This window comes from Polypterus senegalus, chromosome 6 (genome assembly GCF_016835505.1).
Source record: "Polypterus senegalus isolate Bchr_013 chromosome 6, ASM1683550v1, whole genome shotgun sequence".
Classification (NCBI taxonomy): Eukaryota; Metazoa; Chordata; class Cladistia; order Polypteriformes; family Polypteridae; genus Polypterus; species Polypterus senegalus.
Genome location: NC_053159.1, coordinates 21,742,756 through 21,814,844, shown reverse-complemented (window position 1 = coordinate 21,814,844; position 72,089 = coordinate 21,742,756). Strand labels below are relative to the sequence as shown.

Here is a 72,089-nt window from a genome sequence, read left to right as displayed (position 1 = left end):
GAAAAGCTTTATGACTTTCAGGACTCATCTCCTTGTTGCACACTTGTAGATGACTGGGTTCCTTCGACCCATGGAGTCTCCACTGATGCCCCTAAAATTCATGCAATCTCAGCATTTTGGGAAGAAATGGAAAAGCTAACCATCAATGACATCTTACATATCCGGCTAATGAACTGTAATAGGGATGAGGAAGAACGTTTTCTGGTGCACGATAAAGCAGTGGATCTATCAGAAACTATTCAATCCCAGTTTGCCCATCGGACAGAAGACTCCTGTTTGCCTCATGATGGTTCAAACATTTCTGAAGAAGAAAAGTGCTCATCAGGACTGGGAGTTAAAGAAAATCTCAGTTTGGATTCTGAGTCAAATAACAGCCAATTCAACTTCGGACTAAGGGACTTGGCTGAAGCTGATAAGAAAACAAACATCTCAAAAATCACTGGACTTAGAAAAAGTAGCTCCCTGATGGACTTCAAAAGGATATTGTTAGTGCCAACTGTTGAGTCTTTAACCAAACAAACAAGTAACACTCCCATCAATAAAAGTGTGAGTGCAGAGCATCTTCTAGCGTCACCTAAAACAGAGAGCATCTACAATATTACCGTTCAAATAGAGCCAAAGGGATTTAGTGTCAAAGATACAGATCAGCTAACCACTGAAGGTTTCATCGATATTCCAGTAGTACAAAACAACAGTGGGGAAGTTGTGCCATTCATAAGCAATTCCGTTCTTGGGGAATGTGCAAACACTGCTTACATGGCATCTGTACCAGAAATGTTTGAGTATTTTTTTTGTGACAGTGAATCTGACCCCAGCCATGTAATCCCTAAAGATGGTAAGACTGATGCCCTATCAGTCGCTGAAATGTATGATTACTTTTTCTCAGACTTTGGCAACGAGGTTTTGATGGCAAATCAAGGACAATGCAAATCATTTACACCTATACTTCCTCATTCCACTTCTTCTCACCAAGTGTGCGACCACTTCTTCCCCGACATTGATGAAGAAGTGGACTCAGAAGAGGACTGTGGCCCCATACGTGTGATTTCACGCATGGATGCTTTTGCACCACAGGCTGCTGGAAATCTCGCAACTCCTGAAACCTATGACTTCTTTTGCAGTGGCACCGAAATACAAGGGGATCTCTTTTCAAGGTTTTCCACGTCCTTCCGGAAACGACAGCTTACAGCTGGAATTCAAAAGTTTCTTAGAAATATGAGATCACTGCTGAGGACAAACAGTGCCAGTGAGAAGCATTCTTTGGGACGAAGACAGTCAAAGGAGCACATGGGCAAAAAGGTGAAGAGGAATCGTTCTGCAGTGAGGTTGCACTTCCTGGAGAATGACTTGCTGAGGTTTATTGAAGAGCAAACACAGAAGGCAGCTGAAACTCAGATGGCAGTGGCTGTGCCAAGTAAGACATTTTATTTTCTTTTAAAATGTAAATATGGTTTGGAAAATGAATGAATGATACCCAAAAGGCATTGTCTTAAAGTGAAAGCCATCAATTTCTTAGACTCAGTAACTGGTTGTGTACCTTTTAACTGCGATATCTGGCACCAGCCTCTTTTCTTACATACTTTACCTGTCATCACTGTGGAGGACTCTTGGCTTATTTTTATTTATCAGAACTCTTCAATTCATTACCACTTGAAGGTTTTCCATCACATAATTCGTATTTCAGGTCCTGCCACAACACGTTTGGATCTTGACTATGACATGTAATGCCAGTTTGTCATTTGTTCTGTGCGACACCATTTGATGGAGCCAATACTGGTAGTTAGGCGGCAAATAGTTCTGGAAAGCGCCCAGTGTGACATCATTATCGTGATGCCTTAAATAGCTGGCACTGTGTATGCCTGACCCGTCTGAGATTGTGGGTTGTAAAACATAAGTGTGCTACCATTTCTGAACGATTTACAGTCTAAGAATGCTTCAGTTCATTTAACATCTATATGTTTTCTTAGCACATTAGTTTTGGTGTCTGATTCTTTAAAATCCTATCATCGACTTTTGCTATATTTGCATTTCACAATGCATCTCCTCATCCATCTCATAAACATCCTGCCTTGTCTTATAACAAGCAGACATGGGCTGGCACATAGTACAGAGTCATTAACCACCTGCTGCCAAGATAGGCACCAGCTTCCTTCTGACCTGCATGTTCTGGTCATTAAATGGATGAACGTTTTGCTGATGGAAGCAATTTGTGTTCATCTGATGGACCAACACAATCATCTGTCAATGTTAAGAGCTGGGACTTATCTCAACAGTATCATGCTGATGGCAGGAGCCAGCTTTGGATGGGATGGCACTCCATTGCATAGCACACCCTCATTCATTCATTAAAGGTCAGTTTTGAGTATCCAGTTAACCTACCCTGCACATTTTTGTTATGTGTTAGGAAAACTGAAGAGCACAGACAGAGGTACCCCGCAAGACAAAAGGGATAACTTGAAAATTCCACAAAGGAAGGGAACAGACCAGGATTTAAATCCAGGACTCTGGAGCTGTAAAAGAGCAGGGCAACCCGCGTCATCATGCTGCCTTGATGCACAGATGACCGGTAACATCCTCAGGTGCTAAACAGGATTCCTGTTTTCTTCAGTCCTAGCCGGTCATCCAAGTCCTTTTTGATTGCGATGATCACTTTAATTTTTCCATGACCATGTGTACTCTATGACTTCACCGTCAGTGTCACCAAGTACTAGGCAAAGACTTCCTGAGCATTTGGGCAATAAATAAAATATCAACCAAGTACAGTATTTCAGCAAGTCTCTCATTCCTTGGTCACTATGTGTCTCAAAGTTGGTGGAACAGGAGAGGGCATCCCTTTAAAGACCCTCTTATTCAGTAGGTCAAAATAGACATACTTAGTTGGCTTTATTAAATACGAGCAGGAGTATAATCTATAACCGGTGAATTTCTCAAATGAAAGAAACAGAACATGTGGTGGGCTGGCGCCCTGCCTGGGGTTTGTTTCCTGCCTTGCGCCCTGTGTTGGCTGGGATTGGCTCCAGCAGACCCCCGTGACCCTGTAGTTAGGAGATAGCAGGTTGGATAATGGACGGATGGATGGAAGAAACAGAACATAGAAATAGAACAAATAGTTTTCTGATTCACATATTATTGTATGTTCCTCCACTCTGGATTTTGTCTGCTGTGGCTTCTCAGATGCCCTTGAAATAAACTTTCTTCTGGCATCTGAAGTGGACCTTCCAATTCTACGTCTTTTTTTCGGTGGCATGGGTATATTAGTGAAAAGCAGGACAATGATAATTCGTTACGTTATTACGTACGGAATAAGCACCACAGTGAGATGAATGTACCTTATTTACAATATATCGGAAAGAGCAACACTGAAATGGTACTGTGAGGTGGAAAGTGAGCAAATAGCACCAGAAATACGGAAAGCCAGGCACGCGCACTGGGTCGTTCACGTTTTACATCCATACAGCAGTTCCCCTTCACCCGATGAAAGGAGTCGGCCTTCTCATACTTGGACACTTCCGCCATCTCTTGGCAATTTAAAGAAACATGGGTAAAGAGTGACACACAGGGACCAAATGTGCTGCTAGATGGCGCCACTGTGAACAGCTGTTGCAACGTGCGGCCATCTTGTCGATGATAAGTACAGGGACATGGGCCAAATGTTGTGTCGGTGAAAAGATGCCCTGCGCTTCACCACGAACATTTTTCACAACCAAACATACCCCATGACATCCTCCTGGTCACAAAGGAGCCCCATGCCCAGTTTGGTGGCGATTGGACGCCCGGTGCAGATTTGTATAGCGGACAAACAAACATACATACAGTTGTGCTTGAAAGTTTGTAAATATGACCTAAAACATCATCAGATTTTCACTCAAGTCCTAAAAGTAGATAAAGAGAAACCAGTTAAACAAATGAGACAAAAATATTATGCTTGGTCATTTATTTATTAAGGGAAATGATTGAAAATTACATATTTGTGTATTTTCTCTCTTGAGATTCAGTTCATGGACAGATGTCCTTTAGAATTCTCTGATATAATTCAGAATTCATTGTTCCATCAATGAAGGCAAGCCGTCCTGGCCCAGATGCAGCAAAACAGGCCCAAACGATGATACTACCACCACCATGTTTCACAGATGGGATAAGGTTCTTATGCTGGAATGCAGTGCTTTCCTTTCTCCAAACATAACGCTTTTCATTTAAACCAAAAAGTTCTATTTTGGTCTCTTCCGTCCACAAAACATTTTTCCAATAGCCTTATGATTTGTCCACGTGATCTTTTAGCAAACTGCAGACGAGCAGCAATGTTTTTTTTGGAGAGCAGTGGTGTTCTCCTTGCAACCCTGCCATGCACACCATTGTTGCTCAGTGTTCTCCTGATGGTGGACTCATGAACATGAACATTAGCCAATGTGAGAGAGGCCTTCAGTTGCTTAGAAGTTACCCTGAGGTTCTTTGTGACCTCGCCGACTATTACACGTCTTGCTCTTGGACTGATCTTTGTTGGTCGACCACTCCTGGGGAGGGTAACAATGGTCTTGAATTTCCTCCATTTGTACACAATCTATCTGACTGTGGATTGGTGGAGTCCAAACTCTTTAGATGCTTTTGTAACCTTTTCCAGCCTGATGAGCATCAACAACTCTTTTTGTGAGGTCCTCAAAAATCTCCTTTGTTCGTGCCATGATACACTTCCACAAACATGTGTTGTGAAGAGCAGACTTTGATAGATCCTGTTCTTTAAATAACACAGGGTGCCCACTCACACCTGATGGTCATCCCATTGATTGAAAACACCGGACTCTAATTTCACCTTCAAAATAACTGCTAATCCTAGAGGTTCACATACTTTTGACACTCACAAATATGTAATATTCGATCATTTTCCTTAATAAATAAATGACCAAGTATAATATTTTTGTCTCATTTGTTTAACTGGCTTCTCTTTATCTACTTTTAGGACTTGAGTGAAAATCTGATGATGTTTTAGTTCATATTTATGCAGAAATATAGAAAATTCTAAAGGGTTCACAAACTTTCAAGCACCACTGTACACATATACATCGACTCTGCTTTATATATTAGATGTAGAAGACAGGGAGGGATGAACAAAAGCAGAACACAAAGCGCTAAATAAAAAAAACAAGCTTTCAGCCATTCTAGACCCAGCCTAGTTAGTTAAGTTCCTGTCTAGTAGAGGCGAAGGCTCGCGAAGTGGCCCAGAGCACAAAATGCTCCGTTATTGTCTACGATTTATGTGTTTATCTATTATATTGAAAGAGACAACCTCTCTCTTCATCTTATGGTTACCCTTTGAAAGGAAAATAGAGAGACAGAGAAGGACCAGCATACCCCTAAAATTAAAAAAAAAAAATTCAATTTTGTGTCAAATCCTTTGTATGTCATGTAGCTCATTGGAGCCTCAGAACTGTAGGAACGTTTTTTTATCTCGGATAGCTTTGTTTGTCAATGTTGCTTTAGAGTTCTGTTTGATTGAGGGAGTCAGGCAGTGGGTGTGACCAACATGAGACTGGTGACAGGTGACCCAAATGAACCGTGGTCATTGGCTAAACCATTCAAAGAGATAGCCTGAGTGTTTAATTGATCAGATTAAAATGTGAAAGGATCAAGGGTTGCTGGATCATATTGCTTAATAATGTAATAAATATCAAATTTCAGGGTTTAAATTCCTCCAGTGCTGTTTACCTGTTGATACTGTATGTTTTTTCAAGGATATCTGATAAAATTCAAAAATACATGAAGATTCAGGAAGCTCAATATTCTGTTTCATTAAACATTAATAGGAAATGAATTGCCAGTGTCATAGGGTGGTCTTATATCTTATGTTTGTTGTGGAGGTGTCCTAGAAATGGTTCAAGTTCAGCATGAGATAATAACAGCAGAACACCACCAGAGGGCAGCAATGACAATAATAAAAATACTGACAGCAGAGGTCTACTTAGACAATAGGGAGACACTGAAATTCCACCTAAAAGACGCGGCCACTCTCTGGACTGAACTCTCATCTCATCCAACATTTTGTTCCTTCATGGTTTTTTTTTTTTTTTGAGTATTTCATATCAGTAATAGTGCTAGAGCGAAGGAAATAACTGAAATTGAATAAAATAGCTAATAGATAAATAAATCAGCATGAGGTCTATCAAATCTGTTTAATCACCAGAGTCTCTAGACAATAATTAATCACGGTCTTTAGAGCCTTTTCAAATAGTTGCCAACACCTTTGCTTGTATTACACATTGCTTGCATATTTCCGCACGCCCAAAATGGTTGACCTGGCATTGTAATGCTGTGCTTCTGTCTTGCCATCCTGTTGGCAGCTTGCTCTAATATGAGACAGTAACACATAAAAAAAGGAGCGGTTTACACACAATGAAGTACTTCTGTGTGACTAAGATTTTTATTACATTTAAACTTGATCGTGTTTCTTTGTTGTTACTGAATGACAGCCATAATTTTTTGTTTCATTTGTCTGAGTTAAACAATTATTAACTTAATAAGATTACTTCAGGGCCAACTCCTTAGAGTGGCTGGGGAGTTGGGATGTGTGTATAATACATGCAGTAAGCAGGGACACTGCAGCAAAACAGGCATTAGTTCTTTTTTGTTTTTGTATGAATTGTCCATTTTTATTATGAAAAGGTCATGAAGCATCTCTCAGAGACCATAGTTAGATTATATAATAGAAATATGGAAATGCAAGAGACTATATTATCTCACAATCAGAATACAGTATTTGGGTTTCTCTTGTGGATGAGTAACACACCTCAAGGAGCTCAAAAGTAAGTTGGGGTGTTAACCAAGTCACCCTGTTTAAAATCAAAAACTTGAAACAGGCATACGATGGCACCTAAACTAAAAATAGGCAAGTGCTGCTGAATCTATCTATCTTTCTAATCTATCTATCTATCACCCAGTGTTAAATACAAAGGGCTCAGTAGAGCAGGTTTGGCTTTTGGAGACCTCCTTCCTGAGGTAGTTCCAGTCCGAAATGCAAAGCCTCATTCCAGGGACATCTGTTTTTATACCATCCGGACTGGAAAGAATCAGTTGCACTGAGGTGTCTCCTCGGCATTATGGAGGTAAAAAGAGATAATACTATTAGCAACAGCACCCCCTCTCATCCTGGTGTGTTATTGCATACCACAAGTTAGCCCGGAAAGCAATCCTCTGACACGCGTGCCTGTGTGCGTGACACTCTCTGATCATTGACTTATCCACCCATCAGTCTGTCCCCTTGACATCCCTTTAACACAGAAAAATGCCAAAAAAAGTATAGCAATCTCAAATTAAGGTAAAGACACAAGGTGTGTGATAAAAGGGAAAATAGAGCAAGAAAGGATTCTTCAAAAGAGAAACAAAGCTAGGACCTATCCAGGTGGTTGTTTGCCTGCTTGTGGCAAGTGTGGCTCCAGCCCTCTATCAATCTCCATTCCATTATTATTTGTTCTCATACCTCCTGTCTCACTCTTCTTTTTCTCTGTCTAACTGCATCTCTGTATTGTCAAAATTCTTCTCCCAGCTCAGTTATTTATTCATTTTTTCATAATGAGTGGCTTTTAAAGCTCATAGATAATTCTGCTACGTCTAGAGCTGCCACCAAGTCTTAGTGCCCATTGGAGGTCCCTGAAACCTTTACGCCACTGAGCACCAAAGTGTAATAAAGCCACCAGATGCTTAAGATTGATCCTGGGCTTTCAGTCTTTGTAGGATTCTCCTACACATTGGGACAGAGAACATGTAGGCACTGCTGTTGACCAGATTCTGTAAATGGACTCCATCTCCCTGGCGAAGCCCTGTTAGACCAGATACTGAGTAGCTCATCTCTTAGCTTTGATGCACGTCAAGATGGAGTGAAAGCCTTGTAACACTGCAGACGTCACTAGGGATTGCCCCATTTTAATCTTATTTCTTTCACTGTCTCTGTCTGTACTTGGTCTAGTTTCTCCTCCTTCTGAACAGAAACCCACATTTTAGACTTTGGGCCACATTCTTAGGATGGTCACCTCACCACAGTGTGTGTTTGAGTGTATATCAGCATATAGTCAGTGAGGTGCCGCGGTCTGACATGAATCCACTCAGTGTCTGTGTCGAGTATGTCAATACTCCCAATGCTGTGCATTTTTTCCCAGCGCTTCTGTTCTTTTGCAATGTTAAATCAGCCTGATGAGAATAAATGTTGGTGTCTTTCCTGTGATGACTGGCACCCCATCCAGGGTTGGTTACTGTCTTTTGCTGCTGGGATAGGGTCTGGTCCTCCATAACTGTAAAATTGTATCAATAAGGAAAGCAAACACAAAGAGTAAGAAAGTGCATGCACAAGTAACAAGAATTACCCATAAGTCCAATTTGGACCTTCTGTCTAACAGGTGTCAGGTACCCTATGTGATTGAAAGGCCACTTAGGCCACTGTTCTCTCTCCTTACATTAGGTTATCTCTTTTTTCCATTTGCACCAAGTTCTGGCCACCCTTCCTTGTGGTCTGAGAGCTGCCTATCTAGCTGTGGGATGTGGTGGTTATTTTAAACTCTACCTGGAATTCATTTGTAAGCTATCCTGGAATCAATCAGAGACAGACTAAGCCATATCACTGACTGATGAACCTTACCACTCTGGTCTATTCCATGGACATCAGGGCACCTTCCTGTACTTCTTAACTCACTTCTTGGGGAACTTATTTGGATCTCTCTGCAAGTTCCCAGCACTCACCCAAATTAGCAATACTCCCAATGTTTGAAGATCTGGACAAACAAAATAAATAGGACTAAGACCTCTAGCAGTAAGCCAGTTACCGAGAATCTCTTCTCACTGGTGTCAATGCGAGTGTAACCCTCATGCGTCATGCAGGATATTAATTAAGACTGTTTCTTTCATAACTTAAATGTTCCCCTTCTCAGGTATATCATTATATTCATCCTCCTCTTTATCTTCTCCTAGCTCTGGCATGCAGTACTCTGTGTGTGTCTGCTTGTGTGTGTATGGATAAATCTTTATCTGTGTGTAAGTGGTTATGTTTTCATATATTATCATGGCAGTATTGATACCCAGAGTAACATTAAAGAGACCAAACAATATAATAAAATTGCTGACATGGATGGATACAGGGAGAAAGTAAACTAGAAAAAATGGACTAAATGACCCAGAACTGGAATAAGATGGAAAGAAGAATGCTAAAGCCTTCTCTGGACCCATCTTGTTATCCCTTATCTATTATGTGGGATTGTTTACCAACTTGCATGAAGCATTCCCTTCTTGATCTCTAATCTCTCTCTGTATCTATCTTTCTTTTCTATCTCAATCCTGGACCCTCCTCTTCCATCTTGATAAGCTTTTGCCAACTCCAGACACAATCCTTCTGGCTTTGAGATGGTTTTGAATCTATTACTTGCATGGTCAGATGTAGACCAACTCTTCCCCAGGAATTACCAGATGAAAACTTCCCACCTCCTGTTGCCCATAAAAAGACACATCTCCTAGGCAGCACGCTATCTGACTACTCTATTACAGTGACAGCACAGTCTCAAAAGTTCCCACCTGGGCCTGTGGACCCACTAGAAAGGCATGAAACCTCTTGTCTTCCCTTACTTACTTTCACACTCACTTGCAAGGGAAAACTGCACACTTCTGCACACTCTTCTCTCACTTAGGCTGCCTACCACACCTTCATGCCATCCAGCACTCATTCAGAGTGTCCTCCTCCTTTTGACCCTTTTGTCTCTGCACTCTCTTCTTTACAGCCTATTTTGCTTCCACTGTGGTTCTTCCCCTGCTTTGTGCATCCTGTTCCATTCTGGAGGCACCATTTCCAATGGAAATTTCTAAATCCATCAACACATACCCTCAAAATGAATGTGTGCACGGTATGTTTGTGTACCATAACTAAATTATAACAGAATGAATTTTATGCAGTTATCTATCTCCTAAAAATTCCCAACCCCACATCAGATTATTTTTCACAGGTGATATTACTTAATTCACATAAACAAAGCAATTATCAACAGCTGACCTGCTTAATTATGCACCAGTGAATTCAGTTTGCCTTTGAACTGGTTCACCAGACATTCCTAAGTGGAACAAATAAGCTGTGTCTGAGGCTTTGTGCCGTATAAATCAAAGACCGATACACACTCACACCCACCATATGAATTCAATAATTGAGCAGAAGTATTCGTGTCACTTTTATTTTTTGTAAGCATAGTCTTGCCTTGTTGTCTTCATCTATTTATGTAAGAACTTGTTAGCGAAACAAAGAAATGTATCTATTGATGATACAGGGTCTTTAATATCTATGTGTTATGTAGTGGCCTGTCTATCTATCTATCTATCTATCTATCTATCTATCTATCTATCTATCTATCTATCTATCTATCTATCTATCTATCTCTTATATAGTGCCTTTCATATCTATCTATCTATCTATCTATCTATCTATCTATCTATCTATCTATCTATCTATCTATCTATCTATTATATAGTGCCTTTCACATCTATCTATCTATCTATCTATTTATCTATCTATCTATCTATCATATAGTGCCTTTCATATCTATCTATCTATCTATCTATCTATCTATCTATCTATCTATCTATCTATCATATAGTGTCTATCTATCTATCTATCTATCTATCTATCTATCTATCTATTATATAGTGTCTTTCATATCTATCTATCTATCTATCTATCTATCTATCTATCTATCTATCTATCTATCTATCTATTATATAGTGCCTTTCACATCTATCTATCTATCTATCTATCTATCTGTCTATCTATCTATCTATCTATCTATCTATCTATTATATACTGTCTATCTATCTATCTATCTATCTATCTATCTATCTATCTATCTATCTATCTATCTATCTATCTATCTATCTATCTATTATATAGTGTCTTTCATATCTATCTATCTATCTATCTGTCTGTCTATTATATAGTGCCATTCATATCTATCTGTCTATCTATCTATCTAAATTCAAGTAAGAATTTCACTATATTCTGTACATGTGACAATAATGACCCCATGAACCTATCACTGTATAGCACATTTAATTTCTTGTTTATCTATCTACATACGTATCTGCGACCATCTCAGTGCCTGTGACCTGCAGGATTAGTTTAGATTAGAGTGAGTTCAAACCTTATTTTCTTGTAGCACAAGTAAGTGCATATGTGACACAGAAGATTAAGCAGTACACAAGAGTCCAGTTAGAATGAAGTAACATAAGACATTTGTCAGACAAGACAAGACCATTCAGTCTCTCGAGCTCATTTGGTCAGCTAATGGTTAATTTGTCCCAATATCTCATCCAGATACTTTCCACAATATGACATGCCCATCAGTCCCAGAATGCACCTGGTTGCTCTCTTCTGCACACCTTCTAGAGTTGCCATGTCTTTTTCTCTGGCTTGGTGACCATAACTGCACATAATGTTCATGATTAGGCCTCACTAGTTCACTATACAGTCTGAGAATATCCCTTGATTTATATTCACCAGTTTTTATAACATAGCCAAATATTTTTTCCTTTGTAATTGCTTCTGCACATTGTATAGACAATAAGAATATTGTGTCAATACAAACCTCCAAATCATTTTCAGAGATTGCATCTTGTAAGGCGATGTCTCCCATCTTGTCTGTATAACTAATGTTCCTTCTGCTTGTGTGCATTTTCCTACATTAAACTTCATTTTCCAAGTTCTGAACAATTTTGAAATGTTTTTGTGTTTCTGCCTTGTTTCAAAATTAAATGTCATCTGCAAATTTCACAAGTTTACTAACCACACAAGAATCTATGTCATTAATATAAATTAGAAAAAGTAAGGACCCAAGTGGTGCCGATAAATATGCAACAAAGAAACAGTGAGTTTTTATCCATAGTTAGAATGTGACAGGCGATAGATCATCACAGATAAACTAAATAAAGGGAGAAAGCAAAAGAGAGTGTGATCTGTAAAGCTAACGGAGTGCTGACTAGGAATTACATGACAAGTTTTTGTAACCCTGAGAAAGCTGGGCTCCAAAGATCTGAGGAGTTTTGTTAATCTAGGTTTTGGCCCAAATCCTGTCATAGGGTTCATAAATACAACTCACACCACACCAATTTTAGGATGTCCTGTTGATCCAACTTGCTACAGTATGTGGAATGTGGATAGAAACTGAGCATACATGCAGTTTATTCTGCACAGACATACAGTATAGTGAGACATCACTTTTTATAGACTGTAGATGGCCAAGGACTAATGAAAAGAAGAAACATTCTTCATATTATTTTGTTTTTTTTAATTGTATGAGTAAAAGTGAGTAGACAAATATTTTATTTTCTTAAGCATATGAACCGGTAGCTCATTTGGATATTTTTCACAAAAGTCTAGCATAGTCTAGTTTCCTTTAGTTATCATTTTTCATTTTGTTGATTCTAATGTACTGTATGGTGATTTAGTTATTGTTGTTTAATCTGTTGTGACGCATTTTTTCAGGAAAGGAGAACTTCCTTTTAACATTTGATCACACAGATATGTGTTTAGTGTGCATTGCCTTTGCATCGTGGGCTATGAGATCAGCTAACCTGCAAAGCCCTGACATGTGGAAAACTGGTAAGTGAAACTGTTTGGATAGATCAGAAAATTAAAAAAAAATCCATCTTTTGATTTGAGAGACTTGTTTATATAAAAGAAAAATTGACATTCAGCTATGGTAATGGAAAATTAAAACGTATTATTGCTAAAAGTAGAAATTAAAAAAAAAGTATTACTTTTCAACATCATTCCCTTACTTTCCACAGAATTCCTACTATTTTTCCTGCTGCTTAATTCTGGCCATTTCTCTCCATTGCCTGAATGCTTCTATCTGAAGTTTTCTGCCACTTCTTATCTTTTCGATTTATTTCTTCACCAACATTTAACTTACACATGTTTCTCCATATCATGTTAAACTTGTACATACTGTGGATTCAATCGATTTAACCAAAATATTTGACTATCGAATGTTATATTCTCTCACTTTAACAGTAAATTATAGTTAATGCAACAGTACAGTGTGCAGCACAGTGGTTGGCACTGCTGCTTTTTGGATTCAGTAACCTCAGATTTAATGGCTTAATTAGCTGTTATTCATGTTTCAATGTTTTCCCCTTATTTATGTGAATTATTTTTCGGAGGACTCCTGTTTTCTCCCACATCCCCAAAGATGAGTGCATCAGATTAATTGCCAATTCCAAATTGGCCCTCTGATTGTGTGTGCAAGAGTTGACCCACAATGCACTGGTATTGACAGTGTATCCCTTCATTGCACCTGTTGCTTCCAGAATTAATTCCTGTCCCCACAACTTTAAATTGGATTATTTAGGTTTAAGAATGTCACATTAACAGTATATCTTATGATTGTACAGTCCATACTTGCTACTAGTGACAATCAGCCATATATGCTCAATAGTATAGTAAGTACTGCATAATCACCATGGGATCACCACAGTGTACATGTGCATACAAATTGATTTTACACTCTCATTTATCTCTCACGTATCTATCTATCTATCTATCTATCTATCTATCTATTATATAGTGCCTTTCATATCTATCTATCTATCTATCTATCTATCTATCTATCTATCTATCTATCTATCTATCTATCTATCTATTATATAGTGCCTTTCATATTTATCTATCTATCTATCTATCTATCTATCTATCTATCTATCTATCTATCTATCTATCTATCTATCTATCAGTTCATTTAGAAAGTATTCAGATCCCTTCACCTTTTTTTTTGCATTTCATTAAGTTGCAGCCATAATTTAAAATCATTTTAATTAATTTTTTCAATGCATAAAGCAACACTCAGTGACAGAAAATTACTTAATAAAAACAGGATTTTAGAATCTTATTAAACATCAAAAACTGAAATATCACAATAACGCAATTATTCTCGGTACCTTTACTCAGTACTTAGTTGAAGCCCCTCTGGCAGCCATTCCAGCTCGGGGTCTCCCTTGGTCTGTAGTAACAAGCTTCACACGACTGATTTTGGGGAGTTTCTGCTATTCTTCTCTGCAGAATTTCTTGATGAGGGAAAAAATGAATTGAAATTGTTTTAGCATAAAGCTACAATATAAAAAATGTGAAAAAGTGAAGGGGTGTGAATACCTTCTGAAGGCTCTTCATCTTTTACATGGTGTCTTAAATATCTATTCACTGTGCTATTACTGGTGCTGTTTTAAATTAAAATAGATTGATTTTTTTTGTAGACCAGCAGATTAAATATGAGAAGTCTGGCTTACTTTCTAACAATCGAATTATAGCAGCCATATCACCTGAGCTTCTGAACAAGTCATCCACCTAAAGCTAAGCATGTTCAGGCCTGGCCAGTATCTGAATGGCAGTCCATCTAGGAAAAGCTGGTTGCTGCTTGAAAAACTATTGGATAGACTGGGGGGGGGCACTTACCCTGTGTTCTGTGTGTGGATCCCAATGCCTAGCGCAGTGATGGGGACACTGTGCTGTAAATATGGTGCCGTCCTTCAAATGAGACATAAAATCGAGGTCCTGACTCTATGTGGTCATTTGAGATCCCAGAGCATCTTTCAAGAAGAGCAGGGTGTACCCCAGTGTCCCAGCTAAATTGACCGTCATGGGCTTGTCTACCTGGCCCCCTAATCATGCCCTGTCTGTCACTGACTAACTATTTCTCACCTCTTCACCACCTAATAGCTAATGTGTGCTGATTGTATGGTGCAGTAATGGCTGCCGTCATATCATCCAGCTGTAACCATCCAGGTGGGTGCTACACATTGGTGGTGGTTGAAGTGGTTCCCCTCCGTCTATATAAAATGCTTTGAGTAAAGCAATATTTAAATGTAAAGAATTATTATTATTAAGATTAAATGTATTTATAAAAATATCAAATGAATGCTTGTTTTATAAACCTGATTTTTAGAAAAAGGAAAAAAAAGTTTGCTTTATCACAGAAATGTAAACTAATTTCTAAACTCTTCTCCACAGCTTTGTTAGCAAATGTGAGTGCCATTTCTGCAATCCGGTACTTCCGAAGATATGTCAAAGAAGACAAAGTAAAAGTGTGTGAGCTTCTGTAAAAGTCATGCCCTTCACATCTTCATTTACTGTATGGATCAGGACAGGAGAGAATTAGACGAATGGTAAATCAAGACTGACTGTGTGACTCTTCGTGCTGAAGGCCTAATAGTTTTCACAATTCCGCAGCGGAGTGAACTGAGCCTTGATGTTTTTTCATTCTTTTCAGAAACTTTTGGAAATTATGCAACTTTTGGTCAATTCCTTGGTTCTTTTACTGCAGATTGTATAGAATGTAAATAGTTCAAATGAAAATATATACAGTAACTTTTAAAGGTATTTTTGTAACAGCAGAGAATGTTCTTGGTTATATGTGCTAGTAGGAGATATATTTTTGTACACTAACTGCAATATGTTGATGATGAGCTTATTCGCAAGTCTGTTACACTGCAGGAAAGCGGATGTGTGTGTGGAAAGTGTCAGAGGAGTCAGTGGACTAAAAGGCGTGACGGTAACTAATTTAGTACGCTAATCAACAAGCAAGAAAATGTTTTATGCGCAGTATAAATTCTTTAGTGGTCCAAACCTTCTGATCAAACTGATGGAATTCTAACTCATAATGAACATTATGAAGGTACCATTTACTGTCTATATATGGGTGGGCCAAAGAGCATCAAAGGGACTCTGGGTTGGATTGGATACGGGTTGATGCTTTACTAGGCCAAGATCTGATAAAATATTAAAAACTGAATGATCAAAAAACTTTTTTCAAAGCTTCAGCCTTTAGTTGCAGATTATGTGTACAACATTTTAGCCTGGAATGTGTTCCCAATTAATGCTGCTTTTTGACCACATAGAATTAAATAATTTAACAAACTAATGACATTATTTTATTTTCATTTTATAGGCAATGTTTTATGCAAAGGTATTGTGGACACTAGTGGATGTAGGCCAGACATAAGCATGCTGTCTGCTTTAGAAATATTATACAAAAGGTAAGGTTAATGTAACAAAATGGATGAGTTCAGTTCACTGAAAGCGGGATCAAAGCCAGCAGAACTGCAGTTAGACTTTCTTCCCATAAGTCATCCATTTTCCAAATTTGATTGGTCCAATGCAAGGTTGTTGGATGATTTCCCTCGTACCACTGGGCACAAGAAAGGAACCATCATGGCTTGAATGCACACGGCTTTGCAGAGCATGTCTACACACATTGAGCCAATTCAGGGTTACTAAAACCAAATCTGTTTCCGGGATGAAAACGGTAGCCAGTGTAAAGCCAATGCTATAAATGGAAAACATGCAAAGTACACACAATTAATGACTAGGCTGGGATTCAGCATCTGGACACTGAGATTTCCTGTACTGGAGAATCATAATATGGAGCCTAATGCATCTCTGGCACACAAAAATGTCAGAAAGGAATGCAGGCCTCTAATAAACACAGAAAAGGGTCATACCTGCCTTCTCCACAGATCTCAATTCCCTAATTAGGTCTCACCACAGTCAGCCTAGCCCTAAACTCAAAATGCAAGGTTTCAGCCTGCATAGACCTAAAAATGGGGCTCGGGTTTTTAATTGAAAAGGTGAAATGTTTAAGAAGCATTGGCAAACTGTAAACCTCTAGTCTAAGACAAATCAAACAAAGTTCCTTTATATTTAAAGATTTATAAAAGCAATTAGAAAAAGATTGCAAAGTCCAATAATCACTAATCAAAGACAGTACCTTCAAACAAGAATGGGATCAAAATCCAGGAAATCCAAAACTGAATAAGAATTAACAAAAGCTAGGAATCCGATGCAGAGTAATGTGGAAGCTGCTGTGAGTCTTTCCACTTGAGTTGCATCATCAGGTGGCCCCACCTCCTTGGGTTCCACATACAGGAGGCTGGGCAGGTAACACATGGACTAAAACGTAGACTGTTAAAATAATACAATATTGAAAAATAATAAACATGACAATTTTACACAAATACAAAATGGACAGAATAAGACCAAATACAGAATCCATAACTACATGAAAAACTTGATAGTTAACAAATGGATTAAACAAAGAACAAACTTCAGTTAATTCAACAACCCTGACTGAAGCATAATTGGGCCTATATACCCTTGATCAAGTTCAATACATTACTTAAATGAATAGGAAGAGATTAGGCATTTTGACCAAGGGATTCCATACTTCGATAGTACCACAAAGGACATTTCCAGACCTCAGACTTCATCAAATACACAAAAGGCCAGAATCATAGCATAACATTGTCAGGCCAGCTTAGTAATTTGACTTTAGACAGGCATGACGAAAATGGTTTATAAACCTTAAAGTTGAAAGTACTGAGGGTCATAAAGCCAGCCAAGAGTCCCACAGGCCGAAGAACATCTGTATTTCTTCTTCCAGACCTAAGGCTTGACTGGTTAGTGGGTCTGCCCTTAAGCTTCTGTTATAGTTTTTATGTAACCAGTACACAAGCGCCAGCCCACCCATTTAACAATTCAGTACAGAGAGTGAAGTAGTTTTTCTGATGAGGACCTCACTTGTAATTTTGGAGGGTCTATATCAGGGGTTCAATTCTGGGGTACCACTGTGGCTGCAGGTTTTCATTTCAACCAGTTTCACAACTCACTCAGTCATCCTTATTTCTAATTGGTGTAACTGGTAAATTACCAAATGCAATAGATAGGTAACAACCACGACTTATTGTAAAAAAGACGTGTGTACCAGAAAATATACTGCTCAAAAGAATTAAAGGAACACTTTTTAATCAGAGTATAGCATAAAGTCAATGAAACTTATGGGATATTAATCTGGTCAGTTAAGTAGCAGAGGGGGTTGTTAATCAGTTTCAGCTGCTGTGGTGTTAATGAAATTAACAACAGATGCACTAGAGGGGCAACAATGAGATGACCCCCAAAACAGGAATGGTTTAACAGGTGGAGGCCACTGACATTTTTCCCCCCTCATCTTTTCTGACTGTTTCTTCGCTAGTTTTGCATTTGGCTACAGTCAGTGTCACTACTGGTAGCATGAGGCGATACCTGGACCCTACAGAGGTTGCACAGGTAGTCCAACTTCTCCAGGATGGCACATCAATACGTGTCATTGCCAGAAGGTTTGCTGTGTCTCCCTGCACAGTCTCAAGGGCATGGAGGAGATTTTAGGAGACAAGCAGTTACTCTAGGAGAGCTGGAGAGGGCCATAGAAGGTTCATAACCCATCAGCAGGACCAGTATCTGCTCCTTTGGGCAAGGAGGAACAGGATGAGCACTGCCAGAGCCCTACAAAATGACCTCCAGCAGGCCACTGGTGTGAATGTCTCTGACCAAACAACCAGAAAGACTTCATGAGGGTGACCCAAGGGCCCCATGTCCTCTAATGGGCCCTGAGCTCACTGCCCAGCAGCATGCAGCTCGATTGGCATTCGCCATAGAATACCAGAATTGGCAGATGCACCACTGGTGCCCTGTGCTTTTACAGATGAGAGCAGGTTCACCCTGAGCACGTGACAGAAGTGAAAGGGTCTGGAGAAGCCATGGAGAACATTATGCTGCCTGTAACATCATTCAGCATGAGCAGTTTGGTGGTGGGTTAATGATTGTCTGAGGAGGCATATCCAGGCTTGTGCCTCCTCCAGACCGCGAGGGGGCGTCCGTCCTGGTTCTGTTGGGGACCACAGGTGGAGGGCTTGGAAGCCCAGCCCTGTAGGGGCCCGTGGTCACCGCCAGGCGGCGCTCCGATGCCGGTTTATCCCGTGCAGTCGCCGGCCGGGGTTGGAGCCCGGCCGGGACGCCTTGGAGGACGTGAGGAGGGCTTGTGCCTCCTCCAGACCGCGAGGGGGCGTCCATCCTGGTTAGGCAGGGGGCCTCGGGTCAAGGGCATGGAAGCCCAGCCCTGTAGGGGCCCGTCGCCACCGCCAGGCGGCGCCCCAGTGCCTAATTATCCCGGGAGCCCGGCACTTCCGCCACACCAGGAAGTGCCGGGGGGAAGACTTTATGTGGCGCCCGGAGAGCTGCCAGGAAGAACAGCCGACACTTCCGCCACGCTGGGCGTGGCTAAGGAGCAGATGCCGGAAGCACCTGGGGCTCATCCGGGGGCATTATATAAGGGGCCGCCTCCCTCCAGTGATTGGTGGAAGTCGGGAGGAAGTGGACTGAGCGAAAGGAAGGACTGGAGGCGGCCAGGAAGGCACAAGAGACTGTGGGCCTGGACTTTGGGGAAATCGGTGCAAGAAGGCACTGGGGGTGCACGTGAGCACAAACTGTAAATAGTGTACATAAATAAACAGTGTGTGGATTGAAAATATGTTGTCCGTCTGTCTGTGCCGGGGCCAGCGTTCACAAGGGTCACACAGACCGCTACAGGCTTGACAAAGGCACCTTGGCTGCCATTAGGTATCAAGATGAAATCCTTGGACCCATTGTCAGACCCTATGCTGGTACAGTGGCTCCTGGTGCACGACAATTCCTGGCCTCATGTGGTGAGAGTATGCAGGCAGTTCCTGGAGGATGAAGGAATTGATACCATTGACTGGCCACCACACTTTCCTGACCTAAATCCAATAGAACACCTCTGGGACATTATGTTTTGGTCCATCCAATGCCACCAGGTTGCACCTCAGACTGTCCAGGAGCTCAGTTATGCCCTGGTCCAGATCTGGGAGGAGATCCCCCACAACACCATCTGTCATCTCATTAGAAGCATGCACCGATGTTGTCAGGCATGTATACAAGAACACAGGGGCCATACAAAGTGCTACGTACAATTTTGAGTTGCTGCAATAAAATTTTGGCAAAATGGACTAGCCTGCCACATCATTTTTTCACTCTGATTTTTGGGGCGTCTTTGAATTCAGGGCTCTGTAGGTTGATCATTTTCATTTCCATCAAACGATGTGGCATCCTTTCGTTCCTAACACATTACCCAGTCTATATCAGTATAGATATCCAGGAGGATTTCTTTTTCCCATTGAGATCTGATGTGTTTTCAAAGTGTTCCTTTAATTTTTTTGAGCAGTTTAGATAGAAAATATTGTGTTACAGGCAATTGCACATTTCACCAGACTGTTGTTTCACCTGTTGTTAGGACACACAATGGTTGCTATGGGTGTGTCCTCAGAGGTCGTGACCTGATTACTACAAGTTAACAAATATAAAACCTCTTCTGGGGTAATCTTTCCCTATCCAAGCTGTAGATAAAAAAAATAAATGATATCACTTACTAAAAGTCTCAATACTTTATTTGTTTGTGTGTTGACCTTCTACTTACATTCTTGACTTTGTTTCTTGCTGTTCTTTTTGGCCTTGACTCACAGTTTTCTTTTGATCTCCCAATTTTGACCTGTTTTGATTTCATATCCTTCTCCCGGTCGCTCCAAATCTCCTCCGACCTGCAGACCATCAGTTAAAGGAAGAAGTTCAAAATACTTGAGTTACAGTCAACATTTCCAAGTCTCTGTATCTGTTTCCTGGTAAAGAATGAAAAGAGAACTGCAGACGTCCATTGCAGTAGTGAATCTGCTCTAGAGGTGCTATACACTGAGCTCACCACTCAACAGACAGGCAAGCAATGTCTCAGGAGTCTCAAACTTATGGAGCTTAGGAAGAAGGCAACCCCTAAGGTAGAACAGCCAATTCATATCAGGGAACAACTGTGCCTCCTTCAGGGCCAAGAGGTCTGGTGTAACAAATCAGTAAACCAGAAGGGATTGAAAAAGACATTTAGTCATTTTCTAATCCGCTTAGTCCTGAACAGGGTCATGGGGCATGTTGGAGAGTTTACCAACCAGCATAGGACGCAAGGCAGGAACAAACCCTGGACAGGGTGCCAGTCCATCACAGGACACACACCCCAGCCCCACACTAGGGCCAACTTAGGACCACCAATTCACCTATCCTGCATGTCTTTGGACTGTTGGAGAAAACAGAACAAACAAACACAGACAGAGAGAGAACATGCAAGTTCAACACAGGGAGGACCCAGGAAGAGGACCCTGGTCTCCTTACTGCAAGGCAGCAGCACCATTGTGCCACCCTAGAAAAAGAAGTTTAAACAATAAATAATATTTTTATCTATAATAACGAAACATAGTTTCAACATAATTTTTAACAATTTGTCTTGTTTGTTCCATCTTCTTTGTACAAAACCTTATTGTTTAATTAGCCTGCCTTTTTCTTATTTGATCTTCAGTCCAGAATTAATGTGCAGTATCCTATTTCATGTTAATGAAAATAATACATTTTTATGTTTTGCCATAGTTTTACACGTTCATCCTATTTTAGAATATTCTTCACCTTTTCCTGTTACGTTTGATCATTTAGTACCCAAATGCCGATGATTAGCTGTGTACAGTGCAGACTGCATACGGCACTGAATCCTAACGGAAGTTGCTACTTTGGTGTAAAATTCACTTGTGTGCCAATTAGTAATGAAAGGCTTAAAGCAAATTCTTAAAAAGTTGAACAATTCACCTCAGTGTAACATACACAAATGCTCGCTGCCATTCCAAGAGTCCATCCGTTATATCCTAACTACAGGGTCACGGGGGTCTCCTGGAGCCAAACCCAGCCAACATAGGGTGCAAGGCAGGAAACAAACTCTGGACAGGCTGCCAGCCCACCACAGAGCACAGACACCCGCACACCAAATACACACTAGAGACAATTTAGGATCGCCAATGCACCGAACCTGCATGTCTTTGGACTGTGGGAGGAAACCCACACAGACACGGGGAGAACATGCAAACTCCACACAGGGAGGACCTGGGAAGCGAACCCGGGTCTCCTAACGGCGAGGCAGCAGCGCTACCCACTGCACCACCATGCCACCCCGTTCCAATAAAGTTTTACCGATCCCATTTGGGAATTTCTAGACTGACACAAAAATGTGGAAGTCCAGTTGAAAACAGATGGTGAATGGAATGCACACCTGCAGTTAAGGTGGTCCACGGTATTGACCCACTGAGTGAAGTCTTTTTATTATTAACTAGCCAAACTACGCGTCATTGCCTGGGTATATTTGTAGAATGGGCTAAGGTCTGTACATTTTTTAAAATGGTGACCCTGCTGTTTTTGCTAGCTGTCCCATCCATCATCAACACTGCCACTCCATCAATGTCTCTGCTCTCGTGAGTCGAGAATTTGTTCTTTTCGGGTATGATTGGATTCCAGAATTGCAGTATTGTAACTCTTTGCTAGGCAGTAACCATAAACGCTGTCACATCTCACTCATCCTCTTAGTTCATGGTGGGCAGCTTAACATCTGAACAATTATGTTAAACACCAACCCTTTGATTCTCCTTTGTGTTGCACCCCACTTCCACCAAAATGAAGCCTCACCCAACACGCCCTCCTTTTATATGACAGTAGACAGAAGCAGCATGTGGCGTTGCCTGGGTATGTAATGTTAAGCTCTGGCCAAATTTTGTCCGCTACTCTGGCTTCAGTCTGTACAGATGTTTCACTTGCTCTAAGCCAGCAGGTGGCACTGGTGTGCAAACTGTAGCCCACAGGAAAATAAAAAATAAAAAGACACTTAATGGCTGTGGTGGGCTGGCGCCCTGTCTGGGATTTGTTCCTGCCTTGCGTTTGATGCTGCTAGGACAGGATCCAGCTCCACAAGACCTTGAATTAGATTAGGTGGGTTTGTGAATGTTATCTGTGGTGGGCTGGTGCCCTGCCCGGGATTTGTTCCTGCCTTGCGCCCTGTGTTGGCTGGGATTGGCACCAGCAGACCCCCATGACCCTGTGTTAGGATATAGCGGGTTGGATAATGACTGACTGATGACTGACCACTGTATGGTCCTAGAGAGCAAGAATGCAAGATTTGGTGCAGAGCGATCAAACGGTGTAGGAGGCTTGTATAGGAGATGGACAGACGGGCAGACAGACAGACATATGGATGGGCAGACGGACAGACATTCTCTTTTACTGATATAGAGATGTAGTGAGAAGTCAAGCAAGATCAGGCAAGATGTAAGGGGCTTCGAAAGCTTGCATATTGTAATCTTTTTAGTTACCCAAAAAAAGGTGCAATTTTGCTTGACTTCTCACGCCATCCATAATGGCTAACACGGTACAACACCCCAGTACGACATTTATATATAGATTAGCACATAAATGAACCCAACACAGAAGTAGCTTCTCCCTCTGGGACTCCGCATTATTTGCAACTCTGTGTCTGCACCTAATTGTCAGTAATTTGGGTCCAATTAAGGGAGCAAACTCTACTGGACAAGGTGAATTAGAAAGTGTAGAGAAGCATGGCAAAATGTAGACATTTCTCCTAAACATAAATATCATGGGGCGGCACGGTGGCACAGTGGTAGAGCTGCTGCCTCGCGGTTAGGAGACCCGGGTTTGCATGTTCTCCCCGTGTCTGCGTGGGTTTCCTCCCTCAGTCCAAAGACATGCCGGTGAGGTGGATTGGCGATTCTAAATTGGCCCTTGTGTGTGCTTGGTGTGTGGGTGTGTGACCTGCGGTGGGCTGGCACTCTGCCTGGGATTGTTTCCTGCCTTGTGCCCTGTGTTGGCTGGGATTGGCTCCAGCAGACCCCTGTGTTCGGATTCAGCGGGTTGGTAAATAGATGGATGGATAAATATCATGACCATCATGCAGTACACGTGCAATTGGCATAAAAACCTGCAGCACTGTGGTCCTCAGGAGGACTGAACTTAAGAACCACACCTCTAGAGCCCAAGACAATCTTCTCACCGGCTCGCTTTGAATTCAAATTGGATGATTTGCCTTTTTGTCTGTGTTGCAACACCCTTGGACATGAGCTTTCAACTAGTTTGTACACGGCTGTGAGCAGGCCGCAGAGATGAAGTCATTGCTTTGAGCACACTGTGGGAAAGTAGAGCAGCCAATTCCGAGTCATCTTTTATGAGAAAGTCTGATGTAAAAAAAAACTGACTAATGGCATCAAGGCGTGCAAAGCAGCTGATGGAAAAGATTTTTTCTCATTTTTTTTTTAATTCACATTGTGTTCCAGGAAGAAACTTTAGTCATTGAAGGATTGGCACGATTTTTTCTTTCGGTGAGATGACAAGCCGTAACTCGTCGACAGAAACAGAAGCGCTCTCTCAGGTGATTTCCGAGCCATCTGTGAAGCTCTGATAAAATGTTATGATGTCATCGTCCTTGGTATCGATCTGTCTTGTGTGAACTGACAAACTCTTGGAGTTGTTGCAATAGTTGGGGTGCCAGCCCAGCCACATCCCCATTTAATGCCAGGCAGTCCAAGTCTCATAGTGCATAAATCAAACCAAAGTAACGTGCGCTCCTCACTTGTATCACAGTCTATTCACTGAGAGCTCCGTCACAACGTCTCGCTCAGGTCAATGGACCACCTCCATCTCTGGGCTCTCCATTTACATCGGCCCAATCCTGATGCCAGGCAGGAGTCTAGACAAGGAAAACATGAGCCACGGGTCAGTGGCAGTGCCCCTTCCTGCCTTACATGAACCATTTGGAAGGTCCCCTAAGTGCGCATGCATGACTCTTGTTTAGTCACCTAACACCCTTGAATTGGGTGGTCACCTGAGTGGGACGCTGGGCTACACACAGAGGATCACAGATACATTTGTGACAATGTGAATTGATTTGGGGGGAATGATTTATCACAATTTGGTAAATATCAGTTTTGCTTCTTTTGTGCTTCCTTCTTAGTCTTGTTTATTATTGACCCCCTTCTTTTTGACACCCAACCTACCTGGACAGGGGTCTCTCTTTGAGCTGCCTTTCCTAAGGTTTCTTCCATTTTTTTTCTTGTCTTCTTAGGGAGTCAAGGCTGGGGGGCTGTCAAAAGGCAGGGCCTGTTAAAGCCCATTGTGGCACTTGTTGTGTGATTTTGGGCTACACAAAAAATAAATTGCATTGTATTGTATTGTATTGTATTGTATTGTAATGTATTACTAGAATGTTATGATTATTTCTCCCTGTTACATTAATTATCTGTTTGTGGCAGGGGTCTTTGCTCCCAGTCCTGGAGGGCTGCAGGTTTCCTATTTAGAAGACCGCCACTGCTGATGATGAAACTTTATACCTCTTGTCGGTGCGTTCATTCACCCAGGATCGATTTTATTGACATTGTAGAGTTTCCTTTTCTGAGATTATTATCAACAGGCTTTGTGGATCAGAAGAGATTTGCACTTCACTTGTTCTTCGCTTTCCTCTATGACAGGGGTCCTCGGTCACAGTCCTGGAGGGCCACAGTGGCTGCAGGTTTTTGTTCTAACCCGGTTGCTTAATTAGAAGACAATTTTTGCCAATAATTTAATTTCGTGCTTTAACTCTGCCATGTCAGGCCATTCTCATATCCATGATTTTCTTCCCCTTTCTAAGGATATCATCCAAATGATTTGAAGGCTAAAATGGAGGAGTAGTTCTCAGTCCTTCACTTTTTTTTCTTCACTTTCCTTCCAAGTATTTAACTAAACCCAATAGTGCACGATAAATACACACAGAGGTGTAAATGGAAACAAGCTAAATGGAGAAATGCTGGTCTCTTTTGTCATTTGCATGTTATTGCTAATTAGGAGCCATTAAAAACTGAGAATACGACCGTTTAAGACTAAAATAAGCAGTAAGGGTTCAAAATCTTAACAAGCGAGACAACTAAAGTGAAGCAGAAGTGTTGCTTGTGCAATAAGTGCTTCTTATTAAGCAACTGGGCTGAAGCAAAAACCTGCAGCCACTGCGGCCCTCCAGGACTGGGATTGAGGACCCCTGATCTATGGAGTATCACGTGAGGCACGTTCTCCATTTTCAATTGGGCCAAGTTAGCCAAGCAGCTGGTGGTGTCTTTGTTATTTGCGTTTCGTTATTAACTGTGGCTCGTTAAGAAAACAAGAAACAATTAGCTGCTTAAACCAAAAATAGGTAATTAAGAGTTCTGAATTGTGACAAATGAGTTAACTAAAGTTACACCCGATTTTGATTTAGTAGCAAATAAATGGCTGCTAATTAAGAAATTAGTAGAAGTGAAACCCTGCAGTCACTGCGACCCTCCAGGACCATGAGTGAGGAATCGTGCTCTACAATGTGAGAAAGATTTGTCTTGGAAGAATGAAAGCCCTAAGAAGCCATGTGAGTAAACATCCAAGCCTACTTTGGAACGAAACCCTGCAGCCACTGCGGCCCACCCCAGGCCTGGGAGTGAAGATCCGTGGGTACTGCCATTTTAAAAGAGAATGCTATGATGCCAAGCAACACTAAGGAGGCGTTTTCTGCATTGCATGTGTGTATTTAAAGTCATGGAGGTTATCCAGGGCCGTTTCTGACCTAATTGGGGGCCCAGGCAAGACAATCTGCCCCCCCATAGACACCCACACATAATATTATTTAAAGAAAAACAAATACATCTAAACAGAACCATAAAATCTACTCTATATATAAAATCCTAAGCCTAAAAGGGCAACGATTTTATGTCACTTTTTTGTCACGCTTTAAATCGTGCTTATTTTAAAACGTGCATATATATGTTTGGTATCATTCTTTTCAGAATTTATCGAACTTTAATGTGATGTTGTTAGATTTTCAAATTTGTATTCCATTTTTAAATTATAAACTAAAAAATATCAAGAACTCACATCCCGCGAGACGAGACTGATTTAACCAGGGCCGGGGCCGTAAATAAAACACAAAGAGTAGGTGACACAGACAGCTGCTGTGCAGGCTGATCGAGCAAAGAGGAGGTAAAATAAAAAACCCGTATTTGTTTCTCATTGTCTCACCATTTAAGAGGGGGTTTCGGAGGAGCGACTGCGTCTCCTTGGGGCGTTCAGCCCCCCTCTTCACAACGCGAGTGACAGAAATGTGAAGTGGCTGGCATGTAGCGCAGGAAAAGGGGGGTTGGTGAGCGAAGTGAGCAGGGGGCGAACCCCCTAGTAATAATATATCAATAGAACTCTTTTGAATTTAATTTGTGTATGTAACAAAACATACAAAACTTATATAGAACAATAAAATAACAAAACAGAACCACTGTGCATGTAAACAACTTATTTAACAGAGTCCAAATACTTTATATACGAGGGAGGTTCAAAAAGTTTCCGCACTTTTATATTTTTGTTTGAAACGATTATGGTGGGAGGAGAAGTAATTGGGCATAAAAAGTTGGTAAGACTTAAGGTGACTACGTAGAAAAGTGATGTCATTTGTTTTTAAAATGCTTAATAAATAGAGTTTAAAAAAAGTGCATAAACGTTTGGAATGTCCCTCGTAGAAAAAGGATGTATAACAAATAATTAATAATAGAAACACATCGCTGGTAAATGGAGGGACTTAACACTCCAAATAAAAGTCTTTTAAAAACTGGACACGCCTTGACTTTCTTGCAGGAACATCATTTATAACATCATCATATGACATACTATATTCCTAGACACGTTTATGTTAATGCTCATCATATGCAATGCCATTGAGGGGGTCTTATGGCATTTTAGACCTCAAGTAATTGTTTTATGAGCTTCAGTGTTGAGTTGCTTCTCTCCACAGGCCCAAACTCTCACCTTTATACCTCCAGACCTGAGGAACAAGCTAAGCAGGCAGCGTCGATGACGGGAGGAAGCTGCCAGGACTGGGTCACTTGCTGGAGTCTGGACTCCACCTGCCGTGCCAGAGGAGGAGGAAGAGGGGACTGGGACCCAGCTGTGTTTTCATCTGGCGGGCTGTGAGTCACGTGGGAGGACTAGGGGGTGAGTCCTGACTCCTGGTCCTGGTAGAGGCTAACTGCTTAAGCTGAAGCGTCTCTCTGCCTAACTGTCAGGTGGCAAGGAGGCCGCACATCACATGAGATGCCTGGCACACTGCCTGAACTAGTGTATGCAACAGCACACAGAATGTGCTGTGCCAAGTGCCGACAGTGCAGATGCTGCTAAGGCGCACAACATTAACATTTCTTTGTGCTCCAGTCCAGTCCAGACAATTTTTTCTAAACAAAATAAAGATAGGAATCTCAACAGAGAGCTGCAGTAATACACCCTGACTACTAGAGGGTGCCCTACATCCTAACCTGGGCAGCCTATGCCCAGAAACTGCCCTGTAGTAATTATTAAAAAGAGTAAGGTGCACACTCAGAAAGTGTCTGCACTGGAGCAAAACCTGCACCGCCACCTTAAATACTAATCACTCCATGATGCCATGTGGGGTGATGCCAGTGGACACCTGGTGGGTAAAGGACGCCATTGCAACAAGCAGCATGGTGGTGGTCACATTAATGTGGATTCAAAATGGGCTGAGATGACATCCCCAAAACAACAATAAGATGAAGCCAGAAATGCAAAAATTAAATCATGCAGAAATAAATCACAAAAGAGTTTGGAGACCCCAAATCGCGATGCCAGGAGGTACATAGTGATTTGATGAGAGTAAACCTGCCTGAAGAATACCGAGACCTCAAGCAAACACTACTGCCCTTGTGATTAGAGTGATGCGAGTGCTGAGGACCATCCCAGTACAGAAGTGAGTGTGCCGTGTGAGGAAGAGTAGAGTGCTGAGGTCTGGCAAACTGTCAAGGGCCAAGTGGTAAACAATTTCAAAACGTGACGACATCTCTTCTCTTATATTTCCAGTGTTGTATGTTTTTGTGTTTGTATTTATGTGTACAGTCAGTGCCTTCAGACAGCTTTCAGACTCCACTTTTTCACATTTTGTTATGTGGCAACCTCAAGAAAAAATCAGCACCTCAGAACGACAAAGTGAAAACTAGGATTTGAGACATTTTTACAAATTTATTAAAAATAAAAAATTGAAATTGACACAAATATTCAGGCCCTTTGCTACAACACTTGAAATCTGGCTCAGGTGTATCCCGTTGTATTGGTCCTTGTGGAGATGTTTGTACCCCTTGTCTGGAGTCCTACCTGTTGTTAATTCAATTGACTGGACGTGATTAGTGAAGGCACACGCCTGTTTATGGAAGGTCTCCCAGCTGAGCAAAAACCAAGCCATGAGGTCAAAGGCATTGCCTGCCACGTGTGCAAGTTTGTGGATTGTGTCCAGGCTCAGGTCTGAGGAAAGCTACAGAAAAATTCCTGCAGCATTGAAGGTTCCCAAGAGTACAGCAGCCTCCATAATTTTTAAATGGATGAAGTCTGCAACAACCACAACTCTTCCCAGAGCTGGTCACCGAGCCAAACTGAGAAAATGTGGGAGAGAGGTGACCGCGAACCTGATTGTTACTCTGGCTGTTCTCCAGAGAACATGTGTGGAGATAAGAGAAACTTTAAGAAGGACAACCATCACTGCAATACTCCACTGATCTGGGATTTAGAGCCTCTCCTCAGTGAAAGACACTTGGTGTTCGCAAAAAAAATCACCTAAAGGACTCTCATACTGTGACAAACAAGATTCTCTGATCTGATGAAACCAAAAGTAGCATCTCATCTAGAGGAAACCAGGCACTACAATACTATTCCAAGGGTGAGGTATGGTGGTGGCAACATCACACTGTGGGATTGCAGATTGGGATAATAGTCGTGATTGAGAGAAAGCTGAACAGAGCAAAATACAGAGATATCCTTAATGAAAACCTTCTCCAAAGAACTGTGGGCCTCAGAATGAGCTGAATATTCACCCTCCATCAGGACAATGACTTCAATCACAAAGCAAAGAGATCACGGGAGTGGCTTAGGGATAACTCAGGGAATGGACTTGAATCCAATCAAACATCTCTGGAGAAATCTCAGAATTGCTGCCCACTGATAGCCTCCATCTAACCTGACAAAGCCTGCAAGGATCTGCAGAGAGGAAGTCCTCAGATCAGATGTGTGAAGCTTTTCATGTCAGACCGAAGGAGGCACCATACTGTAACGGCCATCAAAGGGACTTCAATGAAGTACTGAGTAAAGGGTCTGAATACTTGCATCAATGAGGCATTTCAGTTTTTTTATTTTTAATACATTTCTAAAGCCATATTTTTGTTTTGCCATGCTGTGGTGTTGAGTGTTGCTTGATGTTAAATACTCATCCATCCTCTTCCGCTTATCCAAGGTCGGGTCGCGGGGGTAGCAGCTTAAGTAGAGAAGCCCAGACTTCCCTCTCCCCAGCCACTTCTTCCAGCACTTCCGGGAGAATCCCAAGGCGTTCCCAGGCCAGCCGGGAGACATAGTCCCTCCAGCGTGTCCTGGGTCTTCCCCGGGGTCTCCTCCCGGTTGGACATGCCCGGAACACCTCACCAGGGAGTCCAGGAGGCATCCTGATCAGATGCCCGAGCCACCTCATCTGACTCCTCTCGATGCGGAGGAGCAGCGGCTCTACTCTGAGCACCTCCCGGATGACTGAGCTCCTCACCCTATCCTTAAGGGAAAGCCCAGACACCCTGCGAAAGAAACTCATTTCAGCCGCTTGTATTCGCGATCTCGTTCTTTCGGTCACTACCCATAGCTCATGACCATAGGTGAGGGTAGGAACGTAGATCGACTGGTAAACTGAAAGCTTTGCCTTATGGCTCAGCTCCTTTTTCACCACGACAGACCGATGCAGAGCCCGCATCACTGCGGATGCTGCACCGATCACTTTTCAGCCGGAAAAGGGTGGAGTGCCCTCTCAGGGTTGGGGGGTAGATCCTGCCCCAAATGGAGGAGTTTCTCGGGGTCTTGTTCACAAGTGAGTAATGTTAAATACTGTATACTGTAAAGGCATTTGGGGTTAGGGCCTGTGTCACATCCTGGACAGGAGGCCAATCTTAACCTGCCACAGAATGAATGTCCGATGAATGTACAGACAAGAGAGAGAGACACTGGAGTTATTCAAGGGATGTAAAGCAAAGTTAAAGTTATCCACTGTAACTGCAGGCAGGAGGCTGCTGCAGAGCTATTTCCTCTTTTTGTTAGAGATGGTCTGGCAGGGATATCTAGGGCCACCAGAGGCAACTCTGGGCAGACAACCGTAGTGTTTTGTGGAGGTGGCTGCAGCTCTGCGATTCATTAGCTCCACTGAACAGCCAACTGGATTTTAGGTTTTTGTCACTTGATCTACTTGCCTTGAACCACAAAACACCTCCGCCAACTCCAATCTTAGGTGTTATCACTGACATATTACTATAATATATACATTGATGGATTAAAGGCCAGAAGTCCACATGACCATCATCATCAAGTTCTTCCATGTGAACCCTGAATATCATGAGGACTGATTGAGGTCATTTATGTTAGGTAGAATGCCTAGAGGGCGTTGGGCGGTCTCGTGGCCTCAGAACCCCTGCAGATTTTTTTTGTTTGCTTTTTCTGTCCTTCCTGGCCATCAGACCTTACTTTTATTCTATGTTAATTAGTGTTCCCGAATTCTATTTTCTTATTTATTTTGTGTTTTTCTCTTTCTTCATCATGTAAGGCGCTTTGAGCTACATCATTTGTATGAAAATGTGCTATAGAAAGAAATGTTGTTGTTGTTGTTGTAAAACAACAATGTCCTCAATGGAGTGGCGCTCTGGAGGTCCGCAGCAAGGGTCTATTGGTTTTGTGGGGTTAAGTCTGGCCTAGAAGTGCTTCATAGGAGACCTGAAGTGACCACAGATGTAGTCTGAAGATCCAACTTGAAAGGGGCCATTGCTCCAGGGAACTTAACATTGGGCAGAGTGGATGAGAGTCCTTCTGGCAGGAGGAGGAAGAAGATAGTAAGGATAGTAGGAAGGAAAGTAAAAGTTGTGGACTGTAGGAGGTGCCTCATTTGTGGTATTTTTGCCTCTAAAATCCTGTTCCCATCTTTGCGTTGCCTTTAGTTATTCTTCAGCATTCTTTGGGTTTGAGACCACAAAAGTGCATCCCAAAGGCCAATGTACATATTGCAGGTAGCCAGTTCGTTCTAATATTTTAATATTTCATTATTATTAGACACTTATCCATTATGAAACTCCAGTTAATCCAATTTGGTACCACAAGGATTAGAAGATGCACTTTGAAATGAGTGCTAGTCCACTACAACCACTGCCAAGTTCTGAATATGAGCACTACCATGGGAAGTAAAGGAAAGGAGTGTAGGGTAGATGGGCTCACACCTGACTAGTAGCTCTCTTTAGCCAGTTAGTAGAGTGCTGGGCCACTCATGTCTTCCATCACTCCATGCAGTCATTCATTCTTTGTACAGGGTCACTTGGAGTCAGCATTCGTTATAAAGAGGAACCTCCAACCCAGGGCACATTCACACACTCGTGTCAATGACATCGACAAGCACGTGTTAGCATTGAGAAAGATTCAAAAACATTTATTACATTGAAATTACAGTAATACATTCTGCAAACAGTCCATTTAAACGCAAGTACAAAATAAAGTGCAAGAATGGAAAAGCAACCATTTAAATAAAATAAATAAATAAATACAAAAAGTACACACTGATGTTCCAACAGAAACATTTTACACTTATGCATAAAAAACATCCTGAAGATATGTACAGAACATGATATTAACATAAATCTAAATTACTTGTAAAAATGTTGTTTATTTGGCTCTATTTACACACCCTGAAGAGAATAAGATCAGGAATATTAAACTTTATAGAGTTACAGAACCTGAACTCCCGTGATGAATAACCTTATCGTCTTTTTGTTTCTTTAAACTTGTTAAAGGAGAGCTGCTGTCATTTGTGTTAATCATCACCCAACCTAACAATGTGATCTTTCTTATCTTCCCATTATTACATAAATCAATACAATATGTCAACCTTTTTCATGGTACATTCCCCATTTACTTACATAATAAAACAAGATTTCAAGAAACAGCTGAAAACTATAAATCTGCTCCCTGATCCTCCTGCCTAGTCTGACAGGATAAGCCCTTTGGTTAGTTTTGAACATTTGCTGCCATTCAGATGACCAGAACGCTCAGTCAGCTGTCTTTTGTCGGTGAAGGTAAATTCCTCAGGCCACATTCCATTTCCGTTTTTTTTTTCTTTTTTCACCAACACTCCTCCCATGTAAACACAAACGGTCATCATATCTGAAGCCAAGCCAAGCCAAGATCAGGTGTTTTAAAGGGCTGCTTATCACTGTTGCTGTTTGAGTTTCCTTTGTTTGGCTGCATTCATGATTATGACCATCTCTTCTGTGTTGACTTAGTGTTGATATCTTCCCCACCCAGATGAAAATGCATCCGGTGGGATACGACAGAGTTTTGTGCGTGAGCAGGCTCCTCATGGAACTCCCAGATGTTGTCATAATCATTGCTAAGCTGGTTACGTCTGAAGGGCTCCAAATGGTCAGAAACTGAAATCAGAGAATAGGCTTAGGTGAATTGACAGGCCTCATAAGAAACCTGATGAGTAAGTATGAGGGGTTAGTTGGCCATTCACGTTACTTCTTAACCAGCACAGAGTCTTACATTGAGCAATATGAATTAAGTGTAACATACAGAAATGTCTCCTATGGATTGACAACCTTGAGAAAGCAATCAACTAATTTAGCAAGCCGACAAATCTTTTTATATAATATGGCTGTTCGTTTGTCTGTCCAGGATTTTAAATCACCTTAAATGACTTGAAATTTGGTACACATATACTATGTGATGTCTACTATCCGCTTTTGGGGTGATGATTGACCTCCAAGGTTATTCCTCTTTTTATTTTTATTTTATTGTACAATCAACTCTCAGCAGTAGGGCATTCATGAGGCGCATGCTTACGAGTGCCGTTCTTATCTCTCCCACCTTCGCTATCACTTCCTCTACCTTTTCATATCTTAAATCATTCTTGAGTGCCCGCTTAAGTGAAAAATTAAGAAAAACGTACTAAGTAATTGCAACACAAAATCTGACTTAATCAGTTTTAAATAACACAAAAAGGTGCCGACGAAAGAAGAGAAGAAGCTCAGGAAGCAGCAAGTGCATAAGCCTCTGAGCAAACAAATGCTAATTGTACAGGAAAGAGGATGAAAACTATAAGTCAAGTGTATTCGTGCAGTGCTCTGTTACTGGTTTAAGTATAACTCTTTGGACTGAGCTCATCCAGTTCCTATAGCACTTTAAAAATTGAAACACAGTAAAAGAATAACACATGGTTACGCAAACATTTACCTGATAGTCATTGTAGAAATCAAGCATCCCTTTTTCAAAACAGAAAATGGGAAATCAAAGAAAAAAAAATCAATTCAATAGAGGTTACTGGCCAGGATAAAAGTTGGGTTTCTAAACATGGAGGTTGCCATAATGGTGCAGTGCTTATACAGGCTGTCTCTTAGCTCAAGGGGCCTATCCCAGCCTGTGCCTAGTTATTTGCTAATCATAAAACATTATAATGAAAATGTATATTTCAGCTATGAAATACATTTCTTGTTACTATGAGTTGTGTGTTAAAGCAGTAAATAATATACACATTAATTTAGAGTCACAGAGAATAACCAAGTTTGGATGAGGCACTTAGTCTATCCCAGGTCGCACTCACTCACCAACATTGGCTCATCCCAGGCCAAAATATTTAATTATTATGAGTTTATTGCATTGTATACCTTTCTTCACATGGCAATATGATTGAATGTAAATGTGCTCACTTCTCATATGCGCAAATTTATGTTTTATTTAATTTTTTTCTTTTTCGCAAACCAGACATGATATTATATATGCAGTTTGCTGCATGACTGAGTTTATTAATATCGAAAAAGATGGCCTAAATAAGAAAAATCTGAGAATGAGACAGTCTCAATTTTTTTAGTAGGTGAAATATATAAACACAAAGGAAAACAATGGTGTGATCTAATGAAAGACTTACTTTAAGCCGTAGTTATGCCATGTACAAAGAGGTTTAGAAAATCTAATACCTCTCATAATAATTAAATATTTCAAAATTTGGCGGATATAAGAACCCTGACTAGGATAAGCGGGTTTGGTAAATGCTGGATGCAGGCATGAGTAATTTTAGATTGTTGTCTCCTTGTAAGATCCATCCGGTAACACTTTAGTCTAGCTACTATGTATAATGCATCTACAGTATTAGTCACAAACTGTTGTGTAATAAGACCTAAACAAAAGCTTCTTTTGGTCTTGATAACACTAACAAAACATCCGGAAAGTGATTATTCATCTCTGTATAGGGTGTTATGTTAAGATCTTATGATATGCTGGTAATGCTACTTGTTTATATCAGTATGTTGACATGCATACACATAACAAGGTTAAGGTGAATAACCCAGTTAAGGCAGAAACCTTGTTTCTTAAAAATGACCATTTACATGCGCATAACACCTGTGATAATGTTCAGTCAAATTGACACTTTATTTATAGGTCTCTGTTAACAGATTGCACATAGCATACACTTTTTTGCTTGGCTGTATGATTGAACCTACAAAGGACTCAGTGTTTGTGCCAGGCCAGGTTTGGAACTGAGGGCTGCTGAGTGCAAACAACATATCTCTCTGTTACAAAAAATATCTTGGAAGGAGATAAGACGTGATTTTGTCAGAGAGACACTAATACGACCTGTGAGACCAGTTTTGTGACAAGAGATTTCACCATGCTCGGAGCCGGAAATAAAAGTCAAAGACTAGATGACAAGGTAGAACGCTGTAAAGAATTCAAAAATGTTGGTGCGATACACATGCAGAGCAGGTTAGAGATAAGTACGAAAATTTGAAAGTCTCAAAAAAAAAAAAGGATAGGAAAGATTGCATTAGCGCAAAGAAACAGAAATTATTACTCAGTGAAATAACAGAACAGCGAAAAGAGATCAGATATATCGTTCGGATTTAAACTTTAAGTCGGAGACTTGTAGATCATCTAATTCGCGTTGCCAGTGAGAATTAAAAGATTCCAAAAACGTTGGCGCGGTATGAAGTCCTGTGAGACAGAGACTTTTAACATGAGATTCTTTCAAGTCACCCGCTACTAACAACTATTTTCAAAAAAGACCACGGTCATCTAACCTCAGTCGTGTGAATGCTTTTGTCAGACACAATTCCTGTGCTCTAAGCTCTTAGTCGTGTGAATGCTTTTGGCAGACTGAATCTAGATGACACATCAACGACTAAGTGAAGAAGTAAGACTATGGACAAACATTCGAAAAAGTCATTTTATTTATTAGAGAGAAAGAAATGATATTCACTCACAGGCAGATATATGTTGCGTTGTCATGATGTAAGACAAAACACGGAATCAAAATTCAATGCGATTTTGAAGAAAAGTTAATTCCAAATATTGTTTTTACTAATGTTTTAAAGTAAAAGTGAAAATAATGCATATGTAACATTTCCTCAGAAAATAACAATCTCTTTAAATTGTGTATCCGGTTAACCAAACCCGGGGGTGGGCAGGCGAAGTGAGCAGGGGGCAGAGACCCCTAGTAACTTTATACTTTCAAGGTGCTTTACTATAATCATAGTAATGAAACTTTTGTTCATAATAACAAGTTGCTGTGCTCATCACACAGTTTTAAAATGCTGTTTCATGATGCCTGGGTATCTATCTAGTAATTCATAAGTATAATAAGGAGATTTTAAATTATAATAATCATATACATATGCTTTATTTTTAGGATTATGTATTTTATGATAATTATACGGTATTTACTGCATTAATGGGTAAAAATGATACTGCATGTCATATTTTCAGTATATTTTTATTATAACGATATTTAATTTATATTTAAAAAGCCAACTTTTGCAAACTCTGTAACGGGCAAGCACTCTTGTACACAACTAGTTTCTGTCTTTTGCTCACATTTTGATGATTGGCTCTGTCTCCCCTTAACTCTGACCTAAATTAAATTAGTTAGGAAAGAGATACATAAGGAATAGTGACAAATATTTTTGTTATATTTAAATTTTCAGAATTCTAAGGCCTAGGCAGCACCTCCCAGCAATTAAGTAATAGTAATGAGGCACAGAAATGTATGGAATGAATAGGTGTCACATAGAAATAGCCAAATTGATAATAGTAATAATTAGTTTTTTAAATTTCTGTACATATCTCTCTCACAAAGACATATTCATGAATATCTCACAAGATATTAATCCAACCATTCATTTTCTTTTTACCTTATCAAAATTTCATTAGGTAAAAGAATGGGCTTTCATTTTAAAACTACTTATTTAAAAAATAAGAAATTTAACAAAAGTTATTCGTAAATGAATCATTTACAGACTAATCAAATTTGGATAGATTTAACTGCACAGAAATCAGAGGGCAATCATAAATATCTGCAGTTCTTTTCATGTTTCTGCTGATCATAATAAAAATCATTGCCTCCAAGAAGGCTTTAAAGGCTGATTGATTATTTTTGTGATTTCCTTTCTTCCTGATTCTGTTTTTTTTTTTCAACATACCCTTTTTGAGTTGGCTGTAGTTTTCAATAACTTGTAATAACGCACTGTACGCAGAAGAGCCATCTAGAAAGAAAGTCATACATTTTTGTAGTTCGTAGCATTTTGCTGATACCACAATAGCAAAATTTAGCATAGATATTTCTTTTTTTTTCGCTGCTGAATTAAAGCAGATGCAGTACAGGGTGTCCTCATTAGGTGCTTTCTGTCCACAAAGTGAAGTGTATTTCAATTGTGAAAATATTCCACAAGTTCACACTGCTATGTGCCATTCCCGTTTTGAAATTCCAAAACAGTTTTAATTTAATAATACACTTTGGCATTGGCCTTGTCCTGTGTAATAATTAAAATTAAACAAGAGTTTCCTTAAAAACAGGCAATTATAAGCCAATTCATTTGAAAATATAATCCATGTTTACTAGAATAATTTAATAAAATTGCACTTTTTTCTGTTTTTCAAGCTTGCCCAGTAGTTTCACTCAGGTTAGTTAGTTTGTTTGTTAGTTAGCTAGTTAGTTAGTTAGTTAGTCAATCATTTCATTTTGTTCTTTCCATTTCAACTGAAGTCCTTACCAAGCCAGAAATGAAGCTCCAAATTTCATTTTACACGTTTAATAAACTTTTACACTAGAAGCAAAGTCAGTTGTGCAATGAAAACTCACTTTCTTGGTAGCCCAACAAATCCTGGTCATATTCCAATGTGTCCACTTGCTGCAAAACAAAATGAAAAAATTATGCAAATGGTCAATTGTCATGACTTGTCAGCATTCCTGCCAACAGATGTGCAGTATGAAATGAAGAAAGCTCTTTCATACACTATATATGTAAGGGTCTCATTCAAATCAGAGCCAGCAGAGTGCTGCTGCTGTTTACTTTTTTTATAGCTAATTTCGTAATCAATGACAAATCCCACCTTTCAGTACAACTCTATTGTAATTTACATGGATTGTGCAGCCCCAGGATCCCACTATTACTGGGAGAGCAAAAAGTTTATTTTATTTATTTATTTTTAATTCAGTTTATTGTCTCCCTTCTGCTTACTTTATACCTTTAAAGTAACTTTAAAGTGGACAGGATGGTGATGTAATGGTCAGCATTGCTACTTCACAACTCCTGCACTCAAATTCCAGCCACTGATTGTGTTAAATCTGCCCATGTTTGTATTTTTCATCTGGGAACATCAATTTTCATACTAAGTGACAACTTTAGTTAGATACCATCATGAATGGAGTAAAACAAATATAGATAATACTAACTTCTTGTTGCTGTATGGACATTCCTGGAGGTGCAGGGAGTAAAGAAAACTTTGAAAATGCTCCGCAGCCTTCCCATCTGTCAGGTGCATCTGTGCAAATCTCATTTATGGTGGAATCGGGACTCCATCTCTTTTTTTCTGATGGGGGGCCAGACTGCTGCCGACACACAGGTGAAGAATAGGAATGGGGGAGTTTGTCTGCCGCAAACCGCATGACGTTGTTCCTCATATCCTGGAAAGAAAAAGGTATAAGTTAGGGCATTGAGGACTGCTTTCTGCTTGGCTTAATGACTGATCAGCAACTTTATTAAAAACTAGGCAGTAAGACTGGACAGAGGAATAGTGATGTCTCTAGAGATGCAGTAACTTGCATAGACATACCATTTTGTAAGTCCTATTACAATGTGTTGTTAATGGAAATTACCTTTTTCTAGATAAAACAGTACCCTAACCAGTATTGTATGCAAATCAAATATGCAGGCATTCAAAGGATTTTACTTTAAAAAGCATGTTTTCAACCTTTACAGTCAATTTTTACTGCACCTGAAATAATCTCTTAGATTTTACATTAACAAGTTACATTAACAAGTTGAAACAAAGCCATTAGATTCTACAGCATTAAACACAGACAATGGACAATCATTCATGTGTACTCATACCACAGCATTGCACAAGAGTGTTTTCAGATGAACAGGCACCCCTCTCTCAAATGGTTTATTTATTAAACCTTGGTAAAAAATAAGTTTGGGTCACATCTTCAGTTTATTTTTCATAACTGTCTTTAGAGTTTCGTCTATCTGTTTTACTTGGTGAAAAAGAAAATATAAGATTTGCCAGCTGCATATTCTATTGAGGGCTCTTCAAGTCACTGGAGTCTCATCTAGTGCTGCTGGCTCCCCTTACAATCCTCAGTTGGATTAAGTGAGTTTAACAATGTACTATATGTATGTTCCCAAGGGTTTTGTAATCCCTATCACTTTTTACAGTCAATGGTAAAATTAACAACTGCATATAGACTTACATTTTCCATATTTCTGTTTTGTTGCATTTTTGGACTAGTTTGATTTTAGCACTTTGGGCAAATGTGATGCACCTCCTAAATCACATGAGCACTTTTTCCTTTTCCATATGGCTACAAGAAGCAGTTAATCTTAATTAAATCAGGTCTTCTATTGCAATGAACTGCTGAATACCTAATTTTACAAAAATTCACATCAGGTAAATAGAAGTAAATTATCCTTTGTCTTCCTTTTTATGGCTGAAAGAAAATTCTCTGAGGATAAATAAATATAATAATAAATAATGCTTGTGTAACTTTTTGGATAAGTTTAAAAGGATGTATTGTAATAGATGGCAATTTGTTGCAACAATTTATGGAAGTGTAAAATCACATTTGATTAAACATGGTAATTTGGCTAAACAGAAGTCAGTCAGTCATTTTCCAACCCACTATATCCTAACTACAGGGTCACGGGGGTCTGCTGGAGCCAATCCCAGCCAGCACAGGGAGCAAGGCAGGAAAAAACCCCGGACAGGGCGCCAGCCCACACACTTGGGACAATTTAGGATCGCCAATGCACCTAACCAGCATGTCATTGGACTGTGAGAGGAAACCCACACAGACAACATGCAAACTCCACGCAGGGAGGACCGAGGAAGCGAACCCAGGTCTCCTAACTGCAAGACAGCAGTGCTACGACTGCGCCACCGTGCCACCCTAAACAGAAGTGATTCCTGATTTATAAGTGAACATAAGACAAAGTTGAATAAAGTCAGTCATTTATTTGAATCCTGTTTGTTAAACTGTTGTTGTTGTTAAAGTTTATGTGTAACTGAAATAAGTTCAATGTACTGATAAAATAATTCAGCAAACTTTCAAATTACAGAGTGATGGTGGCACAGTATGGGAGCTTATTCCTGCCATTCAGAAAATAAAAAAATATATTTTTGAAAAGTAATAATTATTGCATTATTTCACAAAAGAACTGTGTAATTTCACAAAGACATTGCCTGCTGGGGTCGGTTACAAAAATGTGCACATACATGCTCCAGCCATTCAGTGACATCTAATAAAGTAGAAGTTTAGCACATGCATGGGTACAATCAAATAACAAGATCTGAACAAAAGTCTTAAGTATACATTTAATGTTGTTCAGGGTCAGAGAAATCCAGTGATACAGCAGCGGTACTCCGTGTAAAGCAAGAAGCAAATGTGGTAGACGGTATGCCAATCCTTTGCATGGCACAATTGTACATTCAAATTGAAAAGAGTGAGCAGCGTGCAATCCAGTAGCAGAAACCTATAAAGTGTCCATTTAGTTATTTTTTATACACATTTTCAGACAGTGTGATCTAGTGGCACAGCGGACAATGTTAATACTTTGAATCTTCAGAGATGGATGTTACTAACTTCATGCAAATGAAGAACTAAATATATTTTTTTAAAAGAGACAAATTACTGACACATTTCCAGCATTAAGTGTTAAAACAGGTACTCATATAAAGTTAGATAGATAGATAGATAGACTGAGGATCTATCTATCTATCAGTGGAGCAGGACGGTGACAGCAGTCAGTCGCTGAAGCTGCTCCTCTGTCTGGAGATGATCCTGTTCAGTGGATGCAGTGGATTCTCCATGATTGACAGGAGCCTGCTCAGTGCCCGTCGCTCTGCCACAGATGTCAAACTGTCCAGCTCCGTGCCTACAATAGAGCCTGCCTTCCTCACCAGTTTCTCCAGGCGTGAGGCATCCTTCTTTATGCTGCCTCCCCAGCACACCACCGCTTAGAAGAGGGCACTCGCCACAACCGTCTGATAGAACATCTGCAGTATCTTATTGTAGATGTTGAAGGATGCCTGCCCTCTAAGGAAGTATAGTCGGCTCTGTCCTCTCTTGCACAGAGCATCAGTATTAAGTTAAGTGCTGTCGTGGATGCCAATCAATCCACAAATACATGGGGAGAACATGTAAACCCCAAGCTGATTGTGAACGACAGCTCTGCTATCACTATGCCTATGTTAAAGCTTCTGCACTAAACTTTCTAAACTTTACCCTGACTAAAACTAAATGCATTTCTTGTCACCTGAATGCACGCTACACAAGTGCTTAATCTCTCTGTCAATAGCTGTCACTTGACAATCACAGAACACGAGTTCACGATAATAACGACAAAAGCTGCAATCTTTGATAATAATATTTTTTGATTGGCGGAAATAAACTTCCAAAGGGTACGACGACATAAGGGATAGAACTGTGAAGTGTACGGGCGACCGACTATCTCAAAGATATCAACGACATCACCGAAATCAGTTTTGTTTAACAAGTTATCAAAGTGATACAATACCTTTGGCCAGGTTGCTTCTGCTGCAGTATAATTGTGCTACGTTTGGTTGTCATGAAGACGGCCGCAGCTCCTATTTCTATTGGTACTGATAGCGATGCATACCACGCCATCTTCCGCTGTTACTTGCTGATGATTGGCTTAGAATGCGCGCAAAATTCTGGCGCGAGGGCACACGCTTGGCGCGCACCAACAGCCTGAGGCGTTTTTCTAGTTTAAGCTCTGACCAACTGCGACTCTAATGGCCACGGGTTCAAACCCGACTGTGAGGATTTCAGGTGTGTGCCAGTTTTGTATTACTCTCCAGACTCATTCCTCTCGTTTAGGCACAATACTAAAAAACAAATACTGTGTAACGACTTCAGTTTTCAATGGGAAAATGGAAGTTGCGACTTAAAGCAAAGTTTTCATATTCAAGTTATCAAACGAATATTATACGGACTTAACCTCGGTTCAGTTTAGTCTAAGGGTGGTCTTCTCTGAAGACAGGCACACGCGCATACATTAAATTGCACATAAGTAAAGTAAAACTACTTTGTGCATATATTTAAATGTACAGTAATGGGTAACGTTGCAGCAGCGTATATGGCACAATGCTCACTAACTGGCTGAGAAAGGAAGAGTCTGCGCTAGATTGTTTTATGTTTTTGATGAACAATTGCCAAGTAATAAATTTGTCTTCATGGTTTCTCTGGATTTTGCACAGAATATGTACGCTTGTATGAATATGTTAGTAGTAATGCTTAGGGATGACCGTATCACGGAAGAATCATTTAAACCTGATCGTGGTCAAAGCGTGAAGCATTTCAGGCCTACCTTGTCTCTTTGGCAGCCGCGACCTGGCTTGTAAGGTGTGCTGTATAGCGGAGACAATGAATCCGTGATCGATGCGTACGAATCTCTTTCACGAGGAGAATTTCTCAGCTTTGAATGTTCGATATGTATGAAGGATTCTTCACTTGATGACTCCAGTCCGCTGGATTCGCTAAACTGACGGGTTGTCTGCGTTTCGTAGGATGTGGGGCGGCTTGATATATACTGTAAAGAGAAGGAAAGTGCGGTTATCTGGTTGTTAATACTTGTCAGAAGTTGCAGGTCCTGGTTTCTCCTATACTGTAAAAAAAAAAAAAAAATGTTAAATTTACGATAAAAAAACTGGCAGCCAGGTTGTCAGAAGTTTACCGTAATAAATAAAGTGACAGTATTTTTAGGTCTACAGTATAACTTTGTAGTAAATAACAGTTTTTTATTTATAACACATTCCAACAGAAGGGAATGTTTAACTATAACTAGAAACCCATTCACTGTAACAAATAATCAATAAAAAAAGAAAGTATTGTGAGGATTAAACCCAGTACACAGTTGAATCAGTAAAGTGACAACAACCAATAGCAAATAGTATCATTTAATTATACACATTGAAAACAATGCAATGTTTATGGAAGTGACAGCTCATTGTCTGGTGGAGAAGTAAAGTTTGCTTTTGTGGTGTTTGATGTCCTACAGGTGTGCCAGCTTATCGAATAAAACCCACAATAAATCAGCTTCCATAACCTAAAAAAATCCTTCAGCACGCAGGGAAAAATAAGTCTGCTAACTTTATGTTTTTTCCATCCTGTTCAAAGGTATGCGGTTCACCAGGAACAATATGGTAAAACGTGTCGTTTCCTTATGCAAATATCGTAACTTAGGTGTTACTGAAACAGCGCTTTACCGTTTCGTATATTACAGTTGTTTACCTTCGCCACTTAACATTATTGCACTGTAAAATTAACAACCATTTTTCAGTGTAACTGTAATGTATCAGTAAACGGTATGTGGCATATATTTTAAAGGTGAAAAATATCGATATTATACAGAACTTGTCAGTAAAAAATAATGAAATGTATTGTTTAAGATATACAGGTAATTTTCAGTAGAACATAAGGTAACTCCATTTTTTAGAAAAGATACTTTACTTTTACCATTTACAGTATTTTTACCGTTACATTTACTGACATTTTTTTACAGTGTAGAGAAGCTAAATTTCTGTCCTTCAGAAGTGTGATATAATCTTGAATGTAACCGAGTACAGAATAATTTAAAGAAATCCTCAGACAGAAGTCCTTCATTTTAACTGTAACTGCCACTTACGCATAGCGGTTCAGTATATCCTGGTGATGCAAGGTCGTCGGGGAACTCGAACAGACTTTTTCCAGACCCACGAGGAGGTTGATATGACCAGCTGTGCGCCTTCTCTGAGACCTTACAGCTGCCCCTAGAATCCAATTCACACGACTCCATCGAGTGTCTGGGCGACTGCATTAATAAGAGATCAAAAAAATAGGTTTGCTAATTGCAACAAGTAAAGGACACACCTAGAGATGCATATGAGCCATTGGTGTGCATAAGTGAAAAAATACACAAAGGTTTTCAGTTTTAAAAACATGCCTTATGAAGGAGTGTGACCCATGACCAGTTTACCCTCAATTAGTCAAGCTGAACAAATCCCTCTCCACTTTGGTTTACATTTTTTGTGAGCAGCCCTCCAGTCTGATTGCCACAATCTACAGCAGAAGACCCTTGGAGATAAGGGGGATCTGATATCCCTGGCATCTGACCAAGCCTCCCACCCGTGCAAAATGGATATCTGCCAAAGAATGTGAATGTCTTAAGCACTCCTATATCTATGTCTCCCTGCTGGGAGTATTAGAGAAATTTAAACCATTTCCATAAAGCATAGCTCTACAAAAATTATTCACTGCACATTAAACTACAACTGATATTATACATCTAATAAGAAATCTCTGACAGCTCATAGAAACAATTATTAACAACAATGACATTACAGTATATATCTCTGCCATTCAGATTATACATGCATTTTACAAAATTATATTCTGTAATATGCACAAGTTCTTTGGCAAATTTTTTATGAAAAAACAGTGCAACTAAAGCTATAGATTATTATGAATCTTGCAAAAAGATATGTTTTGCAAGTTATGCAAACAGGTAACTTGTACATGTTTTAGAAAATTAATAACCATAAATATAGAAAAGTCTGTTGCCAAAGGACAAAAATAATCTTGTCTGAGTAGAACAGAGGATCTTGCAAGAATATTGTCATTTGTGACCCATACACAAGGCTTGGCCTCAAATTCGTCTGTTAATCATTCCATGAAGTTTAGAAAAAACGTTTTCCCAGGTCAGCAAATACTTTAGAGAATTCCAATGATGTTCTATGAAAATTTACAAGTATACAAATTACAAAGCTTTAATTTTACATAATAGTATTGATAACATCTGTCTACCATGACCTACAACAATAATATTTTCTGAATTCTACAAGGACAAAATATTTTTGTGTGCAAATACAAACAAGTCAACAAAAAAAAAATCTCTTTTGCCAATTCTACACTGAGCCATTTGTTCCAAAAATCTCTTTAAACTTGTAAAATTGTTTTTATTCTTTAAGCAGAGCCCTTTTCTGAATCTTATAAAACTGTCTTACAAATTTGTAAGGAAACATCTTTGAATTTTACCTAACAATTGTATTTTTTCTAGTATGACAAACACCAATATCCTGTTAATTTCAGAAACAATTAGGCTTTAAATACTGTGATAAATCACTTTCTATAAGTTGTACAAAACTTATCAACAATTTTAGAACCGCCTTTTCTTTGTGAATTCTGCAGAAGTGGTCTGCTGTACGTTGCTGTAGATTGTTAAAAATATTCTTTTGCAGGGCTTAAAAAGATGTATTATTATATAATATATCCATCCATTATCTAACCCGCTATATCCTAACTACGGGGTGACGGGCGTCTGCTGGAGCCAATCCCAGCCAACACAGGGTGCAAGCCAGGAAACAAACCCCAGGCAGGGTGCCAAACCACTGCAGGGCACACACACATCAAGCACACACTAGGGACAATTTAGAATCGCCAATGCACCTAACCTGCATGTCTTTGGACTGTGGGGGAAAACCGGAGCACCCGGAGAAAACCCACACAGACATAGGGAGAACATGCAAACTCCACGCAGGGAGGACCCGGGAAGCAAACCCAGGTCTCCTAACTGCGAGGCAGCAGTGCTAACCACTGCGCCACCATGCCACCCTCTTACAATTATTAAAAAAAAATGTACAAAATATATTTTAAATCTTGAAAAAAAAGCTCTACCAACAGTATGATGAATTGTAAAAATTGCAGGACCATTGTATATATTTTGTAAATTGTGCCAAAATGTGTTTGCTGAGAACTAAGCATAAATGTATTAATATTGAAAATTATTTGTGAGTGTTACAAACATTTATTTCTGGGGATTTCAGAAACAAATAGTCTTTGCAAGTTTGGAAATCTCTTACCTTCTGTGAATACTACAAAACATTGTCAGATGCAAATTAACATAAAAATGATTTAACTAATCTTATAAAAGTAGTCTTGTGTACACTTTTCAAATTTTTGTAAGTGCTACTATCAATTCCTGCAATTTCTATAATGAAAACACATGGAATTAATTTGCTGAAAAAGAATATTGTTAATCTTATAAAAATTATCTTTCATAATTTACCAACAACCACATTCTGGAGATTTTTTATAAAATGTTACTTTTTTGTAAATGTTTCAAGAAAGTTCTGCTTCAAATCCACCTATAATGATTTCTTATAAATATTTTATTTAGAAGATCATTGTGTGAAACCCAGTTTGTTACTAAACAAGTAACTTAGCAGGCCCTACAAAATACTAACTTTGTAAATGTTTTTAGCAATTTCTCTTGTGAAAAATTGAATGCACCAAACCACCCAGAATGACATTTTCTAAATCTTTCAAGAATGTATATCCTGAAAAAACAACTCCCTCATTAACTAAGCTGTTTTAAAAATATATTTTGTTCATTCTGTAAACCATAAACATGCACATTTTTTATTTGTACCAGCCTTGCATTGGATGATTGCTGGGATTGGCTACCTTGATCTCTATAAGCGGTTATACAAAATGGATGGATAGATGGACAGAAATGTCAATAATCAACACAATTTTGTAAATGATTCTTTTGAACTTACTTCATCTAACAAAGTAATTTGAAGCTTAGGTGCAAATGTAAAAGGGTTTCACCTTTTCTTGACGTTATATTTTACATTTTTTTCCAAACCCTAGTTCTACTCTTTAGTGTTCTTGAACTCTTTTAGAGCCTTGTGCTCTTCAATCTTGAGGTAATTCAGAGTGACATATAAACCACTCCATCAGCAAAGAGGTTTAAATTACATGATAAGAGAGTCTGTTTTCTTTTATCTTTGTAAATTCCTTTCCTACTCATCATTTTAGAAAGTGTTCTTTGATTCTTTTCACCACACCTTCATTCCACTTCCAGCACATCCTCATAGTACTGATTCTTGACATTTTGTATTGCTGCACTTATGCAATACTTCCTTTTTAACTGTAGTTTTAAAACTGCATATTTGTAGCTAGAAAACTTGTCAGCTCATTTCACTCCCTTTTGTTTGATTTCATAACTACGAAGGCGGAAGCCAGTAATGTGTGGCACCTGATTGTCTACAAATTCCTCACCTCGATTTTAGTGGGTGTGTAGATTGGGTCATAGACATGGCCTGGTGGTCCTTCAATGGCAACATCTAAAGTCCTGAGATGGTGCAGCCAGTCCTGATAGTCACATTCATCCATACATGACATGATTATAGGATTAATCAACTTTCCTGAGGAGTCAAAAACATTGTTCATACCATTAGATATCAACAGTGACATTACTAACAAGGGACATGTATCTTAAAGATTTTCTTGGCTATGCTTGAAGAGCTTTGCATTGACCTTTGCTTTATTTTATTTAGAATTTTGAAGTCTGGTCGAAACTAAACAAAACATAAAGAAAGTGCACCCATTTTGGCATCCCAGATAAAAGTATATTTCTAATATCATCCTCTATTGCAGGCAGTGGTCTCCTGTATTTTAGAGTTTTACATGAATAGCACTGTTCTCTCAAATTCATTGATATGAATACCTGTCCGCACACAAGTAGTAGTGTCTCAGTATCTTACCTTCAATCATGAAACTGTTGGGGTTATCACCATTACAGTGTGTGGTTATTGTGATTGCATTGAGAGGAAGCTTTCCCTGTAATAAAAGAAAACAGGAATTATTGGCAGTATTGATAAACTTGATTTCGAGTTTTTCATTCCATGTAAGCCGTGTCATTTGCTCGAGTGTCGTCTACACAAACACACACATTCAATAGAGGGCCATCACTGTAAATTACAACAACCTAAATCTGTTTTATTATGTTTAGAAGTTTAGAAAAGACTGTTAAAAGATAAATCTTTTTTTCTACAAGTGAAACATCTTACCATCTACTGTGTGTGCTGCTTATTAACTAGTTACCACAACCACCAATAAGTTCCTCATACATAAAAAACTATGCTGTTCACCAGTATAACTTTAATCATCAGTCTGTCCACATAATCCATCTTTAAGGTTGTATAAAGCCAAAACCTCTTCCATTAGCTTTGCACACTGAAACACAATCCCAACACTGGGTGTATTCAGATTTGCCAGTTAACCTTACATGTATATTTTTGGAGTCTGGGAGGGAAAACTAACATAATCCAAACAGAAAGTTACAGAGCCGAGATTTTAATCTAATCCCCTTAACCAGCTAAGCATTAGCACAAGTCATGTTCCCTAAATACCTTAGAATATGAAGGCATTCAATATCTAACTATCGATGAAGGAGTTGGTATAAAAATTAATGTTGGCTGTCTGGGTCCCAGCTACAACAAATACCCACACTGTCCCCTAGTCAAAAAACAACCAGAATGGATTACATCCTGTTATATACATTACCTTATAGAACAGGCAATTGTCTTCATCTGATAACATAATCAGGGTCGCAGGATACAGAACCAAGAGTCTGTTGTGAAGGTCCTATGGAGATGAACAGGAGGTCATTTACTATTTTGTTTTTTGTCACACATACCAGTTCATCAGTTTCTGTGAGGTACAAAGGAAAACAGGTTTGGTAGCTGTTCATGGGAAAGAAAGTTGTCTTAAGGATTTCCCTCTTGGGTAAGGGTGTGAATGGAACCTGTTACACCGGTTAAGTGGCACCTGCTCAGGCAAGTTAAGAAAAGTTGTTTTTTTAGCAAGGTGAGTGTTTCTCAAAGAATATTTCATGTACAGTGGGTTAAATTTTGAAATGCTGCAAGATAATAGCAATATCCCTTGTGAAAGCTGGTGGAAAATGCATATTAAGGTATATTATAAAGATAAAGAATAATTTCAAAACCTTTTGTGTTCATTATAATTATAGTAAAAATGTTAAAAAGGAAGAAAATAATGTAGTTTGTGACAAGAAGTCATTAGTTTAAATTTAGGGTAGAATAAACAGCAAGATTGCAGTGCCAGCCATGTACTAGACAGTTTAATTTAGCTCAGTTGTATTATTTTGCTAAATTTCACAAAAGCAACAGAATTTTTTTTTCATTTAGCATCAGAAAGGAAGCAATTATATAATTATGGCAGCAACTAAGATACCTTTTGTTTATTGATTTGTTGGCCGATTATTTTGATGAACTTATCCAGCGGGGGCTTAAAAATACCTAATTTGTCCAAAAGTGCTAGCATTTATCCAGAAAATAAAAATTAGCATTTCTTACACAATGAGGCACATTACCTGCATTGTGAGGGACCGCCAGTTACGGTACTATGGCCTTGTGGACCGTTTCCCAGAAGGTGATCCAGCTAGTAAGATCCTCATTGTTGGGGACCCAAGTGGCTGGACCAGGCCAAGGGGTCGCCCACGTAACACCTGGCTGTGGCAGATAGAGGGTAATTACTGGAGGGTGGGACCAGACCGCGTGCCTGCCTGGGGGGGTTGCCAACTGGGATCCCGAGCTGTTTTGTCGTGTAGTGGGTGCGGCAACGCACTGTACCAGTACATGCTCCCCAACTTGACTTGACTTACACAATGCTTTCCTTCAAAACAACTATATGAGTACTCTCTGAAACTGCATAGCACCAAGTCTTATTAATAACTGTAAAGTCTATGCTAACACCTTCACCCTACCCCTAACCTAACCTTAACACTATTGACATCAATGTGGTAGAAGATTGAAATCATAATTAAGCGGTGAAACTGTTGCATTGTTGTATTGCTTTATATTATCCACTAGCTGGCAGCTAAGAATGTTAAAAGAACTGAGTCACCTGCACAATAAAAAACACTCTGCAAAAACATTTTGGATATTGTTGAAGACTAGGATTCTGCACTGTCAAATTGTGATTTTGAACTGCCATACGACACAAGAGAAAATGACATGGAAAGTTCTTTCACATTATCTTTATGTGTAAATTAGTGAGGAATCACCATCAGTCCAATCTCACTTCATTTTAGGTGTTTACAGTGGTGCTCCCTGTACTGACTGAGCTCTTTTTTTACAAATCGTTCAAGACACAGATTTCCTAAAAGATATGAGGTGGATATGATTTCACACTTTTTTGGCTCTTGATCCTCCAATCCTGCTTACATCCTGTTTGTCCACCATAGCATAGAAAGAAATTAATGTTGCTCTTAGTCAATGAAGTGATGTCCATAATGCATAACAACGCGACAATTTTTATCACAGATTACCACTGATGACATTGATTAGTTGTTGCATCCCTACATATAATGCTTTACCAATCATACATTTCATATAAAAATACATGTTAATGATGGCATAATTTAGAATAGCTATTACAAATCAATTATGTAAAAAAATCTAAAGATAAGCTGTTTGTTAATAATCTGTACAATTAAGAACAGCTTTCCGAAACAGAGAAATATATTTTTTGTTGGCGGTATGTCAGTTTGTCTGGGTTGTCCCTTTTATTGCTTGCAGTCCTTAGAATACTGCGGCGAGAATGTGTTTCAAATGCATTAAAAATGACCTGTTACTGTGCCCAACAATATATTGTAACTCACAGGCCCCTTTGATTTCTTCTAGGACTTTAACAATGACTCCTTTATTATGGCACTAGTGGGGACACTTGCTGAAGGAGAGCACTTGTATGCTTTGTATGGATTCAGCATGCAATGTTGTACTTTTCTGGGTGACTTCAAACTTTGGTGCCCAGCAATGAGAGTTCCAACTAGTCTGATATTTGATAATTTAAATGCATGTATACTGTTAAAAGAGCTGAATAAAATATTGATTGAGTGACTATTTTGTTTAAAACTCTTTAGACACCAGTTTACTCACTTGGCATGGTAAATGCTGCACTTTGACCTTGGAAACAAAGGCAACTTGACCCAGTGATTCCCTCTGTGAGCCTTCCCATTCATAAATGGGCTCATTATTTACTGAATTACGCAGCTCCTCTTTCTCTTGGCCATTGTCTCTTTTGCTCTGAAAGAAAAAAAAGTAAAGATTTCTTTAGGTTTGATTTGAGGGCACATTCCTTCTACTTGTGTAACCTTTTATCTCATACCAGCTTCAGGTGTTTTGTGCCCATTTTTCAAGTACTCTGCAGGCTATAAATGGAGAAGCAGATTAGCATCTCTGGCCTTTCTTTTGATATTGCTCATTATATAAGATATTAATTAAAAAAGAGAGTAATTTGAAAATTAAAGTGGATTTCTTTGTTTGTTCTGTGCTGTTTGATTGTGCCTTCTTGAAATCAGACATCTGAAATTTGATTGAAATAATCTTCTTAAATACTTTTTATAATACATTGTGATAATGAGAACTACAAAAGGGATAATATAAAATGATGATTTTTTAATATGATTACATTTAATAGATTATGTTGAGATACATTCACCAAATTATGCATTATTGCATGTAATACTTCATATTTAGCAATTTAACATTTACCGGTATACATTTACTGTATATTTAATTTTATCTCAAACTACAAATTTTTACTTGCTGCCAACTCAGTTTTTCTATTTTTGACATTTATAAGTCTGAAATTTAAAAAAAAAGTCAAATTTCTTTAAAAAAACATTATTATTAAGCATCTTATTTGAAAATATTGACAAGCAGAAGAAGAAGAAGTAGGAGGACAACTAGTTTTGTATCTGACTTCTTTATATCTTGGGATATGCCCAATGCCATTCAACAGCTGTTTGACACGATATGTGATCAAATAGCAGCTGCAGTGGATGTAAGGCATGATTCACACTGGCATAATCATGGTGGTTTACGTTTTATAGCCAAAGTAAAAGACTGAGCAGGAAATGTGGCTTTCTGGTTAAAGCAATAAAGTGTAAGCTAAAATGATTCCAGATCAGCCCTTACCTTTGAATCATTGTATGACCTTCACCTTGTTACTTAACCTGCCAGCCACTTACTTGTAAAAATACATATTTGAAAACAACTGGATTACCCACACATGATTTATAAATACGTAAGAAAGGGCAGAGCAGACACCTTTTTCTTAGGAGGCTGTTTTCCTTTAATTTGGGTAGTGACATTTTTCACATTTTCTAGAACCCTGTGATGGCCAGCATGATTTTCTACTTTGTGGTGTGCTGAGCTGGAAGCATCACTTCAATAGAGGATCACTGAACCAACAAGCTAATTAAAATGGCAGACACAGTTATCCAATGCACTCTGGACCCCCTGGACGTAGTAGCAAAGGAGAGAATGTAAACAAAACTATATCCTTTCTCTAACACACCAACATTGAGGACTTCCAGCCAATGAGTCACTCAGCAGAAGCATATTAGGAAACGCCATTGGAGCTCCCTGTATACCAACAGCAATACACCTGCATAATGCCTCATTGTGATTATGATTGCCCGCTCACAAGTTTTTCTTTTTTTTCTGTCTTTATAGTGTGTGTTCAGACCATAGTGTGTATGTATATATATATATATATATATATATATATATATATATATATATATATATATATATATATAAAATCTGTTTTTCTGTTATTTATTTATTATCTATCTATCTATCTCTGGGTAGACATAAACTTACTACATAAATTCATCTTAGTTAATTCTTAAAGAGTTTCTAAATCTCTAAGAAACATACATGTTCATTCAGGGTGTTGTAGATTATTTATAAAAGTATTCTGACAGAGTATCATGCTATTGCTTTGGAGCTTTTCCATGTAGAGTTTACAGTGTCTAGACATATGGAGACAGCTAGATTTAGGAGCGATTGATTCATCGGGGCCTCTAGATGGTGCTCAAGCTAGGGACAACATTCAGTTGATTCGGAGAACAGGAGAACCAGTGCTTCACAAAATGTAGCTTAACATTTTACAGAAGAAGCCATGTGATTCTTGCAGGCAGTGTGAAGACTCACATTATAAGCATTGTGGTTCTGGGACTGGTTGTCTCTGTTTATTGCAATTGTGTATGAGGCAGAGTATATAAGGGCCACCTGCCTCTTTAAATAAAAGAGGTGGCTAAGGTTTTTTATGTATGCTGTAGTGCCAAGTCACTTAGATACGCAAAAAACACAGAGCTCTGTCTTCAACACAAGCCATTTGAGACTGGAGCAGCTGGCCGCACGGGAGATGTGGGGGGGATGTTGGGTGACTAGATTATTAAGAGTTGATCAAGGAAGAAAAACTTCAATGTGGTTTTTAGGCAAGTGAGTGAGCTTACCAGCATGAAAAGACCAAAAACCTTTTCAGGTAGACATACCAAGGCATTAAATCTTTGATGTTTCATTTATTTTTCTATGCCTTGTATAAAATGATCATTCTAAGAAATACAGTATATAGTTATCATGTACTGAATATTCTCATTTTGGGAAGGTGATCCATTCCTTCAAAAACAACACTTTAATATTTATATTTTCTAATTAAAAAATCGTTAAATATACATAATAATCTGGCAGCTTCCAAGAAGTTTTTCCTGCCTTTGCTCTCAAATCTGTTAGGAAATGAGTGGATGGATCAATGGATGAATGGGTTGGAGAACTTGTTTAAGTGAACAAGTTTTTATTATTATTATTGTTATTATTATTATGAGGGATGTATCTTTTTCCTATACTCATTTCCTCTTGAAAAAGATTGCAGGTATTATTTACATGCATTTTCTGAATCTGCTAAAGCTAGACTCTATCCAAGCAACATTATGCACAATATAATAATCATCCTTGGATGTAACATATCACATTATGTACTTATGTACATTACTTATACAACAGTTTTAAGTTGCCAAATTAACCTAATGCTCACATCCATTTTCTAATCTGCTTACTTTAACTTAGGGTCATTTGGGGCTGGAGACTATCGTGGCAGCATTTAGTGCAAGGCAGGAATCAACACTGGGAAGAGCACATTCACATCTGGAATGCACACACACGCACACACACACTCATACTGGCCTAATCTAGAGCTTGTAATTAACTTAATATGCATATATATTTGGTATGTGTAAGTAAACCAAATTATCTGAAGAAAAATCCACATATTCACAGGAACTTCACAGGCATTCAAAGCCAAACATGACTCAAGAGCTGTTAGGAAAAAGTGCTATCTATCTATCTATCTATCTATCTATCTATCTATCTATCTATCTATCTATCTACTTTTGTTGAATTGTGAATGCAGAGTAGAAGGAGTGTAATAATAATAATAATAATAATAATAATAATAATAATAATCTACCACTTAAAGTTATATTTTAGTTTCTAACCGGATGTTTGGATTTGCTGATGAGAGGTTGCGGAGTTCAGATGAGCCATCTAGATTTCTCATGTCTGACTGTGCTTATCACGTGACAGGCCACTCCTTCTTGCTGGCCTCATTACAGGATATACACCTAATTCCATGTAAAGATCAAAGGCCTGCTTTTTATTTTTCCCACGTTTCATTCTGCCAGCATAGCAGATCCCATGCTGTTGGTAAATCAACTAATATACCTTAATCCTTGCATATGTTTTGGTTTCTGATGAAGTAACAGTTCCACCATTTAACTCAACTTGTTCCTTCAAGTGCCCCAGCCAGGTCTCTAGTTCTTCTTCGCTGGAGCAGTATATGATAATATGATTCAAACATGAGCCTAAAAGGAAGAAAAGAAAGCAATTGATGCAAGACCTTTCATACATGTAATTTTCATTTGAAAGGGTAATACTCTTTGTATTTTTAACCAAGTCGACGTTTTGAGTATGATACTCAGCAGTCGCATATCTCCCTGTTGCATATTTCCCAGTGTTCCTGACTGGCAACTTCACCGACTAACAAGTTTGTTTGTGCATACTGGTTAAACTTAAAGTTACAATGGAAGAGTTTCATGCAGGTCTACATCATTTAAAACAAGAATGTGCCTTGCAGAAATTGGAAATTTAAAGTCATAAAATCGTCATGACTGTTTCTGGCAAATTAAACTGCTTAATTATTGTTTTAAATTCTTTAGTATGTATATTTATAGATCCAGTGTTTTGGATTAGTTAACATAAGGTCTGAGAACTAGCATACCTGTAGTATGTTATAAGGAACAATTTAGTCTATAAAGATTCTAGAATATCTGTATAAGCTATAAACAGAAGATGAGTGAAGGAAAGCCAGAACATCTAGCATAGGAAAAGAACCTGGGGCTTCATGTTTATACTATTCTAACTTCATTGAAGTAAATCTATTCAAAGAAAATGCAATGATGGATGATGGATTCCATCCCAAACTATTTGTCACTGCAGAAAGGTTCTACATAAAATAAAGTTAAATAGGAAGTGCAGTTCACTTGGGATCCTTAAAACGTTCCTCTACAACTGAGGTTAAAACACAATGAAGTGAGCAGTCTTTAAAAAACGAGTTTTCGGTTATGACGCACGACCGCGTGCACTATAGCAAACTGTTTTACACGCTACATACAGCAATTCACAACCGCGACAAACATGCGTCTTCTTAGATACTCCTGCACTTAGTACACACCGCCCTCCCACTGTGGTCGGGTATCTTGGTGGATTATATAGAAAGGCAGCCAAAACCGCACAGAGCAATGAAAAGTCTACGTGAGTCACAGGTGCATCTGGACTGTACAAAGACAACAACGACTCGAGTGAGGAGTTGGAGGTGGGCACATGAGCAGGCAGAGTATACTGAACGAGAAATCAGCAGACTAGCATGACGGAGGGAGCGGAGTGGATGTCCTTCTCCTCTCCTCCCGTTCCACCCTGAGCGCCGCACGGACGATTGTGTGTTGGTTCGTTCCGTGCATTGGTTAAAACCCAATGAAGGAAGCAGTCTTTAAAAACCAATAAGCCCTGTGCCTCTGTTTCATTACCGTCTCATCTGCTTCCCCAATGCAGGCCCCGCAACAGGCGATCCAACCAGGTAACCAAAGTCTTTGGGTTCAGGGGGGAGTATGGTTACAAAGCTGAAACTTAAAGGAATTGACGGAAGGGCACCACCAGGTGTGGAGCCTTTCACTTCATTTGACTCAACACAGGAAACCTCGCCCGGACTGACAGGATTGACAGATTGATAGCTCTTTCTCGATTCTGTGGGTGGTGGTGCATGGCAGTTCTTAGTTGGTGGAGCGATTTGGCTGGTTATTTCCGAAAACGAACGAGACTCCCGCCTGCTAAATAGTTACACGACCCAACAGCGGTCGGCGTCCAAATTCTTAGAGGGACAAGTGGCTTTCAGCCACGTGAGATTGAGTATTAACAGGTCTGTGATGCACTTGTATGTCCGGTACTGCACGTGCGCTACACTGAATGGATCAACATGTGTCTACCCGGCGCGGGGAGGCGTGGGTAAGCCGTTGAACCCCATTCGTGATGGACACCGTGGCTTCCAATTGTTCCCCACGAACGAGAAATTCCCAGTACGTGCAGGTCATACGCTCGCACTGATTACGCCCCTGCCCTTTGTAAAGCCCCCCATGGTCGGGTGACTTGGTGGATGATATATAAAAAAAAAATCAACGTGGAAATCGACTCAGGCGGTGTTTGGAAAATTAACAGTCAATGTGACTCACAGGTGCGCATGGACTGTACACAGACGAAAGCGACTAAGGTAGGGAGTTGGGGGCGGGCACATAAGCGGGCAGTGCATACCGGTTTTCAGTCACGGACAATTGTATGTTGGTTCATAGCGTGCATTGTTGCAATGTTACTTTTCTTGGTGGTTTATTAAATTACGGATTTTTCAAATGTTTATTTTCTCCTCTGTGCTTAAAAATCATTTAAAAAGCGGCCTGATTATACGGCGTATGCTACGCCGCGGGTTGGCTAGTATAAAATATAGCATAACATGCAGTGTGGCCAAGTTGTTGAACTTTTGTGATTTTCTTCAGCCCTACAGCAGTGTTGTATACTATGCTTGCTAAAGTAATTAATGCCTAGTAATGTCTGTAAAAATGTCACATATAAAATAATATTGAACAGGCAATATTAGCTTGTTAACTGAACCATATCAGTAACTGTTACTCTAGAAATGCGATATATAAAATAAAGATGAACATGCAATGTGGCCCTGAACTGCTCATGTATCTTTCTTTGTTTTTACAAGAGGAATACAAGAAACAACACTGTATTACACATTTGTGTTAGTATATTTCTTTGCATAAACCTTTAAGCTAAATACATAAATACATCTACATTCTAAAGGAAATTCAGACAGCATAGCTGAGCAATGACTTATTTCTGACAAGAACTGCTAAATTCAAGTCTATAGAAGGCCTGCTTAATTTAAGCAACATACTAGTCAGCCCTGCTTTTGAGTACACAGTGCATTTATGGTCACTACACCATAAAACAAGGAATGTGCTGGATATCGGTGATTTCTCATATTCTACCACACTCTGAGATTGGAACTTATCTTGTCTTAAGCAAAGAATTGGTTCATTGTGTTATTGGTTTACTAAAAACTTGACAGACCAAACGTCCTTCTCTTGTTTCTTATTGTTTTTATAGTCTTGTGGGTATATTGGGGTTTATCAGATTTATGAGACATGATGCAAAGTAGGACATGAACAGCAAAATTACAAGTGCACTAAAACTTTGGCAGGAGGGTGGTACAAAAAGAAAGAAAAATGAAATTATAATTTTTAAAGCACATTCGACAGTGAGCAGACAACTTTGTAATGTGAATCTTTAGGGTGGTACCAGAAAGAAAGAATGAATGAATAACGAGTTCTGTGGTATGTTTCTTAGCTGGAGTCGGCATGGAGTGCACAGTCATACACAAAACAGTGCATATGAGGCAAGGCCACATTTGCATACTAGTCCTGGTAATTTGAAATCCCCTTTAGAGATAAAGACTTGCAAGCATTATGTGGATCTAGCAACAAACTCATACGCTTCTAAGGAATGTAGCATATCCTGAAGGAAATGATGACGGGGCAAGGACCCATGATAACCTTTTCACCTCTGAGTGAAGCATAGAGAGCACCTGTTGTGAAACAAGGGATTCAGTGTTCAAAGCCCAGGCTGTTCAATGAATTCCCAGGAGCTACAGCTAGGTCTGGAGGCTATTTAAGGTTGCTGTTGCTGGTGGGTGGATTAAATTGCTCCACACAGCTTACATGTTAATGCTGAGGTGGGGTTAGATCTATAAATGTCCTCAGTGAGATTGTACCTTGAGTTTAGTAACAGAATTTACAGCTGAGCTCAGTCCTTTGGAAGCCTTACCAAAACACACTAAAGGAATACATACATTTGTCACTGACTATGGAAATGTATCAATCACATCAATTTATTTAGCAGATGTTTTTATGAAAACATTGAAGTGGCAGCTGGGTTTCATACAGTTCTGTACTTTGTCCACTAATCCACATACAATAAATAGCTCTGTGACAATTTTTCTTTGAGAAACACTAACAGATACAATACAATTTATTTTTGTATGGCCCAAAATCACACAAGGAGTGCCACAATGGGCATTTGATCCTAAACAGACTCATGATGATGTGATGAAGACACATTTTATTTAATACAATCCGTTCACAGAGCAAACATCCTACCTAAGAAAGTTTTCAAGCATGTGAAAATTATTTCTGCCTTATGAACATTGGCATACAGGTGAAGTTATTTGCTCAGGGTCAAACTGTGAGGCAGTCAAGGGGACTGAGGCAGCAACCTTGATGTTCACTGTTCAGTGTCTTAACAGCTAGGCAACTTTTTTTAACTGCCCTACCTTCATGTGCTCTCCTTTCCCACTACCCTAACCATAACCAGACGTAAACACCACTTAATCCATATTTTCACAACAATGATTTTTTTTTATTTTGTTCTTCCTCAGGGCCACCTGAATTAAGCACAGTAACCACAAAAGTTATTATATACTGTATATTATTTTTGTGTTTCATTAGTTCTATGTACTTTTTTATTTTTTACAAACTGTACAGAGCTTAATAATGTTTCCGCACCTGTTATCTGTAAGGCATGTTTCCCAGGCTCACTTCCACGAAGGTTGCAAACATTCAGCTCCTTTAAGGGTAATGTTCCCTAATTACCAAGGAGACAAAAAAAGCATTGTGATATCATACAAAATAGTGAAATCACCATTTGTGACACTGTGTTAACACCAAAAAAGACAGGCCATCATGAAACAGGCCCAGAGAACCCTGGTTAAAACTGGAAGGAAAATCTCTCAAAGAATGCTGGAGTCTTCCCAATGTGATGATAGGAAATGATGATTAATTGGACAGGTTAGATACTTCGATACTTTGTAAGAGTGAGTCACTAACACAGACAGCCTGGTTCCTTATGCCAGTCTCATATTAAGTTTTGAATCAGGTCCCTAAAGGCTTGCACCAAAATTTTGCAAAATTATATTTTTGATGATTTTCCAGAATTTACAAGGAACCTAAAAAAGTTTTATTTAAATGTGTCTCACCTGATATGTCAGTCCTGTGGTGTTGTTAGACAGGAAGTGAAGGTGAGTCTGAAACAGATCCAGATAACAGTCGTGTACCTCCTGTGCTCATGTTAGAAAAGAAAGAAATTATTAATAAAACAAAATTGACAAACACGTATTCGTAGCTCATTTAAGAGTGGAATATGATTATGTGTCTGGTTTTCTTGAGCATAGGGTTAAAAATTTCATTTCAGTTGTCTGATGTGATGTGACTTACCAACACTAGCAGATATTTCATTTCCAGTATCATCAATATAAAGGTGTTCTTACTACTTATTCACCCCTCCCAACTCACACACTCACAGAATGTGATATAACTCAAAAGAAAGGCTACTATATAGGAAACATAATGAGAAGATACTGAAACCACATTCCTCTAAACTGTCTTTTAGTGTGGCCTAGTGACTAAAGAATTAGACTGTAAGATGTGAGTTTTCCAGTTCAATCTGCATTACTGACTCACTGTGTAAACCTAAGCATATCCCACTTAGTGTGCCAGTGCATGCATTACAGGAATATGAAAACAACGGCCAATAGCTGTAATATGCCCTAGTTTGGAGTTCTCATTAGACAGTTTAATGAAGGAAGCAGTTATGAAGGCAAATGCTTTACACATACATACTTTTTCTCTGGCTCTGTGTATTTGCAGGTAGTTATGTTTTATTGATACCCATGTATAAAAGGGAATCATGGTCCTGTATTTCAAAAAAAGAATGTCATGGCTAAATAAGAACTGGTACCACCAAGCTTGGGCAAAATGTTGTAATCAGTATGATGAAGTCGTCATACTGCATTTGTTTTAGAGTTGATAAGCAACCAAGCCTGAATGAATGGTAATGTGCCAACCACTGCATCACCAAAATAATCAAACACAAGATCACTTATGTTTGAAATCAGACAGAAATGAAGAAGATGAAAAAACATTCAAGAAAAAAAATGTTGGGGTGTTCACAGAAAGGCCAAAATCTATTGCATTGTATTACTACTGGCCACTAAGATCAATCCTAGGCAGGTAAAAATGCATTTAAACAGTGAAGCTAACGTGTCCAGCTCTTGTTCAAAAAGCGGACACCACTTGTTTTTAAGATTAGGCACCTACTCTAAATTTTTAAGATTAGGGACCCTGGTTCACCTGGCCTTACCCCCACGAACTTTAAGTTCAGGGTTTGTAGAAGGGGTAGGCCAATCTAAAACAAACATCAAGAAGGAGATGGCATCCGCTTTTCGACCAAGACCCCTGTGTCTAGCTTTAAGCTGACTGTCACTCTAAAAATCACTGTACAAAATAACCATCTCTTGATTTTTTTATATCAGTCAGTGTGGTTCACTTTACTAAGCACCTACATGAGGGATAATTATAGAAGCATTTCCTTTTCTTTTAAGCATAAAATTCAGTAGCCGTCATTTTTCCCTGAACGCTGTTATAATTGTAGTTTGTTCTTTTAGTTGAAATATTTCTTCTGACAGAGGTAATGTCTAGGAGTGTGCTTGCCTTATATAGCACTTTCAAGTGTGTGGTTTTAAACTAATTACTCAAAAATGAATGCATATATGTTGCATTTGCTTAAGTGTGATTCAATAGAACACAACCAGACATATGATTAAATTCAATGGCTCATACTTGTTTGGTGAAACAACTGGTACATTCAATTGCAATTTGTTTTCTTTGCATCCATATGACAAATTAGGGCCTGACAGTTTCATTCTTTTCATATTTACTGTAAATTTGTTAAGCTATTTCTGAAGAGTCGAACAAAAATAACTTTCTTTGTTTTGTTTCTGTGATGGCATAGTAAAGATGATATTCTATTTGGAAGTCTTTCGATATGCTAGTGCATAAAAGAAGGCATTTCCAGGTAGGGAGGTTTAGAAGGGATTGTTGTCATTGTAATAGTCTTTGTCATTCATGTTCTGTAATGTCTTTTTCAAGAAGCCAGCATGTTGAAGCGCAGACTCCTGTGCTCTGTTCCACATGAATCATGAGCCAATTCAGCATATTCTTGCGAAAGCTGGTTGTTTAGTTACTTGCAAAGAATAGCATTTTGTTCTTTTGTGCCGTCTTTCTAATAACAGAGCATTTGCCATACTGATTGCAACATTAAAATTAAGTAATGATTATTTTAGTAAATTTAATGTGACTTATGGTACAAGCATCAACCTTTCATTAAATGAAATGGAAAACATTGGATAATAAGTTCTACAAGATGTCACAGTGGTTAGTGCTGTTGCTTCACAGTTCCTGGGTTCAAATCCTATGCCTGCTTGTTGACAGTTATGAGGTTTGCACATATTCCCTGTATCTTTATGGGGATTTCCTCCAGATTCTCTGCTTTTTTGTCCCACCATCCCCTAAGATGTTAGGATAGGTTAATTCCAAATCCAAATTGGCTTCTGTGAATTTGTGTGTGTATGATTTGGCTCTATTGCTCTGTCCAGGAGTGGTACTCACTCTGAGAAAAATGTAGAGATAGTCTCCCAACCCTTGCAGACCTGAATTGGATTAAACAGGCTTCAGAAAGTAATGTTTTAAAACAAATTCTGAAATTGTGATTTACATCTTCCTGTGACTCTGTCCTGGATAAAACCTATTTAGGAAATGATTTGATGGATAATTAAATCTACTCATCCACTTATTTACTGAACCAGTTTTAAATTTAAAGTCTATGGGGCGCAGAGCTTTTCTAGACAGTACTGTACATAAAGAAGGAATCAGCCCTGGTCTGGGCGCAATTTCATCACAAGACATACTCACAAAAACCCTCACAAAGCCATTTCAGAGTTTCTAATCTTTGGAATATGGGAAGAAAACCACACAGAAAAACTGCAAACTCTACACAGACAGTAGCTGAGCCAGGATTTGAAGCCTGTCTCTTGGTGCTGTGAGGTAGAACTATTTACTACAGCACCAACTGGATTACTTATACATTAAAAGTTTCGTTAAAGATTATGTTAGCTGAAGAAGCCTTTTTACAATAAAGTTTACTAATTACAATATCTATATTAATAATTCAGAGTCAGTAATTCTACATTGAAGTAACACCAACCTGACAATGCTGAAAGCGAAACCGAACTTTGGAACTGTAAATCATTTTCCCCAGATTCTTGACACTGGTGCTGCTTTTCTTCCATCCACCGAATGGATCATAGGCAAATTTCTGGTCCCAGTTGATATTTTGAATTTTTTCCAATTCCTTAGGTGTGAACTCCTATAAAAGGGAATAGAGACAACATTTAAAATAAATACTAAAATTAAAACTTTAAAAGTGATTTTTTTAACTTAAGATTACACTGCATTGCATTATTGAACAGATGTCTTTGTGAAAAGTAACATACTTATGTAAATCCACATTAGTTTGATTATTCATTTTATAAAAAGTGTACCCATTGAAAAAATAATAAAATATTAACAAGTTAGAAAGTGTACTCATGGCATAACATTCAGATGTTTGGGGAACTGAACAGATTTGAAAGTTAGAACATTTTAAGATTTTTAATTACTTCATCTAAAAGTCAGTTATCACATTTTTGTCTATTAAATAATTTTTAGTAATGAGTCACATTAAAAAACCAGTAACAGCGCACTGCACGATAACATGCAGTGAATACACTTGACTTGAGCATTCGTAGTTTTCATCCTCTTTCTCTGTACGTTTAGCATTCATTTGCTCAGAGGTTGATGCGCTTGCTGCTTCCTGAGCAGCTCTTCTTTTCTCCACTCTAGTGGCCCACTTCTTCTCTTCTTCCGTCGGTATCTTTTTGCGTTAAAACTGATTAAGTCAGTGTCTGTGTTGCAATTACTTAGTATGTTTTCTTTAATTTTACACTTAAGATGACACTTAAGTCTTCAATCTGTCTGAAGAATGATTTAAGATATGAAGAGGTAGGGGAAGTGACGACAAAGGTGGTATGGATGAGGATGGCGCCTATAAGCATGCGCCTCATGGCCGTCCTGCCGAGAGTTGATTGTACAATAAAATAAAATAAAAATAAAAAGAAGAATAAACTTGGAGGTCAATCATCACCCTGAAAGCGGATAGTAGACATCACATAGTATCTGTGTACCACATTTCAGGTCAGTAGGTTAAATGGTTTGCGAGCTACAGATGATTTAACATCCTGGACAGAAAAACGAACAGCCATGGTAACGTATTATATATAAAGATTACAGCAATAACAGACTGCCATTGCCTACATTAGTAGAATAAAATACCAGCTTTTTAACAGTGTTTTACATGTAGTTAAAAACACAGACTAAATAGGCTTGTGGAAGCTTTCATAGACAGCAGAGTCAATTCAACATGTCAAAATGGCTTTGATTGGTGTGTTGTTGTTAGTTTATGGTTGTGGAGGGGCTGTGACTAATTATAGGTCAGATTTCTTAAACATAAAACATTTTTTAAAGACATACCTGATGGAGAGTTAAAATCTCTGTTGAAGTCTCACTCTAAAATTGTTAGCTGCTTGAACATGATGGAGAGCAGGTTTGGAGCTTTGCCATAAAATGATAGTGTCTGCAAAATGTTGAATATGTATAATGTGAAGATAATGCAGTGTGAAGTTGTTTTTGTGTAACGAACATACTTCTTCCCTCTTAGCGGCAAAACAAATTAGCTGGTATACAAGAGGCTTGTGCACACACCTCTCTCAGCATTTAACTAACTTGTATTGGGGATCTGTTTCTTCTGACAGGTGCAGCCTTTGGATGAGTAAAAGAAGAAAATTTACAAAATATACAACATGGAATGTTCAGATAATTCTGAAGCAGAAAACTAAAATGTAATTGAAGTCATATAGAATGTTTTTCAGGTTTAAGGTAGATGAGTTCACACATTTGCCAATGCCTTTCAGTGGGAGATTTTGAAATTTCAAAAATCTGTACATCGCTCCCTATTTGAGATGTTTCAACAAAATTAAACTTTCCTGACAAATTTCCTTCAAGAATAAGTTTGCCCAATTTAAATAATATTAGTCCATTAGACATGGAGTTGTTTCATGTGGACAGACAGACATGGTAACCGCAATATACCTAATAATACAAAATAGGTATTTGCAAACATTAAAATGGTATTTTTTTATTTAAAAGAAGGCAGGAAAAAAATGAAAACAAACTGCAGTCCTTCTGAAAAGTCAAATTCTGATGGAATGGGGCATGTGGCCCCACAGACCCTCCCTCGGTTGTGAAAAATGCAAGAAGACCTCAATTATTGTAGTACAGAACACACATGGTGTAACTGTCTCTAGAGTTGGACTATTGGCAGGTTAAAAGATTTTCTTGGATCACACAGTAGTGGGTGTTGAAATCTGAGTTATTATGGATCACAGGCCAAACCCCGAAACACTAAAACTGCATTAATGCATTATGGTAAAGACTAGAAATGAGTGATTCAACAATAATATCCACATCATTCTGAAATGGCAGTTTTGAAGTTGCATTGTAGAAACCCACTCTAAAAATGCTGAGAGGCTATGTAAAATGAGCATAGAAACAGAATGATGATTTGAAAACATGCAAACCCTATCAAGTCAAGTTGGGGAGCATGCACTGGTACAGTGTGTTGCCGCACCCACTACACGTTGAAACAGCTCGGGATCCTGGTTGGCAACCCCCCAGTCAGACACGCAGTCCAGTCCTATCCTCTGGAAATTACCCCCTATCTGCTGCAGCCAGGTGTTACGTGGACGACCCCTTACTTGTAAACCCAATGTTTAATTGAAAATAGCACAAAGACAAAATATCAAATGCTGAAACTCTGAAACTGAGAAACTTGATTGTTTTTGAATTTTATGCCAGCAACACATTTCAAAAACGTTTGGGATAGAGGTATGTGTATCACTGGGTTGCATCACCTCTTCACTTTGTAGATGTCTGGTAACTGAGGAGACCAGTTGCTATAGTTTTAAAGTGAAATGTCCCACTCTTGCCTGATATAGGATTTTAAAAAAAGTGTCCTCAATGTGTCATTATTAAATTACATTTATGATTACAGCTTTTATGAGTAAATAAATAAACTGTTATAGCTTTTAGCCATCACACACATTATTAGTTAGATAGATAGATAGATAGATAGATAGATAGATAGATATGTGAGACACTATATAATAGATAGATAGATATGTGAGGCACTATATAATAGATAGATAGATAGATAGATAGATAGATAGATAGATAGATAGATAGATAGATAGATAGATAGATAGATAGATAGATATGTGATGCCACTATATAATAGATAGATAGATAGATAGATAGATAGATATGTGAGGCACTATATACTAGATATTTAGAGATGTCCTGGATTATGGTCACACCTGATATTCTGTTTTACATTAATAAACTGAAAATTTTTAATACAAATTTGTATCATACAGTTTCACTTTTCCATCATCTAAGATTCTGCCAGAAAAAGAAAAAACAACTTTGAGTTCTTTGGTAAATTAAAGATAACCACAGTGAATATGAAACCCTGGGACATTCACAGAATTTATAGAAAATCAATAGTTGGGAATCACTTACCTAAAATTTTAGCAACAAACCTTTACAGTACAATTTATAAAATAATAAAATGTATAACTAATTGAACCTTTTGTTTCTTCACGTATAAGGAGTAATTTAGGAGCTTTACACTTTCACTTTCTATGAGTTACACATATATACGGCGATGGAATGTCACATTCTGAACACGCCCTGCTCTTAGTTCTTTGCAGTTTTCTTATAAACTTGCTGTGTGCTCAGGCTGCTTGCTCACACCATGAGCTGTATATGCAAAGTAGACACTGTTTACATGTGGCCAATGTGCAGCCACACCTGTTTTATTTAAATCAGAATGGAATATAAGTCCTGTGACATGGTTGGTCACTGCTTTATGCCAAGGAAATTGCAACCAGTACCAATGCAATAAAAGAACAAGACACCAGGGTGCAAGGCAGTGACCAACCCAAGATGGCTATCAGACCATTGCAGGACTTTGGTAGACCGTTAACTTGTATTAAGTAGGTTGAATAAATGAAAATAGATAAAATAAAAACATTTTGTGCTTACATGAAGTCAGTGATAAGTTTACATTTAAGTTGAAATAACTGGGTTTAGTCTTTATATTAATTGTGTTCTTTTGATTTTATGATGCTCTGTTGTGTGGTGTTGAGGCCAGGAGTTATGCATAAAAAGGCTTAGGACTCCCAGTCCTTTTTCTGAGGTACATTATTAATTGAATTTGATTAATGACCATGACTATTAATGAGATTGAAGAGTGAACTTACCTTTTTGGGTGAAACATAGCACAGTATATTCACAATGCTGTTTGACTTCACTTGGCCCTCTTGTGGGTTTTTCTTACGAAATAATCGATTGCTGTTTAGAGTGAGAATAAATACTGGTGAATCATTTTGCCACATACTTTTAACTATAAAAACTCTAGACTGTTTTACAAGCAAAGCTATTAAGCTCCACCAGTTTTCCTTTCTTTATAAGTTTCAGTTACACAGCCCACCATAGAGATGCATATTAAAAGCAGCAGTCCTGTTTTTATCTATAGGGCAGGTTTCAGCTGAGACAGTATGGCATCTCTAGTTTCATTTACATGGGTTTGTTAATTGTTTGCTTACTGTTACTTTGCAGGAAATGCTGTTTACTGCCTGTTTTTCACCTCAAAGCTAAGTGATAGCCATCTATCCTAATCCAGTTGAAATCTTGTGGTTCTGTCACTTCTCCCCAGTGTGACTTGCCCAGACATGAATTTAGAAAAGGAGAGAAGTGCTTCAAATCTGAGGCTTTGAGAAGTAACGGTTCTTGTTGTTTGATTTAAATACAGGACTCTTGAAATGTGATCTACAATAACAGACAGACAGTGATTAACTCTGAAGTGCTGTCAAACTTCAGTTTGATGGGATTACACTATAGAATTCCGATTAATATCACAACAGATGGAAATGTCATTATGATGGAATCATTACGACTCTTCTGTTCATACTAAAAAAAAGCAGTTCAGGATTTCTTCCTTGAACATTGAATTTCCCTCTGAAGTAGGGCATTAACTATTTTATCACACTGGTGTGTTGTCTTTTTAAGTTAAAAATTAAGCTTCCTCTCCAGGCCTCACCTTCCACATGCCTTAAGGTGATTAATAGCAAAGCAATATGTATGTATTCAGTTTACTGTAAACTGCAGACTTCACTCTACATCATCTACAGATTAAGTATATCTTTAATGAGTAATGAACTTTACACAGTCATGTTTACGCTACTGTTTTGTGGAAAATAACATTAAAAAGGCATCAAAAGCAACTTTTTAAAAATTTACTATACTATTTTAAACTGGAGATTCACAATATTTTTAAAATGTTTATCAAGCAGCATGATCATGCTTGATATTACAGTCCTTACTTATAAACACTTTATGCCAAACTGAATTCGGCATATTATGCATATCTTAAAAGTTATAAGTCTTTAAAATTATACTAAAAAGAAAGAGGAAATGAGAACAATGTCTTGATTAGCCTTTAACCACTGTTTAATTTATTCCAATGTTTGCCCAGCCGAGATTAGATTTCAGAATACTCATCAAAGGACACTGCTGTCACTGAAGACATAATGCAGCTTTAAAACACATATTCTACATCAGTAACTCTTTATTTATTATTTATTTTTACCTTCCATGGCATCAGTATACAATGCAATGCATATAACCAGGCGAGAACAAAATTACAAGGTGAAAATACAGCAAGCTATTACTGAAGTACATATTAACAACTGTCTAATTTACTCTGACGTTTTAATCAACACATTTGAGATTAAATTATTTCAAAATTGTCATCAGATGACAGGTGAGGAAAAAAAATCAGGCTTGATATGTGTGGCATATCAATAAAATATTTTCACATAGCGCATTTCCTGAAATCACTTTCTTTAATAAATGCATATGTAGCCATGAGTACAAAATTAAATAGATGAAGAAGAAAGAACTCATTAAATAATTCAATTTCATTAAATAAATAGCCATTGAATGCATTTTACTTACTCTACTTTTAATCAATAACATTTAAAATTGACATAACACTCTCATATATGGTTAATAAAATTTAGGTTTGTAGGGTGCCCAAAGCAGGGAGTCTAACCCAGTAGCATTGGGCACAAAGCAAGAATGACCCATAAACGTTCATGAAAAGATTACTTCAAGATGACCACCAAAGAAAAAACAGACTTGATACCTCTGAAAGCAACCTTTTTTAGCACTAGTGCATATAGTACATTCAACAGCAACATTTCCAAGCTCACTCAGCCCAATTCATGATTACAGGGGCTATAGCCTATCTTGGAAGGGACACTGGGCATACAGCAAGAAACCACTCTGGACAAGGAGTTAGTCCATTGCAGCCACAGCTCATTCTTGCACACTCGCATCCTGGAGACAATCTGTAATGGCCATTAAGTTAAGTAGCATGTCTTTAGAAATGTGGAATTAAAACCTACACAGGCACAGGAACGATATGCAGACTCCATACAGACAACAACCAGATGCAGGATTTTGAACCCAGGACAAGTGATCCATGAAGTGGCAGTAGCACTATCCACTTAACTACTGTACCACCTCACACATGCATTATATTAACCTTAATTCTACAAAATCTTTTCATTCTGTGTATTGTTTCCAAATATTTTGAATTTTTAGGTAAAATGGACAAACTCAGTAGAAGCTGTATTGAATCATTAATTCAAGATCAGTTTGTTTTTAAAATGCACATCAAAGAACTAGCAAATGGTTCACGACAATGAAAAAACAAACCAGTTATTAAGTCAAAGAAATGTATAAATACTTTTTATTCTATATAGTGCCTTTCTTCATATCAGTCTCAGAAAGCAGTTTACACAGATATTTAAAAAATCGCAGACAAATGAAAACTTTCAAGTGGGAGACTGTCAATTTAACTAACACACTCCAGATTACACTTTGTAAATGCCCGTCAACGGACAAACAACTGACTAATTCCATTGAATAAAGTCTGCGCTTTTGAAATACAGTACATCAATAAATTTTATCTTATGTGCAATACTCTTCTTTACTGTTGCTGTCTCTTAAAGCTGTATACACATCCACGAAGAGCAAGATTGAATAAGGAAAGTTAGCAGCCCGTAAACAAATGCAACATGCCAGAAACAACACATAAAGCCATGCATAGTGGCAGATAAGAAATTATACAAATAATTTGAGAAAATTGTACCGCACTAAAAATCTAATAGTAAATATACACATACTGTATAACTTATATATAATAATAATAATACAGATGTGAGAATAAATACTGAAGTTGTGAGTTCAAATCCAACTACTGACACTGTGTGATGATGAGCAAGTCACCTCACCTTCTTGTGCTCCAATTGGAAAACCAAAAGAAATTTAACCAATTGCATCTCACATGTTATATGCTCCCTTAGTTAAAGACGTCAGCCAAATAAAAGTAATAATAAGTGTAATAATATGTTCTATAGACATGTATTTTCACAGTATGCATATCTCAGAAGCAGCAGATATGTGCCAGTAGGCACTAGTTCTGGCTGAGATGCCAGTCTATCACTGGCACACACAGGCATTAGCACACAATTTTAAGAATGCCAACAGCACAACACGTCTTTGGACTGTGAAATATCTGAACCTTTACAGAACACGTAAATTCCATACAGACCACGAATCAGCTTGGTATCAGTGTTAACTTTACATAAAAGACAAGTTTGCTCATTTGGATTAAGTTCATTATCGTTTTTACAGTCATAAAAGAGTACTGTACTTTCCAGGGAAAGCTGGAATGTAATTCGCTAAAAGCCAGCCGGTGTCAGCACAAACACTGAGGATACTAAAAAGAATGCTAGTAAAGTTGTACGTTTTTTAAATTTTAATTTTTGAAAAGAAACGTGCAAATACTGACTAAAAGAAAACAAAGAATTTTAAAGGGTTTTTCGTACTGCTGCCTATATATTAAATGCTTAGAACGACTCTGCGTAACGGGTCATTTAAACTTCTGAAAGAAGCGTAACATCTGTTAACAACCTCTGGACTAAGTCTGCGAAGAAACCATATATATATACATCATAGTTAACTGACCTTTTTCGTCGTATGAAGCTTTTGCTCGAGTACTTAAACCTACACTTTTGGGGTGAAACACAAGACATAGTGCACCCCATGTCGCCGCCTCGCTGTAATGTAATCCCTGAGTTGAGTGCTACGATCGGTGCCCACCGAGTCCAGGAGCTGACTGAGTAACTTGCGTATAGAGACCTCCCCAAAATGTGGAGCGGTAGTGGGCGGGGTTGTGACGCTAAAGAGAAAGGGCGGGGTCAGGCTCAATTTTTGTAACCCGCCCTGTAATTGCTCCACATCTGAAGGAAAACTCAAATCACACCTTTGCCCAGACAAGTGTATTGCTAAGCTGAGAAAGTCATTCGTAAAACAACGCCTATTGAAAAAAGAAAGAGAGGAGAGGCGTGAAACAAAGATCAGTACTTTAAAATATTCTAAAACATAAAAACTGGAGGGACTAGCGGCTTCTGATTACTTAAAACGAATACACTAATTTAGATCACTTTAGTAGAAAACAATGAAAGTTGACAAGAATACACATATGTGAGACTCCTTTGTAGTCAGATCAATAAAATGCAATCCACTAACTTATTAGAATGCAAAGTACAGTGAGAGGAAAAGGAATGCAAAAAGGCTTTTTTTTTACGCAGAACGGGGTAGTTTACAGCTAGTAGCCATTGATAGCGAACCCAAGCTCAAAATCTTTTACAGAAATGCTTAAAAATATGTTTAGCACTCCGAGGCTGCATTCATAGAAGAGTACCGCACTAAAATAAACTCCTCGTGAACTGAACTGAATTCGAAAGACAACCATACCTAACTCACAGCACAAGAAAAATGTAAAAAAAAAAAAGATCAGATCCCTATGATTAGATACTGGGACAGCTTGGGGAATCAGATGAGCTAGGCCGAATGATATTCTCTGTTCTGTCAATTTTTGTTTGTTCTAATGACCTTGGATTGAATTAAAAAGGCTCACAAATCGATGGTTTAATGGACCTAGATGTCTTAATTCGTCAGTTTGTGAGCTATTGACGTTTCTCTTAAAAAAAGGCCTGGAAAGTCACTGCTTAACAGCCAAATGGAAGGAATACCAGAGGTGACACTGAGCGATTTTGAGACTCCAGTCAAGAATCGAATTGGGGTGCAACTTAGTGTGGTACACAGGCTACATAACTCGCACAGGATGAGTTATACTAGTGCTTTCCGGACAAACTCTTGTCAAGACACGAACGTTAGCTTTACCGTGGTATCAGTGTGTGGTGAGAAGTCAAGCAAAATGACACCTTTTATTGGCAAACTAAAAAGATTACAATATGCAAGCTTTAGAGGCAACT

General features: G+C 38.8%; 2 protein-coding genes across 2 annotated transcripts in view; one reads left to right on the top strand and one right to left on the bottom strand.

Annotated features, from left to right (window-relative positions):
- Window positions 1-15,923, top strand: part of LOC120530862 — a 20,599-nt gene extending 4,676 nt beyond the window's left edge. Inside the window, exons 2-4 of the mRNA XM_039755563.1 lie at window positions 1-1,414; window positions 12,494-12,610; window positions 15,014-15,923. The exon at window positions 1-1,414 is cut by the window's left edge and continues 1,466 nt beyond it. Of these exons, the coding sequence (XP_039611497.1) occupies window positions 1-1,414; window positions 12,494-12,610; window positions 15,014-15,105 (1,623 nt within the window). The 3' untranslated portion in view covers window positions 15,106-15,923. The remainder of the gene's footprint in view (window positions 1,415-12,493; window positions 12,611-15,013) is intronic.
- Window positions 15,924-32,241: 16,318 nt separating this feature from the next.
- Window positions 32,242-70,917, bottom strand: plekhn1 (pleckstrin homology domain containing, family N member 1). The gene is made up of 15 exons (XM_039755562.1): window positions 70,777-70,917; window positions 66,942-67,032; window positions 62,729-62,890; window positions 59,664-59,744; window positions 59,194-59,272; window positions 54,743-54,882; window positions 51,110-51,256; window positions 48,714-48,794; window positions 47,912-47,987; window positions 47,427-47,572; window positions 44,011-44,175; window positions 42,694-42,915; window positions 38,538-38,768; window positions 37,944-37,992; window positions 32,242-33,240 (listed from the first exon to the last, which is right to left on the bottom strand). The coding sequence occupies exons 1-15, from the start codon at window positions 70,854-70,856 to the stop codon at window positions 33,065-33,067; spliced, it is 1,926 nt and encodes a 641-aa protein (XP_039611496.1). The 5' UTR covers window positions 70,857-70,917; the 3' UTR covers window positions 32,242-33,064.
- Window positions 70,918-72,089: the final 1,172 nt, after the last annotated feature.

Coding starts and splice junctions, on each gene's coding strand:
- plekhn1 (XM_039755562.1), bottom strand. CDS start 70,856: ATGGGGTGCACTATGTCTTGTGTTTCACCCCAAAAGTGTAGGTTTAAG. Junction 62,891..66,941: donor GCTATGTTTCACCCAAAAAG/GTAAGTTCACTC, acceptor TCCCTTTTATAG/GAGTTCACACCTAAGGAATT. Junction 59,273..59,663: donor CCACAGGACTGACATATCAG/GTGAGACACATT, acceptor CTTGGTAATTAG/GGAACATTACCCTTAAAGGA.